The sequence below is a fragment of the Stenella coeruleoalba genome, assembly GCF_951394435.1.
Source record: "Stenella coeruleoalba genome assembly, chromosome: 1".
Lineage (NCBI taxonomy): Eukaryota > Metazoa > Chordata > Mammalia > Artiodactyla > Delphinidae > Stenella > Stenella coeruleoalba.
This window is the reverse complement of record NC_137169.1, coordinates 38482737-38540894: the sequence shown is the minus strand read 5'-3', so window position 1 is coordinate 38540894 and position 58158 is coordinate 38482737. Positions and strand designations below refer to the sequence as shown.

The 58158-nt window shown below is 49.2% G+C and overlaps 2 protein-coding genes across 4 annotated transcripts; both read right to left on the bottom strand.

Moving 5' to 3' along the window:
- Nucleotides 1-26695: 26695 nt before the first annotated feature.
- Nucleotides 26696-52656, bottom strand: LOC307197583 (taurochenodeoxycholic 6 alpha-hydroxylase-like; the record flags this gene model as incomplete). Of its 3 annotated transcripts, none has more annotated exons than XM_079943634.1 (12): nucleotides 26696-26894; nucleotides 29283-29359; nucleotides 29502-29566; nucleotides 30464-30597; nucleotides 30683-30873; nucleotides 30956-31062; nucleotides 31499-31653; nucleotides 32027-32151; nucleotides 33122-33249; nucleotides 33725-33769; nucleotides 34406-34547; nucleotides 52462-52656. In XM_079943634.1, 12 exons carry the CDS (start codon nucleotides 52654-52656, stop codon nucleotides 26726-26728), a joined length of 1533 nt encoding a protein of 510 aa, XP_079799760.1. The 3 variants fall into 3 exon arrangements, with proteins under 3 accessions (XP_079799760.1, XP_079799761.1, XP_079799762.1); XM_079943635.1 differs by having other exon boundaries at nucleotides 31499-31557; XM_079943636.1 differs by lacking the exons at nucleotides 26696-26894; nucleotides 52462-52656 and adding an exon at nucleotides 37643-37837 and having other exon boundaries at nucleotides 29279-29359.
- LOC307193498 (taurochenodeoxycholic 6 alpha-hydroxylase-like) lies at nucleotides 41821-49730 on the bottom strand (the record flags this gene model as incomplete). Its single annotated transcript, XM_079935535.1, is given in 13 exon segments — nucleotides 41821-41989; nucleotides 44381-44441; nucleotides 44444-44453; nucleotides 44596-44660; nucleotides 45562-45695; nucleotides 45791-45981; nucleotides 46064-46170; nucleotides 46608-46728; nucleotides 46730-46763; nucleotides 47104-47228; nucleotides 48211-48334; nucleotides 48810-48858; nucleotides 49496-49730. Coding segments are annotated over 13 exon segments (1425 nt in total).
- Nucleotides 52657-58158: the final 5502 nt, after the last annotated feature.

The following is a 58158-nucleotide window of genomic DNA, read 5'->3' as shown; positions in this document are numbered from 1 at the left end:
GCCCTGCGTGGGTTCCTCTTCCTCTAGGAAGTCTTCCTTGGTTAGACCAGAGGGCGGAGTCAGCTGACCAGCATTTGGCTGCCTTGGATCTGATCCTCCTTGCCTGAAGCTACATCCCCTCCCACCTCTGCCCCCTGTTGTCCCAGGGGGGTTCCAGTCTGACCCCTCACTGGCCTGCCAGGGCCTGAAGACAAAGATACCATCCCTCTGTTTTCCCTCCAGCCCCTCACACTCGTGAGGTTTCACCAGCAGGAGCTGTGGCAGCTGCTGTCCTGCCCTGGCGCTGGGGGTGGGGGAGTGGGGAGCTGGGGTCGGGTCGGGGAGGCAGAATCCCCAGCAGGCTGCCTGGGCCTCTCCAGGACCCTCCTCAGCCCCTCCCCAGGGGCAGGACCAGGATGGTGGGAACTCCATCCTGGGGTCCTTGCCGTGCGGGGCTAGCACTGACCTTCCCTCCAGCCCCATGTTCCTGCCCTGACAGGGGGCAGGGGGCATGGAGCTGCCGACTCCAGAGCTGCCCGAGCCCCCAGTCCTTATCGCCAGTTCCCACCTGCCAGCCTGGCCAGAGGAGGGAGGGAAAGGTGGCTGGGCCCGGGCCAGGGCGGTGCTTAATGACCCTCCGGGGGCCTAATCGCAGACTGGCAGCCGCTGAGTGGCTCGGGCTGGCTCCTGGAGAAGGCTGATAACACACCAGCTGGGCCCCCCACCATCTATCGGGGCTGCACAGCCAGTCCCTAGGGGGCGGCGCTGGGAGGGGGAGCCTCTGGGCTCAGGCTGGGCGGCAGGGGAGATGGGGGAAGCTCTCCGCCCCCCGCCCTGGGGGAAACGGATTCTGGGCTCCTTGATTGGCAGACAAGGGGGAGGATGCTCCTTCAACGCCTTCCTGCTCCCTCCCCACCCCTTCTCCCCAAGCAGGACCTCCCCCATCAGGGCCCGGTCTCCTCTTCGGCTCTCCCAGCCTTTACTCATCTCTGTCTTTGTGCTTCTGTCTTTTTCTGAGCGTATCTCTCGTCCTGTTTTTACCTCCATCTTCTTGTATCTGTCGCGTCTCTCCGTTCTCCTCCCTGCACCTGAACTCAGTGCTCACCGGCCTCTCTCTCCCCTCGCATCCGTCCTCTCTTTCCAGCTGGCTCTCCCTGTGGGCCCCTCCCTAGCTCTCCCCGACGTGCCCGTGCTTCCCTGATGCCTCCTCTTGGCGGGCGGACTCCGGTGCCCTCACTGGTCTCACTCTTTGTGCCCTGTGTGATGTCGCATGACCTCCAGCTGAGCCCGCCACCTGCTCTCTGGGCAGAATGCACGGGCTGCCCAGGCCCTGGCTGTAGGAACCCGAGGTTCTCTTACCCACACAGGGCGTTCTGGCTCTTCCAGCTTCCTGGAACAGGGCTTGCACCTTTCTTATTCTTCTCCTACCTAAAACATGTGGATTTCACAGGGTTACATTATAGGTTACACACAAACTCATGCACTAAAATCTCCACGCAGGAAATGAAGATAGGTTGCAACACGGCTTACTTCAGTTAGACTTGAAGAGGAAATTCCAGCCTGGAGATGGTTTTGAAAAAAGGCTGCAGAGTTCTAGCTTGAGTGTCACCTGTTGTTACGACAGAGTTAGCAGGGCGTTGGGCTGATTTTCAAGATGACTTCCCTTATGCTCAGAGTGACATGAGCAGGAATACTGCTTGCTTATTGCGTTTCAGGGACCCATCAGATGGGAACTACTGCTGGCCAGAGTCTCCTCCCCCAGTCCAGGGTAAAGGAGTGGGTGTGGGGAGAGGCGCGGAGTGGGTGTGACTTTCTCCTTATCCTACCGGAACCCCTTGGACCAGCCTCACAGATGAGTCAGATGGCTGGAGCCGGCAGAACTCGCTCTGGGATGCCGGTGGGCGGCATCTGCCTCCCCTCCAGATCTGGCCCGGGGCCCGGAGCCCCCAGCTCAGCTCTCCTCCCCCCCTAGCCACTCCCCCCTAGTGGCCAGGAGCTTGAGCTTAAGAATCATGAAGAGACTCTGGTTCAAATTCCAGCTCCTCTCCTCACTGCCTGTGGGACCACCTGGCCTTTCAGATGCTCCTTTCACTTGCCAGTGAGATTGGCTCTGTCAGGGCTGCCCTGCGGGGCTGCTGGGAGGACACAGAGGTAATGTATGCGGTATCATCGCACCTGAGACTCGCCAGAAGTCTGCCTAGGCTCGGCTTGGAAGTTACTTCTTCTGGGAAGCTTGTCCCCAACCCCTGGGTTAGGGGCTTCCTCTGAGCCACACCAGCCAACTCTACACTCACTGCCCCGTCTTGTCTGTTTCCTTGTCTGTGTCCAGCTCCAGCCCCAGTTCTGGGAGCTCCTCAAGGGCAGGCAGGGGGTGACTTTCCTCTCTGAGTCACCAGCACCCAGGACAGGGCTGGGCCCAGGGAAGGGAAGCCCAAGGGATGGTGAAGAGACCCAGAAGATGGACTGAACCCCAGTCGTCTGTCCAGCTGTATGTCTGTCCGTGCCCCTCAGCCTCACACAGGCACAGACACACACCTGCACGTGCTCTCTCAAGCTCTCTCTGGCTGAAGGTCCTGGGGTCAGCGAATACTGTTACTCCATCTGGTCTGCGGCTGGCGGGGAAGGGCTGCTCTCCCCCATCTGCCTGTAGCCTCGGCTGCCACCTGGTGGCTGTACACTCAATGGGACAGGCAGATTCAGCAGAACCTTTGAACTTGACCTTCAGGGGGCTCTTCCCCCTTAAGCACCGGGACCAAAGGCCTTCCCATGGCACGGCCCCGGGGACCCCATAGGTTGTGCCAGCACCTTGCCCTGCAGGCTTCAAGGGCAGCCGGGCCTCCAGTGTCCCCTCCTTGTGTGGCTAGAGGCCAACTCCGTGAAAACCTCAGGTTCCGCGCACTACTGGTGGGGCCAGGCTCTGGGGCACTTAGCCTCCGGTCCTGATGACACACCTCCCTTTCTCTCAGAAATGGTCTGAGAGCCCAATGGCATCTGTCCTGAGTCGCTATTCCAGAGAGTAAGGAATGACAGTGTTTGTGGTGCCCTGTTCCCTAGAGACCCTGGCCCCCTGGAGAAGCAGAATAGAGAGAGTTTGACGAGAGAGAGTGCGAGAAAGTTCAAGGACGAGTCTCAGTACTTTGCTGAGCAAACTGGAAGATGCTGGAGCTGGGGGGACACCGCACTGGGTTGTGTGGACTGCACCTCTACCTGCAACTTGGTGGGCCTCCATCCGCCTGCAGGGAGGGGTGCCTATTTCTGCTTCTCGCAAAGGTACTGCGCAGGCTAGCGGATGGCCTGAGCATGGCAGGTGCCAGGGGACAGGCAGGAGCATGTGGGGTGAGGATGCATTTGGACACATGGAGTTTAGGAGCTGGTGGGACGTCTACAGGGCGTGGACCGGGGGCGGCGCAGTTGGATGCACAGGGCATGTCTGAAGCACAGTTGAGCAGTTTGTAGTTGAGCCAGAGATTCTGCCTTCTAGTTGGATGCCCACTACGAGGCTAAGAGGCCAGGTCTGGGCCAGGCAGCCTGGACACAGCACCGCTCTGACACTAATGCCATGTGACCTTGGATAAATCAACTCAACCAAGCTCCAGGTTACTCATCTGTAAATTGGGGGCAGTATGTGGGGTCTATTTATTTATTTATTTATTTTAATGAGAAAATGCGCTCATAATTTTATTTATTTATTCATTTTGCAGTTCTAACGTGTCAGCACAGTGTTATCCACTGTTTTCTTTTTTTTAATTTTATAATTTTTATTGGGGTATAGTTGATTTACAATGTTGTGTTAGTTTCAGATGTACAACAAAAGGAATCTGTTATACATATATCCACTCTTTTAAATTTTTTATTTTAAAATTAGTTTATTATTCTTATTGTTATTTTATATATTTTTATTTTTTGGCCATACCGCGTGGCATGTGGGATCTTAGTTCCCTGACCAGGGATTGAACCCACGCCCCCTGCATTGGTAGCGTGGAGTCTTAACCACTGGACCACCAGGGAAGTCCCCTACCCACTCTCTTTTTAGATTCTTTTCCCATATAGGCCATTACAGAGAATTGAGTAGAGTTCCCTGTGCTATACAGTAAGTCCTTATTCATGGTGTCTATTTAATAAGAGGTGTTGTGAAGATTCAAATAAACGGTGCACACAAAACATATAGAATAGTGCCAGATATACAGTTAGTGCACACAGTAAATGTTAGCTTTTGTTTTTTATTACTATCATTATTACAGGATGAAGTCGGTTGGATTCAAGACTACTGTGTCAGAGCTAGCAAAAACCTTAGAATCATTTAGCCCAGTTTACTGATATTGCACTGTGGAATCTGAAGCCCAAGGAAGGGATGGCACCTGCCCAAGGTCATGTAACAAGTCCGGGTGAGAGGCAGGCTGGAGGCTCTTCATGGCTGGTGGGTACAGAACATGCTGAGCACAGCTGCTCCCCTGGACCTCTGGAGGCACCAACGTAATGGGGTTAGTTCGTTCTGCATTGCTGAGGCTGGTACAGTTCTGTACATGGACTTTGCCAATGAATAACCGGCCTCCTGACTGGTTCTGGCTGTGAGCTGGGGGTATGGGATGGGGGTGGTGGTGAGGATGGGTGTGGGCAAAGTGGGGGAGTGGTGAGGGAGGAGAGGGAGCTCCGGGGAGCAGAGGGGAAAGGGAGAGAGAGGGATGCGAAGAAGCCAATGGAAGAAATTTCCAGATGCCAAGAGCTAAGAAGTTGGAACAAGAGACCGGGAAGGGCCTTCCCTCAAACCAAATGCAGTATGGTTGTGGTAATGGTGGTGGTGGTTTGCACGTTGAAGCTGACAGCCACTATATGGTGTGTAGGATGTCTTCTGTTTGGAGACTCATTCTGACCCTATTTTCTTGAGGAAAAAATGCAGATTCAGAAAGGGAGGTGACTTGCCCAAGGTCACACAGCCTGGTAGTGGCACTGGACCTGGTCTAATTCTACCCCAGCATAGGGTTCTGTGTGTGTGTGTTTATGAGAGGGAGAGAGAGAAAGAGAGACAGAGAGAGACAGAGAGAGAGAAACGGAGAGCTGAAGAGGAAAATAGAGTGTTTGCCACTGCAGCGCTCACAGTCCCTTTGGAAAGAAGCATCTGGGAAAGTGTCTGAGAGCGGTCCTCGCAGCATCTAAGTGGAGTGGTCTGCATCGTCTTCTTCTGCCTCCATCCTTTCCACTAGTTCATCCAAGTCTTCCACCCCCAACACGCTGCCGAGACTGCTCTCACCAGGAGCACCAGAGTCCCATCTTCTTGTTGCAAGATACGGTGGCCTGTCTGGTCCTCCTGCCCTCAGCATAATAGGATGGTGGCCGTTTTCTCTGGGGAGCTCTTCCTGACCAACCGCCCTCAGCTCACCAGGCTCCCAGAGGCCCCTGGACTCACAGCCTCATGTTGGTCAGGGCATTGCTCTCTGAACAAGGTTGTGAACGCTGATCTCCATGAGGCAGAGACCACAGCTGTCTTGTTTGTCGTGATGTCCGAGTATCCAGCACAGGTCCAGAATACAGGCGGTCCCCGGTCAATGGTGGTTGAATGAATGACACAGGGACCTTATCCACTCCATTCATTTACATCACTTCCCATGAAGTATCAGCTTCCGAATCAGCACCTTCAGCCCCGTGCCCTCCAGGACCCAGTTGCCTCCTGCACAACTCCACGGGCACCTCAGGCCAAGGTGGAGTTCCTGATCTCTGACCCACTTGAGCTGTTAGTGGGTCCACCACTCATCCACCCAGGCCAGAGGCGGGACGCACCCTGAATTCCCCTCCCTCACGCCATCCCACCTCCCCTGCCTCGGGTCTGCGGCTTGCCTGGATGTTTGCAGCTACCTTCCGCTCTACTCCTTGTTTTCACTCTCGTTGCATGCTCAAACTGTCCTCCACATGGTCACTAGAGAGACCTTTCCCAAACACAGAGTCCACCAGGACCCATCCCTTCACACCTGGGAGGTGAGCCTCCCTCCTCCAGGCGGGTGTAGCTTAGTGGCTGCAGGCCTGGGCTTGAAGCCAGACCTCCCTGGGCAAATCGCGCCCTGCCAATTTTATATTAGTGTGACATTGGGCAAGTTAGTAATAAATGCGCCTCAGCGCCTGAATCCGAAAGTTAGGGGTAAAATGATGTGCATATTATTGGGCTGCAGTGAAGAGTAAATGAGTTAATGCAGGTACAGGAAGCATAGAGTAAATAAATGCTCAATAAGTGTTAGCAACAGACATCTGAATTTTCCTTCCTGTTTTGCCTGCAATGTCTTAAGCAGCCACTAGATGGCCACACTGCAGGCTCTCTGTGATTTCCCACACCAAGCTCTCCTTCCTCCCCTCCCACAACGTTTCACATCTCAGTGCCTATTTGTTCATGTTCCGGGCTCATGTTTTCCCTTTTGCCAGCCTCACCTCCTTCAAGACAGCTTTCTGATACATCTTTCCCACTCCATGCTCACCAAATGGGCTATGTTCTATGTCTGAGAGCTCCTGGAGGGCAGGACATCTCCAGGACACCTGGCAGAGTCCCTGCATAGAACAAGTGCTCAGTGTTGGTCGGATGAATGAATATGTGTCAGCCAGTCCCAGCTCAACGACTTAAATAATTTGCATGATCTTGGGAAAATCGCTTAAGCTCTCAGTTTTCTTTTCCTTAAATGGACATCAAAAAGAGACTTTATGTCGTATTTGTGGAGAGTCCGGTGTAAAGCCCTAGCATAAGATCTGGCATGCTGTAGCCCCAGGGCCAGCATGCACAGACACCTACCAACCATGGCTCATTCTCATCGCCCACCAGCTATTGCCCACTTGTGCTTACACCTTTCCCTGTCCCAGTTGAGGGTATTAAAAATGGTTTTACCGGGACTTCCCTGGTGGTCCAGTGGTTAAGAATCCACCTTCCAGTGCAGGGGACACGGGTTCGATCCCTGGTCGGGGAACTAAGATCCTACATGCCGCAGGGCAGCTAAGCCTGTGCGCCACAACTACTGAGCTGGCGTGCTCTAGAGGACCACACGCCGCAATGAAAGATCCCGTGTGCTGCAACAAAGATCCTGTGTGTTGCAACTAAGACCTGACACAGCCAAATAAATAAATAAATTTAAAAAATGGTTCTACCTCTTCCCAAAGGTCCTTCTTTACCAAGTATGGTCTGGAATTAATCTGCAAGCTGGCTGGGTTTGGTGGGCCTAGGCTTAGTTGATGGTTCAGCAGAGCCCAGTGGGCTCTCATTTGCCTGGAAAGCACAGGCTCAGCCTCCCTGCCCCTGAAAGCCCCACTGTCCTCCTGAATGAGGCCCTCCTGGGCCTCCTTTTCTTCATCCCAGTTCTTGATGTCCCAACACTGGCTGGCGTTCGGCAAAGGTCTGGTTCCTGGATCTCTGCACTCTTATACTACCTCTGTCTGGATGACCCTAGTCATTGTGCCTCTTCCATCAAACCACTGAAGCAATGGACAAACTCCCAGGAGTGGGATGTCTCCATCAAAGACTATGAGCATTTCTGAGGCTCTTGTAAGGTACGTGCTCACTAGTGGTTTCCTTAAGAGCTGAATCCAGTTTACATTTAATCAGTTCATTGTAGACAGTGGGGGTGGGGGTGGGGGAAGATTTCAGTTTGCTTTGAGGCCAAACACTTTCTAAAGGGCTGTTCATGAAGTACAGCACTTTTTTTTTTTTTGCCGGATGTCTCTTCTGTCCTTTTATCCTTTCTCCCTATTCCTTGCAATATCCTGAACAGCCACCAGATGGCAGAGCTCACACAGTTCCTGGGATGCTCCCTCCTGTACCAGCAACCCCCTTTTCCTGTGTGTATAGGGGAGTGTGTCCAGCCTGGGGGTCTGAGTGTAGTGGCCGTTGAAAGGATCCCTGGGGAGATGTGGAGATGGCCCAAATGGAGAGATCCCTGGCTGGAAGTCAGGGCGTTGTGTGTAAGGGCAGTTCTTCAGCCCCAATCCATCAGGAGCTCAACAGATTGACCTGAAGCGAAGAAAGTTACCCACAGTAGTAAAAAGAAAGTGACGAGAAAGTAAAAGGAAAATGAAACAGAAAGTGCCTGGATGGGAAAAATTAAAAGACATGTTGATTCCCGTATTTTGTACATGTAGCTTTTGTGTGAGCAAAGGGATAGTAAAATTGCATGGATCATGAGCCATAGGGGATCTAGAATAGAGGTAGAGAAAAGAATTTTCTCCAGTTGGAAGGCAGCAATAAATCATTTTATGATGCTGGAAAAGCTAAAACACCGACCAGATGTAGGTATAATTGAAATAGAAAGATAGGGAAAAAGAGAGTAAAAGTTGACTCTGAGTTGTCTAGTTTGAGCAACTAGGCACATGGAATATTATGTAGGTAATAAACATTACAATGAATAGTGTGTGAAAATACCATTGCGCTGAATTAAAAAGAGGAAACTTGTATATACTAGGTAATAGCGCAGATCCTCATGAACAAGTAATGGGAGAGATCTCAGAGAAAACTGGAGTTATTGCTTCAATATAGTGGTTAAGAGCACAGACCCTGGAGTTTAACTACTTGGGTTCAAATCCTGGCTCCAACGTTTACCGGCGGTAAAATTTCACCTCTTTGTTTCTCAGTTTCTTTAAAATGTACATAATAATACGACCTTCATGGCAGAACTGTTGAGAGGATTAAATGAGTTAATACATGAAAAACATATAGAACAATGCTTACCACCTAAAAAGTGCTATGTAACTGTTTGCTTTTTTATTACAGAAGTAGAGCTGATTTTGTAGGAAACAATAAATTGCTGTTGGGCAACTATAGTAGCACAGCTGCAATAAAATACTGCTACAGTTTAATTGGACTACTACAGCTGCCCAAATCAAAGCCAGCACTTGAAAGAGGGTTAAGATTAGAGGAAGCTGTAGAAAAACACCCAACATAGTCAAAGATAAATTTTGGCCTATTCCTTTATATGTCTGCATACAGTATTTGTTTTTCTCTTTCTGACTTACTTCACTCTGTATGACAGACTCTGGGTCCAACCACCTCACTACAAATAACTCAATTTCATTCCTTTTTATCGCTGAGTAATATTCCATTGTATATATGTGCCACATCTTCTTTATCCATTCACCTGTCGATGGACACTTAGGTTGATTCCATGTCCTGGCTATTGTAAATAGAGCTGCAATGAACATTGTGGTACATGACTCTTTTTGAATTATGGTTTTCTCAGGGTATATGCCCAGTAGTGGGATTGCTGGGTCATATGGTAGTTCTACTTTTAGTTTTTTAAGGAACCTCCATACTGTTCTCCATAGTGGCTGTATCAATTGACATTCCCACCAACAGTGCAAAAGGGTTCCCTTTTCTCCACACCCTCTCCAGCATTTATTGTTTGTAGATTTTTTGATGAAGAATGGCCATCATTAAAAAGTCTACAAATAATAAATGATGAACCACACATGCATGCCCAGGACTTATCCAGAGGTCCTGCTTTGTCTTCCTACAGAAATTTGCTTCCCTTCACATCAGTAGTTCTTCACAGCTGAAGCTGCTGCATAACAAATGAAGCAAAATATAGGGATGTTTGCTTATTAGTTCTAACTCTAAATATTACAATGCAGATACATACTCAATAATACAATCTCTCTACCTACAATTTATGTAGCATGTTCATTCAAAGGGTACAAATAAGCCTTTCTGAATGATGACCATGCCATATGTCCATGGCAGACACAGAGTCTGTGTCTCAGAAAATGGAATGTCTCACAGAGGACTCAGGCGATGCAAAGCCCAGGACTAACCTGTGTACTGATGGACCACTTGGCTAGATTTAGAAAAGATGTGGCCTTGAGAGCTGAATTTGAAAATCAGGTCGTTGTGATACAAAAGACTGTACATGTGTTGGTGGGTGAGTTTGGTAAGGTTGAACACTGCTTCCAGGTAGAATTGGAGGGTCCTGGAAGAGGCAAGGTGGGACAACATGTTAGTGGGTGACAAGTACTTTCCTTTGGCCACTGACTTGTCAGTCTGTATGTTGCCCTGCTGGCTGAAGGCACACTTCACAATGGGGTCCAGGGCCTTCAGGGAAACTTGTTCAAAGATCTCCAGGTGTGGGTCTTGGGCAATGATCCCTCCCATTTGTCCTGGGGCTGGAGATGAAGATCATGATTATACACATGCCCCTCTGCTCCTAATTTCTAAGTTCTTTTGTGTCCCTTGGTTCAGGATGTGCTCTTCCAAGTTATGGAGGCTTGAGTTTGAACCCAGCTCTGCTTCTAATCTGTCTTATAATCGTAAACAAACTGCTTAATTTCTTAATCTCAATGTCCTTACCAGTAAAATGGGGTTAATAATACCAAAGTCATAAGACTGTAGTATTGGGTGGGCCAAAATGTTCGTTCGTTTTTTTTGCGTAAGACGGCACTTGTAGCACTTAGTCGTCTTTAACTTCATTCGAAACAATTTTGTTAGATTGTATGTGACAGCTGTCTTTTCAGCGTGCATTTTAAAAAAGACTTATCAAAATCGGTGAATTTTTGTGTAGCCATTTTGATACTGAAAGTGGAAGAAAAAAAGCAACATTTTCGGCATGTTATGCTTTATTATTTCAAGAAAGGTAAAAATGCAAAAAGATTTGTGCAGTGTATGGAGAGGGTGCTGTGACTGATCGAATGTGTCAAAAGTGGTTTGCGAAGTCTGGTGCTGGAGATTTCTCGCTGGACGACGCTCCATGTTCGGGTAGACCAGTTGAAGTCGATAGCGATCAAATCGAAACAATAATTGAGAACAATCAATGTTATATCACGCGGGAGATAGCCGACATACTCAAAATATCCCAATCAAGCGTTGAAAGTCATTTGCACCAGCTGGGTTATGTTCATTGCTTTGATGTTTGGGTTCCACCTAAGTTAAGCAAGAAAAACCTTCTTGACCATATTTCCGCATGTGATTCTCTACTGAAACGTAATGAAAAAGTTCCATTTTTAAAACAAATTGTGACAGGCGATGAAAAGTGGATACTGTACAACAATGCGGAACAGAAGAGATCATGGCGCAAGTGAAATGAACCACCACCAACCACACCAAAGGCCGGTCTTCATCCAAACAAGCTGATGCTGTGTATATGGTGGGATTGGAAGGGTGTCCTCTATTATGAGCTCCTTCCGGAAAACCAAACGGTTAATTCCACCAAGTACTGCTCCCAATTAGACCAACTGAAAGCAGCACTTGACGAAAAGCCTCCAGAGTTAGTCAACAGAAAACGCATAATCTTCCATCAGGATAACGCAAGACCGCATGTTTCTTTGGTGACCAGGCAAAAACTGTTACAGCTTGGTTGGGAAGTTCTGATTCATCTGCTGTATTCACCAGACATTGCACCTTCGGATTTCCTTTTATTTCGGCCTTTACAAAAAATTCTCTTAGTGGAAAAAATTTCAATTCCCTGGAAGACTGTAAAAGGCACCTAGAACAGTTCTTTGCTCACAAAGACAAAAAGTTTTGGGAAGATGGAATTATGAAGTTGCCTGAAAAATGGCAGAAGGCAGTGGAACAAAAGGGTGAATACATTGTTCAATAAAGTTCTTGGTGAAAATGAAAAATGTGGCTTTTATGTTTACTTAAAAAACCAAAGGCGCTTTTTGGCCAACCCAATAGTATGAAAGGATAAAATGAGCCTGACATGTAGTAAGTGCTTAGAAGTATTTGCAATCACTGTATCTGTATGTGTATCTGTATTTTGCTTTGATTTTAATTTTAGAATAGGAGGTGGGCATGGTGACAAGTGTCAGAAATGATGGCGCTGTGGTGCACTGGAAAGCACGGGGCCAGTCAGAACTGGCTTAAATCTAAGTTTTGTCATATACTGAAATGAGACATATTTAGGTGATCTCATGCCTCTGACTCCCTGCCCCATTAATATGTCTTTGCGACTACAGCTGAGGTCCTGTGTGTGGAATTACCTCACCCAGTGCCTGGCATCTAGTGGGTGACCAGTAAGGACCAACAACTATTGTTGTTTCCTCAGTGTCTGAACCCTGTAAGTTGGTGGCAAACCGCATGAAAGCTTGGAAGTTTCTGTCTCCTTCAGTGCGTCACCGGACCCAGCCTACACTACACAGAATTCAGCCTTCTGAAATCACAAGATCTTTCCTGGGAGTGAATGAGTTTTGTTGCTTCTCTGGGCTACCTGAGACATTAACAATTTGTAAATCACTTAGGCTTTAAGTTCTCACAGTCACCTCATTCAGGACGGCTAAACAGATCGAAACTCCGAGAGGAGGGGCTTGGAGACTCAAAACTGTCTTCTCTGTGGGTCCTCTTGAAAGCCTGTGAATCGTCTCCTGCCTCAGCTGAAGCCAAAGCTCCCCTTTCGCCCAACCACAGGGCTGTCTTCTGTCTGACGAGCCATATCTATAAATCCTTCCCATTCTCCAAGCCCTAGCTCCAGCTGCTTATGGAGTCTTTCCTGATTGCTCCTGAGCAAGGACTCCCCGCCACGTGGGCATTCCTACTCCTATTTTGTCTGAGCCATAGATGTGATGCTTTGCTCTTCTGCCTTGTTTTCTCCCAATGTGGTGAGTCTGCTGGACTCCGTCACTCCTTCATTCACGTAACTCTCACTGAGCACCTACCCCAAACGCATCCCTGGAATAGGTGCTGGGTATATAAACATGGTAAGACAAGGGCCTTGCCTCCGGGATGCTCATGGCCCAAGAATCATATAACCCCATACAAAGAGCTGTGAGCATAGCTCTGAGGGAGCCCAGAGTCTGTGGTACCATGTGCTTGGTAGCACCTCAGTCCAGAGGCCTGGTAGAAATGCTCTCTCCTCCTCTTACCAGCTTCATCTGTATTTTCTCACATATCATGGTGATGAAAATTTTCAGAATGTGATGTTGAAGCCAGGTCTTACAATCTGGTGGTACTGTAGCCACTTAGAACTGTGCAGGGTCACCAGTCCTCGACCTTATGAAATGAGAAGGGCAAATACTGAGATTGCAGCCCAGGGAAATGAGGAAAGACTGGCGCCCAGGCAACAATCCTCTGTCTATGGCCCTGGAGGGGAGAAGTCAGAGTGAACAGAGCTCGAAAGAGTGAATGAGGGTGAGTAGACCTTACATTTTGGGAGTTAGGTCCAAACCATGTTCAATTAACTAGTAATTTCACATCTTAGTTATTTTATTCAGCTTGACTCTGAGCTGCTGCTCAAAACCAGGGTGGCATCTCCTTCTCTAAATGCACCGTGGTACCTGGAACAGTGGCGCCTCTCTTCAGACCCTTGTTCTTTTTTTTTTTTTTTTTTTTTTTTGCGGTATGCGGGCCTCTCACTGTTGTGGCCTCTCCCGCTGCAGAGCACAGGCTCCGGACGCTCAGGCTCAGCGGCCATGGCTCACGGGCCCAGCCGCTCCGCGGCATGTGGGATCTTCCCGGACTGGGGCACAAACCCATGTCCTCTGCATCGGCAGGCGAACTCTCAACCACTGAGCCACCAGGGAAGCCCTAGACCCTTGTTCTTTGAACAACCCGATTTTATTGCAGCAAGTGACAGTGGCTCCTGAGGCTCGTGCGCAACCTTTCCCTTCCCACGGTCTGACTGTTCCGTAGATTCCATAAGAAGCCAATAAATTATCTTTTTGCCTAGTTTAAGTTGTGTTTTTCTCACTTATAATTGAAATAGTCATGATTAAAACAAAACTTATGAGAGTTGCACTTTTAAAAGATCACTGTACGGTTTCCCCTTCTTTGCCCCTTTAGCTCCGGCCACTGCTGTGGTATCAACTCTGTGTGGACCAGTTTCACTTGGGCACAACTGCACAGCCCTCTGCTGGTGCCCACGCTACTGGTGAGCTGTGTTGTTGTTGATGCCGGGGTGTGAGATGCTTGAGACCTGTTCAGTGTCCATGCAGGTATAACCGGGTACAAGGAAATTAACTCATTAAGACAAACCCTTGAGCAATCAGAACTGAGAGCTGGTAAATAAATTCATCCCTTCCTTGCCTACATAGGTTGCCCTAAGAAGCTTTACAACTTATAAGTCCTCTCCAAAGATGGTCCCATAACATCACACAATCAGTCAACCTTGATGCTATGCACTGATCAGATCAGTCACACACTCTTGATCGGTTTTCCTTCGTACGCTGTCCCAATCCCTTTCCCCCTTATTCCTGCTGCCTTGGATTTTGCTCTCTAAATGAAACAGCAGCACATGTGGCTTGCCTCAGTCTCTGCTTTCAGGGGAACCTAGAGGAAGATGTTTTGGTGGCCAAGCAAAGCACAGATTGGATCATGGTGAGAGTGGATGCAGAAGACCAGTTAGGAAGAGACCAGGAAGGAAGAGGCTTGAACTTACTTAGGTGGTTGCAATAGGATGGAGAAAAGTCAATGGATTCATATAATAAGGTAAAGGAGAGGGGGGAATCAAAGACGATACTATCTCAGGCCTAAGCAAATGCATGGCTGGTTCTTAATCTTTGGCCTTTGATCTCCAATTTCACTCTTGTATATATTCTGCTCTCTAATGCTGGGGCTGGGTCTCTGCCTACCATGTTTTAACACTCCTTTTCCACCTGGCTTCCTGATGGGTCCTGACAATAAGGAGGAAGAGAGAAGAGACTTCCTATCTGTTTTTCAGGTTCTCTCAGCATCACCCCAGCCTCCAGCTTCTTTGAGCACTCCTTGCACCAGCCATGCAATGTCGTCTCCTGAGACATCTGAACACAGCTGCACAGAGCTTCCCTGCTGGAGGTCTGAGCACCAGCCCTGCGGGCCCCTCCCCTGAGCTCTTACTTTCTGAAATCCCATCTCTGCCCTTTGTTACCTCAGCCCTAAGGGTGGTAAGTGCTTCCCCTGGGTTACCTCACTGTACTCTTTTTTCCCCTTTCAGTCTTGCAAAACCTATATTAACTATTACCTGTATTTCTTTTTTCTATCTGAAATACCTAGTGTGATTTCTCTTACACTGACTGGTCCTTAAATGTTACAGTTTCATTCTTGTAAGCTAAATGCACAACTGATGAGACGCTACTGTGTGCATCATGTAAATAAAAGAAAATTCATTTTCTATTTTTAAAAAATACATTAAACCACATGTTTCTAATAATCACAAGCAGCTCTCCCTATTTCCTTCCCGCATTCAGCCCTGAACTTCTGAAATGCACACAAATGGAATCTTTGCAAATTAAATATTGCTTTCCCACTGACTGACGCACTCTTTCCAGAATGACTTTCTTTCCCTATTGAAGTATTTTCATAGAAAATAGTTTTATGATATTATACTAAGCATAAAAATACATGCTAATCTAGAGGCTTAAAAAACTCCTTTCTGGAATTGGAAAAATAGAGAAAAAGAGTACATTAAGGGGAAAACCTTCTGGCAAGGGATACCATCTTGTTCCCATGAATGGAGAAAGGGTACAATTGTCAACTATTCCTACTGCACAGGCAGAAAGGTACTTTCTTCCCTGTTTCCAAAAGAGGTCAGAATAGGCGATGCAGCAATAAAAATGCTATTTTCAAGGAGAAAAAAATCACAGGCAACCACAAATTCTGAAAATAAAGCCAGTAAATGTCTCAGGCTCCCATAGGAAATGAAACAATTGATTTCCCACTCTATGGTTGGCACTGTGATATGTCTTTGCCTGCATTCTGTCATTTCTTCTTCTCAACAACCTTCTGAAGGAAGTTTTGTTATGCTCAGTTCGACAGGAAAAAACTGAAGCTGATGGAGGAATTCACTCAGCTATTAGGAAAGGGAGCCAGGATTTGAAATCAAACATGATTCTGATTCTAAAGCCAGTGACCTGTTCGTCTGTTGTGACCTGCAGGGTTTCTGGAGGTAAAAGCTTTAGTCTGGACAGATGTACCCAACTAGATATCCCTTGCCGTTTGACAGCAGTAGGGGTGGCTAAAATTACTTTATTGGGGCCCGTCCATTTTGGCAATAGTTGGTCTTGGCAGGACCCCCTCTTTCCAGGTTTTAAGAAGAACTTGGTCCCTGGGGTTTATTTGTAAAGGAACTGCTCCTTCCTCTGCAGTTTTAGTGGGAGCTGGCTGTGTCTTGTGGGCCTAGTCCTGGATTGCTTTCTGAACCTGTCCTGGTTTAATAATATATCTCAGGGCCTGGTTCACTTCCACATCCAGTAGAATGTCAGTAGTAAGAAAAGGCCTCCCGTAGGTTATTTCAAATGGGCTAAGTCTCAGACCACCCCTGGGGGCTACACGGACCCTGAGGAGTGCAATAGGGAGCAAGTTGGTCCAAGGTCATGAGTGTCTTGGCAGAGCTTTGCTAAAGTTTTCTTTAAAGGATGGTTCATTTTCTCTACCTTCCCTGAAGACTGGGGATGCCAAGAGGTGTGTAGCTTGCAGTCTATCCCTAGGGCCGTTGTGAACCCCTGTGTGATTTTGGCTATAAAAGAGGACACATTAGTTGCTCTGGAGGGACTTTGGAAGTCCAAACCGAGGAATTATTTCTTTTAAAAGGGACTTACAGACTTCCATAGCCTTTTCAGATAGGGTGGGTAAGGCTTCAGCCCATCCTGTGAAAGTATCAACAAATACCAGAAGGTATTTATATCCTGATCGTGGGGGCATTTGGGTGAAATCTAACTGCCAGTCTTCCCCTGGATATGTCCCTCGGTGTTGAACTGGCCTGAGTAACGAAGGGGGGATTGGATGGGCCTGTGGGTTATTACGGGCGCATAAATCACAGGCAGGTGTTACTTGTTTTACTGTTCTTTTAAGCCCCTTCCCTGAAAAAGCATTTTGCATCAAGTCCCATAGCGCATCCCTCCCATAGTGGGTGGCATCATGTAAGCTCTTGGTGAGTTTCCATTGTTGGGCTTCAGGGATTAGAACCCTATCCTCCTTTATATACCAGCCTGTGCTTCCCTTCTCATAGCCCCATTTCTCAGCATTTTCTTGTTCCTGTGGAGAATACTGGGGAAGGCTAGGGAGTTCGGAGGAGCCAATCACTAGAACCATAACCTGCTCAGGTTCCTGCAGTCGAGCTGCCTGTTTTGCAATTTGCAATTTGATCAGCTTTGCTGTTTCCTTGGCCCCTACAGTGGATTACTGCCACCTGGGTGGGAAGCTGCACCTAAAAGAGCCAGGATCAACTCTTTATTATGTTTTTTTGTTAGTCTGTTTGTTTGTTTTTGTTTGTTTTGTTGTTGTTTTTTTGGCTGCGTTGGGTCTTCGATGCTGCGGGCGGGCTTTCTCTAGTTGTGGTGAGCAGGGGCTACTCTTCGTTGTGATGCGCGGGCTTCTCATTGCGATGGCTTCTCTTGTTACGGAGCACGGGCTCTAGGCGCGTGGGCTTCAGTAGTTGTGGCATGTGGGCTCAGTAGTTGTGGCTCGCAGACTCTAGAGCGCAGGCTCAGTAGTTGTGGTGCATGGGTTTAGTTGCTCTGCAGCATGTGGGATCTTCCCTGACCAGGGACTGAACCCTTTTCCCCTGCAGTGGCAGGTGAATGCTTTACCACTGTGCCACCAGGAGAGTCCTTTATTTTGTTTTATGGGGGAATTTCTAGCGGTTAATATTCTTCTTTATTTCTGAATGGCAGCATGAGCACATAGCATGTGGAACCCATATTTAGAGTCAGTAAAAATATTTCTTTTCCTTCCCTAATTGCAAAGCTCTCATTAATGCAATTAGTTCAGCCTTCTTGGCTGATGTCTGGTGTGGCAGGGTCTTGGCTTCTATGACGTCATCTGGACTAACTATGGCATACCCCGCCTTTCGGGTTCCCATTTCTACAAAACTGCTCCCATCAGTAAACCATTCGACCTCAGGGCTTTCAAGAGGCTCACCTAGAAGATCAGACCTGCTGGAGTAAGTTCATTCTCTGGTCTCTATACACTGATGCAGTAAGTCTCCACTCTCGGCCTCTGGAAGCAGAGTTGCTGGGTTCAGAGTTAGGCACACCTTTAAGGTAATGTCAGGGGTGTCCATTAGGAGGGCCTGATATCTTGTTAACCTTCCTCCAGTCAACCAATGATGTCCTTTGACTTCCAGCACAGACTGTACCTGATGAGGGGCTGACACATCGAAGTGTTGTCCCAGGTGAGCTTGGAAGCCTCATTAACCAACAGGGCTGTGGCTCCTACTGCCCGCAGGCAGCTTGGCCATCCCAGGGCCACTGAGTCCAGTTGTTTTGAAAATTAAGCTACTGGTCTCTGATCCGGTCCCAGCTTTTGGGTCAGGACTCCTAGTGCTATCTCTGACCTCTTGTGAACAAATAGGGTAAAGGGCTTGTCCAAACATGGAAGCCCCAGTGTTACTCCATTCAGTCTTTAGAGTCTCAAAGGCCCGCTAGGGGTCCTTATTCCATCGAAGGAGTTCCCTTTCTCCTCCTTTTAGAGCCTCATATAGGGGTCTTGCTATAAGGCCATAACTTGGAATCCAGATACGACAGAACCCAGCCATCCCGAGAAAGCCTTGGAGTTGCCTCTTTGTGGTTGGAGATGGTAATGCACTAATTGCTGTGTTTTGATCTATGCCTAGGGCTCATGCCCCTGGGGTCAAAACAAATCCTAAATATTGAACCCGTTGCTGTGAGATCTGAGCCTTGGTTGGAGAGACTTTATGTACCTTTCTTGCCAGAAAATTTAGGACCTTAATAGTATTTTGATCTGAATCTTGTTTGGTCTCACTATTTATCAATAAATCATCAACACCCTTCTCAAGGCTCAGTTCCCTTGCTAACGCATTTTCAAAAAGATGAGGGCTGCCCTGAAAACCCTGCGGAAGCACTGTCCATGTATGTTGGTTAGCCCGCAGGGTGTCAGGGACTCTCTATTCAAAGGCAAAAACATATTGAGAGTCTGGATGTAGGCGAATATAGAAAAATGCACCCTTGAGGTTTAAAACAGAAAAATACTGAGCGCTCCCCGGCACTTGGGTGAGACGGGTCTATGGATTTGGCAGCAATGGGTGAATAGGGCTGACGGCCTCATTCACTGCTCGCAAGTCTTGCACAAACTGATACTCCCCGTTAGGCTTCTGAACAGGGAGGATAGGGGTGTTGCAAGGGGATTGGCAGGGCCTAATGAGTCCGTGTTTTAGGAATTTGCTGAGCAGCGGGTGGATTCCCCTCAGGGCCTCAGGCTTTAAAGGATATTGTCTCTTCCAGGGGTATTTTTTCCCAGGCCTTAACCTTATTTTTATTGGGGGAACACATTTTGCCCGAGGTATCCCAAACTGCAGGATCTACTTATTCTCTAATTTCTTTTCCTTTAACATCTTTATTGGAGTATAATTGCTTTACAATGGTGTGTTAGTTTCTGCTGTATAACAAAGTGAATCAGCTATACGCATACATATATATCCATATCCCCTCCCTCTTGCATCTCCCTCCCACCCTCCCTATCTCACCCCTCTAGGTGGTCACAAAGCACCGAGCTGATCTCCCTGTGCTATGCGACTGCTTCCCACTAGCTATCTTTTTTACATTTGGTAGTGTATATATGTCCATGCCACTCTAATTTCTTGGTGGATGTCTTGGGGAATATTTTTTTTTTTTTATTTGTTTTTTTTTTTTTTTTTTTTTTTGCGGCACGCGGGCCTCTCACTGTTGTGGCCGCTCCCGTTGCGGAGCACAGGCTCCGGACGCGCAGGCTCAGCGGCCATGGCTCATGGGCCCAGCCGCTCCGCGGCATGTGGGATCTTCCCGGACCGGGGCACGAACCCGTGTCCCCTGCATCGGCAGGCGGACTCTCAACCACTGCGCCACCAGGGAAGCCCTTGGGGAATATTTTGATGCCCAAAAGGTGGGTCATTTGGGGCTACTAATAGATGCATTCTCTGTTTGAATTCTTTACCTCCTTGGACTTCACCGTGTCCTAAGAATATACTAGCTCCTAACTTATTTAGCAAGTCTCTCCTGAGGAGAGGGCCAGGGCATTCTGGCATATACAAAAATGAGTGAGCAATAATAATGGACCCAATTCCGCAGGCAAGGGGAAACATAAATCACCTTACCTTTGGCTGTCCATCAACTCCCGTCACTGTACAGTCACGCCTGGAGAGGGGGCCGGCTGGCCAAGTCAGAACAGAGCAGGTGGCTCCAGTGTCTACAAGAAATTCAGTTCCCCTGCCTGCCATGTCAAGGGTGACCCGAGGCTCCGCTGGAGTGATGAGGATGGATTGAGTGGGACCTGGAGCCCAGCAGGCGCTTGGGCCCTGTCAGTCGGTGTGCAGGAATCTATCATCCAAGAGATTTGCAAGGAAATGGGGCCGGTCGGGGTCGCCCCTCGGGCGGTGCTCAGGACGTTCCCTCTTCCAGTACCCCCCTTTCTGACAAAGGCACACTGGTTTGGGCCCAGGCGGCTTCTAAGTGGTCTGTCCAGGCTTCTTGGCCCTCCAGGGTCTCCTCGACGTGGTGGGTGGATCAGAGCAGCCAAAAACTGCCTTTTGTTTCTTAGCCTCTCATCCTCATTGGCCTCCTCCATTAAGTCTCCGTTGTTATAGACCTTGAAGGCTTCCTCTACCAAGTTTGACAGCGGGGTTTGGGGCCCAGCCTCAAGCTTTTGTAATTTTCTCCAGATATTAGGAGTAGGCTGGGTGATAAAATGCATGGCCAATAGTGTCCTCCCTTCTGCAGACTCAGGGTCTGTATTGGTGGACTTCATGGATGCTTCTGTCACCCGGCTCAGGAAGACTGCTGGGTTCTCATCTTTTTCCTGTGTAACCTCTTGGACCTTATCATCATTTACAGGCTTCATCATACACTTTTCATTCCTTCTGATAGACAAGTAATATAATGTCTCATCCTAGCCTGGCCTACACGATCTTCACAGCCCCAGTGTGGGTCATGATCTGGGATTGCATCCCCACCCACCTGATAAATTTGGTGGCATGGACTGGTGGCCAGTAAGCCACCTGCGCGTTCCCTGGCCTTTCTCAGTATATGCTCCTTGTCATCTGGGGTGCAACAGTGGGCCAGAATAACCATGATGGCCTGCCAGGTGAGAGATCACTTAAAGGCACAGAAACTCACACAAGCTGTTATCAAAAGCAGCGTTCCAGGACAACTCTGTTCTTTTATGAGAGAGAAACCAAATCCAGTCTTGCATCAGCCTACTCTTAATAAAATCCATTTACCTAATTAAATTTAATCCAACCTTAGAAAATCCTGACCACATACAAAATTGTTTCCTCGGTGCGGTGTTCCTCTTCCGCAAACCTTCTGCAAATTTCTGTAGCCATAATTTGTCCCTCATCCTTTCCCCATGGAGAAATATCCAGCTCTACCACACGATCACCCTTTTTCCTTTCGACAAAATATATTTCCATTCCTCATACTTTCTTTTCTGAAAACACGCATCCTACTTTCCTTAAGCAACCATGAACTGTCCTATTTATTTATTTATTTATGGCTGCGTTGGGTCTTCATTACTGTGCGTGGCTTTCTCTAGTTGTGATGAACGTGGGTTACTCTTCATTGCGGTGTGCAGGCTTCTCATTGCTGTTGCCTCTCTTGTTGCGGAGCACGGGCTCTAGGTGCACGAGCTTATGTAGCTGTGGCTCACGGGCTTAGTTACTCCACGGCATGTGGGATCTTCCCGGACCAGGGCTTGAACCTGTGTCCCCTAAATCCCATTGGCAGGAGGATTCTTTTTTTTTTTGCGGTACGCGGGTCTCTCACTGTTGTGGCCTCTCCCGTTGCGGAGTACAGGCTCTGGACGCGCAGGCTCAGCAGCCATGGCTCATGGGCCCAGCCGCTCCGTGGCATGTGGGATCTTCTGGGACCGGGGCACGAACCCGTGTCCCCTACATCGGCAGGTGGACTCTCATCCACTGCGCCACCAGGGAAGTCCCCCATGAACTTTTACATAAGCATTCTCTATTGGTAGAGAACATTTCAAGGCAGTACCAAATAGCTTAATTTTTCTCTCACAAGAAGACAAAAGTAGGTAAGTTTAGACCTGTTTAGCAATTAATGTTCCAATATTTTACCTTATTTGAAATGGCCTGAATATTCAATTTAACTTAATTTAGTTTCAAATTTACCAAAATTTTGAGAGACTTGTTTTAGATGGATGTTTCCAAGACATAATTATTCCTATAGAGGTTACCAAAAACGTATCCCAGTACTTTCACTTAAAAATTTAATGATATCAGGTTACTTCCCCTGTTGACACATTTTATAACAGAAACAATATGCACTTATTGACTTCCAGGAACCTTAGGTACAATGAAAGTTGATGACTCTAAAGACAGGTCTGTATTAATTAAACCCACAAGCTTAAGTTAGACAAGTTAATTTCTACAGAACCAGAGATTTCATAGTTTTCCTGCTTGAATTTAAAATGGCCCTCTTTTTCTTTTTTCCCTCGGTGTGGGGGACTACAGATGGATCAGGTGCTTCCTGAGAGCCCAGGCAGCATAGTTACATTGCAAAGGCAGAGGCGGAGATGCAAGCCCCTCGATCCAAGGAAAGAATAGTTATGCTGATCACAAAACTTAAAGACACAAACAAGAAGTTTCAGGATAAAGTGGACGGAGTGTAGGGGTGAAGACCAAGGGAGAGGTAAAGAGAGGAGGGACAGAAAAGAATGTCAGAAAAAGAGAAAGAGACAGAAAGTGAGAGATTGCCCTTTCAACCTGCCCCCGCGGGTGTCCATTCAGGCACCAAACAGCGCTCTTCCAGAAAGGGCCAGTGACGGAGGGAGCCCACGGGGGTGATTAAGCCCGGAAACCAGCCAGTTGTATGTTGTCTGTGGGACTCTCACCCACACGTACACTGGTATATAGAAATCTGCCCCTTCAGCCCGTTCCCAGTGGGACTTTCCTTGGCGGCAGGAAAATAAAGGTGAGAATATTGGGATGATAGGGCTTCCAGCCATTCCACGATATGAGGTTTGGACATCTATCACTCTCATAATCTCTGGTCAGGGAGAGCCCTCTGGACCACGGTCTGCATGGCGTGAGGCGAGCCTCTCCCACCTCTGCCTGTCACCCGTCAAGGTGAGCCATTGCCGGCCAGAGGGAGCAGGTCTCACAAGCTGAGAGGAGTGATGCCGTAGCTGCCTGATGTCCACTCTCTCGGAAGGACAGGACAGAAGGAGGAGAGGACGGAGAGAGGAGAGGACAGAAAGAGAAGTAGAGAGATTTCAGGACAGGGAAAGGGACCAAGGGGAAAGGGAAAATGGTGAGGGCAAAAGGACTAAGGGAAGGGGAAAGTGTTGTCTGAATGAGGGTACTGAAGCCCCCAGGGGCCAGGAAGGCAGACTTACCAAACGTGGTGACACTGAAACAAGAGGTTCAGGTGGCCGCTTGTCACCTGCTGTGAAGCTGCGTTCGGTGGTCCCAGAGGTGCCCAGATCCTCTTCCCAGACAGGCACAAGGAAGGGCCCAACGTTGGGCGCCACAAAATATGTAACCGACCAGGGCTCTTGGCCTCCTTAATCAATAGAAGTTGATCAGAGGCCAGACAAGAAATGCAGGCAAGGCTTTATTGGGGCCTCTGCGGCAGGGGGGAGCGAGAACAAACAACAGGTTCCCTTGCTTGCCTGCAAGGGGGTCAAGGGGGTCAAGCTTGTTTCTTACATGGGGTGAGGGTAGGGGTGTGTCCAGGGGTCGGGCCAGAGGGTGGCTTAGGTGGTCTGCCCACCGCTTAGGTGGTGTCGTGTGCAGGGGGAATGTGCAGCACCCTGCTTTTCCTCCTGACACACTGTTTTTAATCTAGGCTCTTCAAAAGTGGCAGTTGGGGGTCAGAAGCAAAAGCAGGGTGCTGCCCATGCCCCCTGCACACAACACCATCTAAGGGGTGGGCAATAAGTGGTGCTGGGAGAACTGGACAGCTACATGTAAAAGAATGAAATTAGCACACTCCCTAACACCAAACACAAAAATAAACTCCAAATGGATTAAAGACCTAAATGTAAGACCAGACACTATCAAACTCTTAGAAGAAAACATAGGAAAAACACACTTTGACATAAACCACAGCAAGATCTTTTTTGACCCACCTCCTAGAGTAACGGAAATAAAACCAAAAATAAACAAATGGGACTTAATTAAACTTAAAAACTTTTGCACAGCAAAGGAAACCATAAACAAGACAAAAAGACAACCCTCAGAATGGGAGAAAATATTTGCAAATGAAACAACAGACAAATGACTAATCTCCAAAATATACAAACAGCTCACAGAGCTCAATATCAAAAAAACAAACAATCCAGTTAAAAAATGGGCGGAAGACCTAAATAGACATTTCACCAAGGAAGACATACGGATGGCCAGGAGACACCTGAAAAGATGCTCAAATCACTAATTATTAGGGAAATGCAAATCAAAAGTACAATGAGGTATCACCTTACACTGGTCAGAATGGCCATTATCAAAAAATCTAGAAACAATAAATGTTGGAAAGGGTGTGGTGGAAAGGGAACCCTCCTGCATTGTTGGTGGGAATGTAAATTGATACAGCCACTGTGGAAAACAGTATGGAGTTTCCTTAAAAAACTAAAAATAGAACTACCATACGACCCAGCAATCCCACTACTGAGCATATACCCTGAGAAAACCATAATTCAAAAAGAGTCATGTACCACAATGTTCACTGCAGCTCTATTTACAACAGCCAGGACATGGAAGCAACCTAAGTGTCCATCATCAGATGAATGGATAAAGAAGATGTGGTACATATATACAATGGAATATTACTCAGCCATAAAAAGGAATGAAATTGAGTTATTTGTAGTGAGGTGGATGGACCTAGAGTCTGTCATACAGAGTGAAATAAGTCAGAAAGGGAAAAATAAATACCGTATGCTAACGCATATATATGGAACCTAAAAAAAAACAATGGTACTGATGAACATAGTTGCAGGGCAGGAATAAAGAGGTAGGCATAGAGAATGGACTTGAGGACACGGGGTGGGAGGGCGAAGCTGGGGCGAAGTGAGAGTAGCATCAACATATATACACTACCAAATGTGTAATGTATAAAATAGTTGGCTGGTGGGAAGCAGCTGCATAGCAAAGGGAGAGCGGTGCAGTGCTTTGCGATGACCTAGAGGGGTGGGATAGGGAGGATGGGAGGGAGGCTCAAGAGGGAGGGGATGGGGGACACGTGTATGCACACGGCTGATTCGCTTTGTTGTGCAACAGAAACTAACACAGTACTGCAAAGCAATTATACTCCAAAAAACATCTCTTAAAGAACCCACAAATATTAGAAACTATCAAAACTGCTTTATCAAGGGATTTTGCCCTCTCTCTTTAAGAGTCTTTGTGTACAACTACCTTCAGTGGGATAGGGACAGTGGGAGGGAGGCTCAAGAGGGAGGGGATATGGGGATATATGCATACATATAACTGATTCACTTTGTTGTACAGCAGAAACTAACACAACATTGTGAAGCAATTATACTCCAATAAAGATGAAAAAAGAAAAAAAAAGTGACAGCTGGGTTTTTTGGTCTCTTGGTATATTTTGCTCAGAATTTGCCCCAACTGTGCATGGACACAGTTATTTTTAGTCCCATACACTTTCTTTGTATTTTGTTGCTCGAAGAGAGGTGTGACCAGGTGCAAGAATTGCAGCGCTACATCAAAGGGTCCCAGGCCCAGCATGTCTCAGTTGGGCCCCTCTAAGGATGTAGCGAGGAAGCTACCACACAACAGCAGGGAGGCTCCTTCCCTGACAGGTGCCCGGGGTGAGCTTCTTCCCTCTGAGCCTTTGGAGACGAGCGCTTTCTCCTGACTCAGCTGCCGTGGGAGCCTCAGGTGACAGGCGGGTTGTGGGGCGTGAGGGACCCCAGAGTGTGAGGCTGCAGGGGCGCTGGGACACGCTTGTCCTGCTGGGGTTCTGGGCCCACAGACCAGGGGTCATGTCCTCTCCTCGTCTCCTCTGCCTTCCCTCCCCTTCTCTCTCTCTTTCATTCGATCCAGTTCCTTGCAAGGGAAGACACACACGCTCCATATGACATTGTGAATTTATCCAGGGAGTGGGAAAGAGGGGAAGCCAGGTGAGTGACAAATGGGCAGACCCGTAACACACGGGAGTGATCGGGGGCCCAAGGCGATGGTAGTCACGCAGGACTAGGCAGCTACAGTAACGGCTGCCCAGGGTGTCCGTGTCCTAATCCCCGGAACTCAGAGCAAGGCTGTTTTTTCTGAGTGGGACTGTGTAATCACAAAGGTCTTATGAAAGAGAAGGTGATGTGAAGACAGAAGCAGGAGAACATTTGAAGAAGCTGATGGATTTGAATATGGAGGAGGGCCCAGGAGCCAAAGAACGCAAGGATTGCAGCTCTAGATGTGGGAAAAGGCAAAGAGAGGGATGCTCTCCTACATCCCTGCACCGGGGGCCCTGCCAACACCTTGGCTGTGTCCAGGGAAACCCACTTCCGGCTTCTGACTCCAGAGCTGTCAGAGAATAACTCTGTGTGGTTTGAAGTCCTTAGGCTGTGACCAATTATTTTATCAGCAAAAGGAAGTGAATTCAGGGACAGACAGGCAGGCAGAAGGGGAGAAAGACAGGCAGAGAGTAGACAGACTGGAGGAGGGCAGGCGATCAGGGTTTAGGTGGACAGTCAGAGACACAGGTGGGTCAGAGACAGATGGAGAGATAAGCAGATAGGGAGCCTGGAGAAAGGTGAGAGGAGGAGGGCAGAACGTCTGACGGGCAGGAGGCAGGACATGAGGTAGGCCGGCAGGTGGGCAGATAGAAGCAGGAAGTGGGCACAGAGGCAAGGACGGGAGAGAGTGACAGTGAGACAGGATGGCAGGTAGAGGCCCTCAGAGCTCGTCTTTGTCTCCAACAAGCGTTACAGGAGCTTCCTGAGCTGCAAGTGGATCCCATTCTTGGACTTCAGCACAACTCTTGGAATGGGAACAGGGACCCTGGAGGGATCGGGTGCCAGCTCAAAGCGAAGCAAGGTCAGGGCCACGGCCACCTTCATCTCATTCATGGCAAACTGCTTCCCGATGCAGTTCCTGGGTCAGGGAGGGAAAAGGAAGTGAGCAGAGGCTTCTAACCCCTGCCGGGCACAGGGCATTCAGGGCTCTCCTCCACGTGACCCAGCCCCGATCCCTTCCTTACGGGTCACACTGAACGTGCCGCCCAAGCCTCGGTCCCCCCTCTCCCCCTGACCCTTACAAAGGCCACCTCTCTCCAGGACTAGCTCCTAACTCCTACTTCTGCTCTCAGCAGTAGTAAGTCCTGTTGGGGAGCGTCGGCGCTCTAAGCCACAGGGTCAAGTCACGTGAATCAGTAAATGTGAATTAGTACTTTGTTCACTCGTCCACAGGTAGTTTCTGGTTTCCATCCAGGCCAGGGCACTGTAGGGGGGTGTGGGCAACTCTCGGGCCCTCACCACCCATGGCAGACAAGCAGGGGCCCCAGTCCCCAGACAGGACAGGACGGAGTTGTGTAAGGAAGTCAGGATGGCAACCAGGCTTCTTGGAGGGGCCACGGGTTAGCGCCCCTCGACCTGCTGGACCACTTGCCTCCCAGTTAATGCTCCGGCCTCCTGTCTCCCTGCAGCCCCGCAGTCAACCCGCCCCTGGAGCCTTCCCATTCTACTCCAGCAAGGCCCCTCCTCCCATCCCGTGGGCTCCTCACTGGCCTTTCCAGTCTCCTTGCCTCCCGTCCCTCTACTGCAGCCATGGCGGCTCGGGGCCTCCTGCGCCCTCCATCACAGGGAGGACACGTCGCAGGGCCTCAGCTGGCGTCACAGCGCTCTCTGGGCTGCTCCTCACTCACCTCGCACCTGTCCAGACCCTCTTCCTCATTCCGCTGCTGTTGAGGTCCCCTCCCCCCGCCTCTGCCGGCCACATGCTCAAGACTCAGTCTAGTGACCGCCTGGCCTCCCGCCTCTGCCGCCTGCGCCTCTTTCTCCCACATCCCCAAGCAGCTTTAGTGTTAACTCAAGGACACATCACCGTCCAGTGACCAGGACAGTGCCAGAAACATGGAACATTCCACAATCTGCTCAGTGAATGAATGAACGAGTGAAAGAGTGGATGAATGCATGATGTCTGTCCTGTAAGGCAAACGTACTGACCACTACACTATGGAAACGTCGCATGTCTGTCTTGAATAGCGGTAGTGGTTTCTTGACTGTGAACTGTTGGAGCAAGGAAAGTTCCTTTCATCTCTGTGTTCCCATCTTGTAATATATGGTTTGGCACACAGAGACAGGTTAATAAATAGCTTTCTATTTGAACAAAGTTAATTGAATTGAAAAAGAAAGGACTGGAGTAAAATTAAACATTAATTCTGACCTAGGAATCGAGTTGCCAGGTACCCCCGGTCCTCTGGTGGCAGCCGCATGACCTGCAGCCAATGTCTACAAGGAAGAACAGGACCTTGGCACTGACCAAATCCTAGAGCAAATTCCGGGAACGTGTTGCGTCAAGCCTGTTCTGTGAAGGTTGATTCACCAACTGAAAATTTCACAGAATTACAGGCTCAGAAAAAACTTGGATTACTAAGTAGTTCCAAAGTTATGGAAGTTACTATTTCGGAGGGGATCTGTAGCCGTTGAAGATTTTCACAGGCGTCATTTTCGAGTGTATCATCCAGGTTAACAGCTATTTCATGTGTGCTTTATATTTTACACGGCAAGAACCTCTGAAATGCATGCGTCCAACACAAAATAGTGAGTTTTCTCTCAAAAGCACTTGATTGCCTTCAATTCCATCCTTTTTTGCCAAAATTAGACTCTGTAGATTCTGGGACTATGGTATGTAATCCCTGCTACATGTATAGATTTTTGGCAACTAGAAAAGCTGTCATGTGTATATTAATATGCTGTTATAAGTTTGTTGGGCTCGACTACAGAAATAGAGAAGACACACAAGGCTTTCTTCAAATGGCAACTGTAACTGATCACATACATAGCTTGAAGCCTCAGGACAAGGAAGGCAGCTGGAAATCGAAACCCATGCAAACACGACGGCTGATACAGTGAGAGGTGGATTGGTGAATTAAGTAAAAAAGACAGTGGGCTGGACTAGAAATGTGCCAAGAGAGAAAACCACCTTCTAAGATGACTGATACTTGGGAGAAGCAAACATCTGAAGTTTACCTTTCATGAAAAATTCTAAAGCTGAAAAGTCATACTCCTAAAGTGAGGAAAACCCTGGAATACTTTGAAAAGGCCACGGCCATGGCAATGTGGCTGGTCGTTGTGGAAGTCAGGAGGTCAAGGTCTCCGTGGCGTGCCCTGAAGACCTTCTTGTACATGGGGACACACACCTCCTTCTCAAAACGTCAACACACAGGGACATAACTGCATACACCACATATGAATGTAGACAGTTGCACACATCAGGTAGCACCCAGTGACACCCAGATGCCCCAGGTACAGAAGGCCTCACCTGGATCCTCCTGAGAAGGGCAGGAAAGCATGGCTGTGTCGATCAGAACCTGGTGCAAACCGGGATGGGTCAAACACCTGCAGAGAGAGCACCGGGGCCAGGGCAGGCGGGGTCAAACTCCTTACACCAATCCACCAGGGGACAAGAATCCCTGAGCGGAGCAGGAGAGGTGCTGGTCTGGAGAGAGCATCCCATCCCCTCCTCCCATGGCCATCATACCTCTGGGTTCGGCCACACCTTCGGGTTGTGGTGAAGCCCATAAAAGAAGAGGGAGAGCGGGACTCCTGTGGGGCAGGGAGGAGAGAGAGAAGACTGATGGTACCCATGGCAACAGGGGCAATGTGCACAGAAGGCCAGGGAGCCACCATGAGAGCCACCCTCCATCCCTCTGAATGAAATGGTGCTCTTGCAAGACAGGTGGGCTGGAGGTGACCAAGCACATGAGCACAGATTAGGAGCAGGTAACCATGGCCAGGACTGAGAAGGAAAAGAATTGGAGGCTTAGTATCAGGATCGCCTCACATGAAAACTCGCAGTTATCAGGTGTCATCATGAGCCCTCGGGGAAAGTGCATTAACTCATCTAATCCTCACAGCAGCCCTCAAGGAAGGCACTCCTATCCCCATGTGCAGATGAGGCACCTGAGCCTCCAAGAGGTTGAGGGATGTGTCTGTGATCCCACAGAGAGGAGGTGGCTGGGCTGGGATTCAGACCCACTGGGCGGTGAGCCAATGGGTGGCCTCCAACCATGGCAGGGCTCTCAGACCTGATCATCAGCTGCTCTCGGCCATCCACCTGAGGGCTCCTCAGAGACTGGACCATCTGACCCATGACAATGGACTCCCTGAACTCCCTCGTTTACTTAGACCCCATATGGAAAGAACCACATCCCCTTGCTTACTTCTGTTTTCTCTTAAGCCTTCACGTCTCAAGGAATTAGAATTATAGGGCTCCATTACAAGCCCACATTCAAGGGCTAGCATTTGCGTATTGAGCTCTCATTGGTTCAAGTTCTGTGTCAGGCGTTTTACAAAACCTCCAAACTGCAGAGGAAATATTAATTATCTTGAGGCGGAAACATCAGACAGAGCATCCCGGGGCTGGAAAGCACATGTGGATTTCTGATCTCCCACGTGGTCTTGCAGAGTGCTTAGTTCAGTGGGTGTGGGTGAAGTTCATACCTGCAGGTAAGGAGCGTCCATCAGGGAAGGTGATGGGCTTGCTCAGATATCTGCCAATGAATGGCACTGGTGGATAGAGTCGCAGTGCCTCCTTGATGCACATGGTGGTGTAGGGCATCTTGTCCAGGTGGTCCCTGAAAGGAAGCCCATCTAAGGGCAGGCAACCAGGGGTCCTCCACTCGCGGAGGGGCTAGGTCCTCCCACCTGCTGGGCGCTCACCAGGTGATGGATGCGCCATCCCCCAGGAGGCTCTGGATCTCTTCCCGGCACCTCTGCTGATGCTCAGGGTGGGAGGCCAGAGCATAGAGGGTCCAGGAGATGCCACTGGCTGTGGTGTCGTGACCCTCAAACATGAACGTGTCCACTTCGGCACGGAGCTCCCTGTCAGACAAGCTGCTCCCATTCTCCATCTGCGGAGGCAGGGAGAGTGCAGGGTCTGCCCTTCCTCTGTGCTTCTGGGCAAAGCCTCAGGCCTCTCCTGCCCACACTCACTCTGGCGAAGAGGAGGATGTCCAGGAAATCCAGGTGCCTCTTGCTCCTCACCTTCTCCAGCTCTCCCTCCTTCTGCAGGTGAGCCTTCCTCAGCTGGATCACTCCATCTGTCCCAGAACAGTGGTTCCCAGGCAGAGATGAGGGATCCTGGGGGCTCAGATGCAGCACCCACCGTAGCCCTATCTGCCCCTCAGGCCCAATCTGGGTACCAGGTGGATGAGGACGAGGGTGGGAATGGGCGCACATGTCAGGGCAGAGAGCTCCAGCATCGTCTGATCCAGGTCGGGAATCCCCTCAATAGCACAGCCCACGGAGGCTCTGCCTGAATGATGCTGGGAGGGGGTCTCATTCCACCGTCAGCAACGTGGTGACACATGTGTCTCCCTGCACCTCACCTGACACCTTGACGTCTCGGGTCCCAACCCCTGCACCAGGAAGTACCCAGTGTGGGCGTGTGCCAGCCCCTGAAGAGGAAGCAGGAGTCTGGGCTCTGCCCTCGGGGTCAAGGCCAGGGGAGGAGCCGCCCAGAAGGAGGAGCAGAACCTGTGTGTTGATGGGCCAACTGGCAGGCGCGGTGGCTCCAGCGGCCTTCAGGAGTCAGCCTGTAGATGATGTCGTTCTGGTGGAAAGCATTTCTTAATCGGAAAAAAGTCAGATTGCCAAGGTCTCTGATGGCCTGGATGTAGGACTGGATGTTCCTGAAGGGAGAGGATGCAGAGGAGACTGGAGTGGAGGGAGCCTCTGACCTGGAGACGGAGTGGGGCTCCGGGTGGGGATTCCTCAGTCAGTCGGGACAGGCAGCACTGAGGCTTTGTCATTTCTGCCTCACAGCCCTGGAGGCACTTAGTCCTTTACAAGTGGCCTGAGCAGCCAGGCTTCTCCCTGTGCAGGAATCAGGGACCTGTGACTGAGTCAAGGTTGGTCTGGGTGCAATTTGACTGTGGTCCATGGCTCTGTGCAGAATGTTGCTTTCTGTGCTGATAAGTGTCCACGCTGCCCTAACTGCCTCTCAGGTAGGTCCTCCCCAGTTGGTGAGAACAAGGACCCTGCCGTTGAAAGGTTGTCACTTACCTGTCTGTCTGGATGCTGCCCTGGTGGCTGAAGGCGCACTTCATGATGGTGTCCAGGGTCATCAAGGAGACGTGTCCAAGGACCTCCAGATGCGAGTCCAGGCTGACGAGCTCCTCCCACTTGTCCTGTGGTGGGAGGGGGACATTGACCCTGCTCTGCTCCCCCAGAAGGCCTGTGCTGACAAGGCCAGGCTCTCTCTCTGTCTCTCTAAATCTTCTGATGAGTTTTTCTCACTGTCAAAGCAGATGTGTTTTAGCAGTTTGAAGCTGTAACACATGTGTGTAATGTGATGTCTATTTTCTTGGAATCATTTATTATGTAATTAATTATACTCTCTCATAATATTCTGAATCAATTCTGAATTCTAGGAACAATTTATGATGATAATCACCTTGTGGCAGACCAGAAAACATTGTTTCTCAAGGGACAAAGGGGTAATCTTTTGTGTCCTGAGATCGGAACTGGACAGGCGATGGCCAACTCTTATAAGCAAATATTTCAAGGCTAGGAAAAGGTTAAGGGACTCTATTTGGGCTCCTATGAAGGGGCGATTCCTTTCACTTATCCATTGTTAACTGAGACCAGTAGGTGCTCAGTCTGGATCAGAGGTGATGTTTGTCAAGCCCTGGCTCTGTGAGTGTAGACGTGGCCTCATTTCCTCCCATGAGTGGCTCAATTCCATGCAGAGGCCTTGGGCCCCAGGCCAGAGACTAGTTGAGTGACATCCTGGGATGTCCACTCTGCCACTGAAGCTGCCATTGTCCAGGGCATCCAGGGGCAGCTTGCACTGCTGTCCAGGGGAATGACCTTTGCTCTAATCCTCTGTGTTGAAGATGTGGAGATGAGAGGAGAGTGGACCCTGAATACACCATGGCCCTGATTTCCCTTGCCTCAGAGCAAATTGTGGATCCAAGCTGCTGCCTGGGCACCCCTCTGTCCCATCCAGTTTTGGTGAGCTCTGTCTCAGAGTACGTTCTGATTGCACCATTCTGGGGGCTGGGTCTGATGGACACCTGAGGGACACAAGGGTCTGAGAGTGGACTTTGTCAGCAGTGCTGGATGTGAGTGGGTCCAGGTGACGAGGGATAGACTCACCAGCATCACTCGGACAGAGTCGGCCATGAGACCCACGTAGGGCTTCAGGATGTCGTAGTGGAAGGCTGGGGTCAGCATCCGCCGGTGCTGGAACCACGTCTGCCCCTCCAACAAAAGCAAACCTTTCCCTGGGCCACAGATGGGTGTGTGTGTGGGTCGGGGAGCCTGGATCAGAGGGACGACTAGGGACAACTCGGGAGGAACCAAGGGTGTCAGGAGAAGGCACATCATGGGCAAAGGTAGGAAAGGCCAGTAGAGTTCAGGAATGTGAATTTCCAGAATGGCTGGTCCATAGGATGTGATTATGACAACTGTGAGACAGAGGTTGAAGAAGAGTAGGGGGGCAGGTGATAGAAGAATTAATAGTCAGGCTGAGAATATCGCAGAGGACTGAGAAGTGATGAAGAAGAGGCTGAGTTTCAGGAGGGCTCTCAGCACCATTACAAAGGGTGAGAGTTTCACTGGAAGGAGAGAAATGAGGCTTGACTGAGAGATGAGGTGGTGACAGGGTGCCTGGTACCCGTTGTTCTCCATTAACCAAAGAAGCAGCTCTTGGTAAACCTAACTGGTGGGTGGACTGCAGTTGTATTTAAATGTACTTACCAATCCAGGGGATCAGCATTCTGTAGGCATCGTGAGACTTTGGGTCTGAAAGGGAAGGAAGGGAAGTGGAGGGCACCGAACAAGGCAGGCAGCCCCCAGAGCAGCTGTGGCAGCTCCCATTCCTCATGCTGGTCAGCTGGCAGTCTGTCTCTAGCCACCTCCCTCTTGCCTCCCATCCCTGACTCTCTCTGTCCTGATGGTCACTGTGGGCCCAGGATGGCAGACTCGGTGTCCCAGCAGCAGAACACCCACAGGACTAAGACGGGGAATCGGCAAGAAAGATAGGCTCTGCTCAGCGCCACAGAGTAAGAAAGGAGCCTGTGGTTTCCTCCAGTTTGTGGTGGTTTGGCCATTTCATGACCCAGGACAGGCAACAGTGAGAGGTGCCAAACCTACATCAGTGTGGACAGGGAATTGTCTTCCAGACCCGGGATCATCTCAGTTGGGTTAAACAGAAAGAAAGTAAGACAGGAAAGAGAAGCCAGCCCCACCCGGGTGTTGAAGCATTCAGTGTAAGTGAGTAATGCTGGCCTTAGTCTGGCTTGTGGGCTGCAAGGATGGCTGGTAGGGTGCCAGGTACTGATGGCTGTAGTGCCAGTTTCTTCTGAAATTTCACAGATCCAGGGCCATGTACCCGAGAGGGAAGACTTTCTCCTGCTGGGATGTGGGTTTCCCTCTCACCTGATCTCCCCAGGACCGCCTTCATATAGTCAGGGTCATAGATCAACACCAGGGCTTTCGTCCCCCACAGCCAGCGAGCACAGGCACTTGGGTACTTCTCTACCCTCTTCAGTAGGGGTCGCAGCTCGATCTCGTCTTGGAACTGTCCCCAAGGGAAAGATAAATCAATAAAACCCTTCTCTGAGTTCCAGTGCTGGAGTGGGGGTGCAGGGCAGGATGGGTACAGGGAGATCGTTCTGGATCGATCAGCAGAACTAGGAGTTTGGAACTATTTCTTCTGACCTGGGCTCTGCCCCAGACCTGCTGGCTGTCCACCTTTGTCCTAAGACCACATTCTGTCCCCTTGTCGGGTAGAGCCCTGGGCCACCAGTACGAACTGCCTACAGAAACTTACATCAGGGATTCACTCCCTGGTGTAGAGAACTTTGGGAGGTGATTCGTACAACATTTGCATGAGCAATTTATGATAATTCGTATCACTTAATAAGCAGTTTTGTCATAGAATTTTAGTTAGAGAATAAAATAGATTATATTAAAAAAATAAATTTATATATTAATTTCCTTTTGCTTACTGATTGCTATATATCATCAATATTTTCCCAGCATACATGTAAATGTTTGCTAATATGAAAGTGTCGGATGTATATGGCTAGGTGAAAAAAACTAAGTACTAAATTGTATGTGTATATATTATTATTTTTTTATTATTTTTGTGGTACGCGGGCCTCTCACTGTTGTGGCCTCTCCCGTTGCGGAGCACAGGCTCCGGACGCTCAGGCTCAGTGGCCCTGGCTCACGGGCCCAGCCGCTCCGCGGCATGTGGGATCTTCCCGGACCGGGGCACGAACCCGTGTCCCCTGCATCGGCAGGCGGACTCTCAACCACTGTGCCACCAGGGAAGCCCGTGTATATATTGTTTTACATATTGAGCGTATACACAGCGATAGGATAGATTCTGGATGTATACATGAAAATGGTATTGAACTAAGGTTCTTATATGTGTATTTTAAATCTTATTTTCACTTACCAATAACCAGAAACTTTTATGCACTTCCCACCGCCCAGAGGAATCTCTTGAAACTCCTCACGTTGGACCACAAAGGCCCTTGCTTTCTGGCTTTACCCTCTCTATTCTTGCCTCCTGCTGGGCTGGTGAGTCCACAGGACCCATTGCTCTGCCCGCAAAGATGCTGCTGCCTGTGCGCCTTGCACTGGCCCCACCTGCTCACACTTCTAGGCCTCTGCCCAGGTTCTTTCCTCTACCTGGTGTGCTCCTCCTCTTAGCCACAGAGCAACTGCCTCTCCTTAACCTTGCAGATTCAGCTTCGTTTTATCACCTCTGGATTTCTCGTCAACATTTGGTCCTAGGCATGTTCCATGCAGTCACCTCGTCTTTAATTCAATGGCTTCTGTGTAACTCAAAGCAACCATCCGCCACTTTGGTATCTAATCTCTGCCTGCATCCTTCTACCATCAGGACTCACCAGCTCTGAGGCAACTTGCCTACTGTGGGATGGGTTCCTTCACTGAGCACGTATTTACTGAGCATCTACTATGTGCCAGGCACTGGTTTAAGGCACTGAATTAGGATGCGGCTGTAGATGCCTGTCTGTTTGGAGCCTCCAGGAGGAGACAGCGAGATTGAGGACATGATAACCGTAGGGGCTCATGAATGTGTGATGGAGGGAAGACCAGGCCTCTGGGGAAGCTCTGGGGAAGGGGCCCTAAATCAGACCGGGGACGTTTGAAAGCTCTTCGTCATGCACTTGCTCATTCATCGAGTCCTCATTTACCAAGATGCTCTCGGGTTACAAAGTAGAACCAGAGGCAGGCTCTCCCAGAAGGAGCTCACAGCTATGACACTGCAGACAAAACTAGCTGAATCCGGTTAGCACTGCCTTATGAGAAGGACAGGCAAGGGAAGAAGGGTTGTCCCCTCCGCTCCTGGGAGACCCGGAAAGACATCTTGGAGGAGGTGGCTTGGAGTTGGGCCTTTGTAGACAGACATATGAGGGACAAGATCATTCCAGGTAGAGGGCACATGGGAGCAGAGTCCCAGAGGCCAGAATGCCCAGGCAGGCGGGAGGACGCTGAGTAAGCTGGGGTGCAGGAGATTAGGAAGGAGAGGGGAGAGAGGTACTGGGCCAGCCCACGTGGGGCTCGGGCTGTTTCCGGTTCCCGTCTTTGGCTCCACTCTACTCTAATCATGCTGCAGAGAAAGGGAGGCCTCAGCTCTCTGCAACCCCTGATTTTCTCCCAGCATTTGTTCAGTCCACAAACCCTTGATGAGCCCCTCTCCAGGTGGCCCCTGACGTGGCTCTGAGCCCCCCGCCACCCAGGCTAGTGCTGCCAGTGCTGGGTGGGTAGGCGCTGCCCCTGCCCAGCCTGTAAGCCGCTCCTTCCCTCCTTCCTGTCCCTCCACACACTGGATGGGCAGCCCTCTGCGCAGGCTCCGTGCAGGGTGCTGGGGGTGAGGGGGATTTCACGCTCGGTTCCGAGAGCACATAGTCCACTGAGGGAGGACACCAGGCGGGCGACCTCACCCTGTGGATGGTGCAACTCAAATGTCAGTTCTCCTTACCTGGCATCATCCTGGGAACCTCGCTCATGTGTGCCAGCAACTTGTCAGGGTTTAAGCACCGAAATCAGGAGACTGGAAAATTCCTCAGTCTTAAACCGAGCCAGTTTGTCCCTACAGTTGACATAAACCCCCACCCAGCAGGTGGGCCTCTTTTCCTGTGACCTGACATCTTCCTAGATTCCTGTCTGTCATCTCCACGGACAGTGAGCCCACAGGGCAGCGTCCATCAGACTGATGTCTGTACTCCCAGGCAAGCTCAGGGCCAGGCAGAGAGGATGCGATTGAGGGATGGGGTAGGGAAGCATCTAGAAGCCTGTTCTATGAGAACAGCTGAAGCTGCTCAGCCTGGAGACGGGGGAGACTCAGGAAGGAAGAGCCACTCTCCTCAAAGTGCAGGGCTGCCAGGACAGCCTGCAGATCTCCCTAAGGAAGGAGTGTCTGACAGACCCGAGGACACCAGCACGGGGTCCTGGGAGGGAGTGAGCTCCCCGGACTGGGATGAGGAGCCAAGACCTGAGAGGTAAGCTGGGTCCTTTTGTGAGGCCACGTGCTCGCCCCACAACAAGGCTTCATCCCATGGACTTGCTCACCAGGACCATGGTCTCAGAGCCCCAGCCCTCCCTGCCCTCCCACTTCCCCATCCCACTCCATCCTACCTCCTGCATGTGCCCATAGAGCCAGTGGGAAGGAGGAGACGGGAACTGCTGGAGGGCTTTGAGCAGCCACTGTCTGCGCAGGTAGAGCTGTGCTGCCTTGAGCAGAAGCAGAACCAGGCCGAGCAGGGAGGCCACCTGCAGGAGCCCAGAGACACCGCCCAGGGTTCTGGGGGTGCTCAGTGCAGAGACACTCATGGTGCAGCGGCTTCTGGATTGCTGACTGTCCCTGAAGGTGGCTGACCTCCCCTGAACACCCAGCCTGGTCAGGGAGGCTTGCCCCGCCCACCTAGGGGAGGGTGAAGGTGAGGGCAGAGCTCAGACCTGGGCCTCCAGGGTTGATTAACTGTGGAGGATGCACTTCTGGAAACAGTGTGAGAAAACTTCCTCAGCTGACAGTGACAATGGCCAAGCGCAACCCCACTTTCCTTCTCCATATTACCTACCAAATATTCAATGAGCACCTACAACATGTCAGGCAGTCTGCTAGATGCTGGGACACAGCTGCAAGCAAAGCAGACATGAATCTTGCTGACTTCAAGACAGTCACAGTCTAGTTTACCAATGTTCAGTAGATTTGGTTGGTTTTATTATCATCCCATTTCAGAGGGGAAAACTGATTTCAGAGAAGAAAAGTGATGTGGCCAGAGGAAAACAGCCTCTGCTTGTCCCAGGTGAAACTGAAATCCTTCTCTGTTGGACTTCAAAGCTGCCTGCCTCAGCTGCCTCTGAAATGTTCCCCGGGGCTTGTACCCATCCACTATGCAGTGTGTCCTGGGTGACTGTGCCAGTGGACAGAGCACTGGCCTTGGATTCAGGAGGTCCAGCCCCAGGGCAGTTTCACTACATATGAAGCTAGAGACTTGTCCTCTCTGAGCCTCAGCTTCTCCTTTGAAAGGTGGGATAATAATTCATTTCCTATTTACATCCAATGAATGTTCATTCAGTCATTCATTCACTCAGCAAATATTTCTTGAGCTCACAGGCTATAGGTAAAGGTATAAAAGTATATTAGTTAAGAAAAATTGTAGGCTTGTGCTGGAAGAATGAATAGTGTCCAGACCAATCAGGAAAGGAGAAAACTAAAAAAAAGAATGGGGCTTTGAAGGGTGAATAAGAGTTCACCAGGTAGAGAGTGCTTCTAGAGGGATGGGCACTGAAAAAAGTCATGCAGGTCATATGTGAAAGAGCAAGGGATGGGGAAACCTTCATTTTCTGTCTCTTACATCCCTGTTTCATGATTCTCTTTCCCAAGATCTAACCCAGTGCCCGAAATTCAGAAAGTAAAACACCAAAGATTTCCATGAAGAATTACTTGGAAGCAAGCTCTCTTAGGAGCCTTGAGTTTCCTCCTGACCTGCTCCCCCACCAAGTTTAACTTCTGTCCCAAGAGCCTCTTCCTTTGCCTGTCCTCATGACAGGTGCTTCACATATAACCTATAGGGCCACATTCTGGGCTGCTCTCCTAACTGAAGGTCAGAGGTGACTAACAACCTACACATACCCCCTTGCAGCACAACCTTTCACTCCCTCTCAGGTTCCTCTCAGGTCTCTGCCTCTGCTTCCCCCGAGATTGTGAGCAGATAGACTTTCCTTTGTTGGTTTAGCAACTAGGTCCAGCACCAGGAACAGTAAATTGAGGGAGTGCCCATCGGCCCATGCTGTCAGAGTGACCAGCCCGAGCCCTTCTGCACCCCCTGACGCCAGGGGACCTGCCAAGCTTCCTGCCCAGGACAGTCCCAGCTAACTCTCCTGCCCCACACCCGGTCAGGCACAGAGTGTACTCCTGACCCCAACTTTTTTTTTAAACATCTTTATTGGAGTATAATTGCTTTACAATGTTGTGTTAGTTTCTGCTGTACTACAAAGTGAATCAGCTCTATGTATACATATAGCCCTGTATCCCCTCCCTCTTGCATCTTACTCCCACCCTCCCTATCCCACCTGTCTAGGTGGTCAAAAAGCACCGAGCTGATCTCCCTGTGCTATGCGGCTGCTTCCCACTAGCCATCTATTTGACATTTGGTAGTGCATATATGTCCACCTGGCCCTTCCTTGGAGCTGAGTGAACTAGCCCTGTGACCTAGGAACGGGGAGGGGACTGGACAGAAGGTTCCAGCAGCAGGCAGAGGCTGGGGGAGACGTCCCCTTCAGGAGGCACATGGCGGCATCACAGCACAGCACAGGACTGCAGCGGGGTCTCGTCTGGCATCCGGGGCCCTGGGTTAGGAAGGGCAGGGGTGGGACGGGAGGAGGACCTGTGTGCAGAAGCAGCAAGAGAGCAGGGCTGGTGCAGAGAGGCTGGTGGAGGAGTGCGAGGGGCCTGGCGCTGGTCAGGGTCAGGAGGACCAGTCCCCCTGAGGTCTCCAGGAGCACCAGGGTTGAAGAAGCCCGTCCTTGCTCAGGGGCTGGGCAGACACGCCGGGGACTGCAAGGGGCTGTCCTGTGGGGGAGGTGCACCGGCTGGTTCTCTGCTTCGGGTCTGACATCCTCTCCAAGCAGCCAAGCCTCGTGCCCAGCTGGTCCTCCCAGACCCTCCTGCACAGCTGCCCACTCGGGCCTCTGAGAAGCCTGCAGGCCTTGCGTGTGAGGAAGGGCTGCCGGGGGCTGGTGACATGGCCAGTGCTTCTCGAATCTGGGCTGGGCTCTTCTCAAATCTCATTTGGGGTGAAGGATTGGTTCCTGAGGCCCTCTGAGCCAAGTCTGTAAGGCTTCTTTGCTCAGGGCAGGATGGGCTCTGGCTGGGCCCCTCTAAGGATGTAGCGAGGAAGCTACCACACAACAGCAGGGAGGCTCCTTCCCTGACGGGTGCCCAGGGTGAGCTTCTTCCCTCTGAGCCTTTGGAGACGAGCCCTTTCTCCTGACTCAGCTGCCGTGGGAGCCTCAGGTGACAGGCGGGTTGTAGGGCGTGAGGGACCCCAGAGTGTGAGGCTGCAGGGGCGCTGGGACACGCTTGTCCTGCTGGGGTTCTGGGCCCACAGACCAGGGGTCATGTCCTCTCCTCGTCTCCTCTGCCTTCCCTCCCCTTCTCTCTCTCTTTCATTCGATCCAGTTCCTTGCAAGGGAAGACACGCACGCTCCATATGACATTGTGAATTTATCCAGGGAGTGGGAAAGAGGGGAAGCCAGGTGAGTGACAAATGGGCAGACCCGTAACACACGGGAGTGATCGGGGGCCCAAGGCGATGGTAGTCACGCAGGACTCAGCAGCTACAGTAACGGCTGCCCAGGGTGTCCGTGTGCTAATACCCAGAGCCAGAGAACAAGCCTGTTTTTTTTTTTTGTTTTTGTTTTTGTTTGTTTGTTTGTTTTGTTTTTTTTGCAGTACGCGGGCTTCTCACCGCTGTGGCCTCTCCCGTTGCGGAGCACAGGCTCCGGAGGCGCAGGCTCAGCGGCCATGGCTCACGGACCCAGCCGCTCCGCGGCATGTGGGATCTTCCCAGACCAGGGCACGAATCATGTCCCCTGCATCAGCAGGCGGACTCTCAACAACTGCGCCACCAGGGAAGCCCAAGCCTGTTTTATCTGAGTGGGCCTGTGTAATCACAGAGGGCCTTATGAAAGAGAAGGCGATGTGAAGACAGAAGCAGGGGGACATTTGAAGAGCTGATGGATTTCAATATGGAGGAGGGCCCAGGAGCCAAGGAATGCAAGGATTGCAGCTCTAGATGTGGGAAAAGGCAAAGGGAGGGATCCTCTCCTACATCCCTGCACCGGCGGGGCCCTGCCAACACCTTGGCTGTGTCCAGGGAAACCCACTTCCGGCTTCTGACTCCAGAGCTGTCAGAGAATAACTCTGTGTGGTTTGAAGTCCTTAGGCTGTGACCAATTATTTTATCAGCAAAAGGAAGTGAATTCAGGGACAGACAGGCAGGCAGAAGGGGAGAAAGACAGGCAGAGAGTAGACAGACTGGAGGAGGGCAGGCGATCAGGGTTTAGGTGGACAGTCAGAGACACAGGTGGGTCAGAGACAGATGGAGAGATAAGCAGATAGGGAGCCTGGAGAAAGGTGAGAGGAGGAGGGCAGAACGTCTGACGGGCAGGAGGCAGGACATGAGGTAGGCCGGCAGGTGGGCAGATAGAAGCAGGAAGTGGGCACAGAGGCAAGGACGGGAGAGAGTGACAGTGAGACAGGTTGGCAGGCAGGGGCCCTCAGAGCTCGTCCTTGTCTCCAACAAGCATTACAGGAGCTTCCTGAGCTGCAAGTGGATCCCATTCTTGGACTTCAGCACAACTCTTGGAATGGGAACAGGGACCCTGGAGGGATCGGGTGCCAGCTCAAAGCGAAGCAAGGTCAGGGCCACGGCCACCTTCATCTCATTCATGGCAAACTGCTTCCCGATGCAGTTCCTGGGTCAGGGAGGGAAAAGGAAGTGAGCAGAGGCTTCTAACCCCTGCCGGGCACAGGGCATTCAGGGCTCTCCTCCACGTGACCCAGCCCCGATCCCTTCCTTACGGGTCACACTGAACGTGCCGCCCAAGCCTCGGTCCCCCCTCTCCCCCTGACCCTTACAAAGGCCACCTCTCTCCAGGACTAGCTCCTAACTCCTACTTCTGCTCTCAGCAGTAGCAAGTCCTGTTGGGGAGCGTCGGCGCTCTAAGCCACAGGGTCAAGTCACGTGAATCAGTAAATGTGAATTAGTACTTTGTTCACTCGTCCACAGGCCGTTTCTGGTTTCCGTCCAGGCCAGGGCACTCTAGGGGGGTGTGGGCAACTCTCAGGCCCTCACCACCCATGGCAGACAAGCAGGGGCCCCAGTCCCCAGACAGGACAGGACGGAGTTGTGTAAGGAAGTCAGGATGGCAACCAGGCTTCTTGGAGGGGCCACGGGTTAGTGCCCCTCGACCTGCTGGACCACTTGCCTCCCAGTTAATGCTCCGGCCTCCTGTCTCTCCGCAGCCCCGCAGTCAACCCGCCCCTGGAGCCTTCCCATTCTACTCCAGCAAGGCCCCTCCTCCCATCCCGTGGGCTCCTCACTGGCCTTTCCAGTCTCCTTGCCTCCCCTCCCTCTACTGCAGCCACGGCGGCTCGGGGCCTGCTGCGCCCTCCATCACAGGGAGGACACGTCGCGGGGCCTCAGCTGGCGTCACAGCGCTCTCTGGGCTGCTCCTCACTCACCTCGCACCTGTCCAGCCCCTCTTCCTCGCTCCGCTGCTGTTGAGGTCCCCTCCCCCCGCCTCTGCCGGCCACATGCTCAAGACTCAGTCTAGTGACCGTCTGGCCTCCCGCCTCTGCCGCCTGCACCTCTTTCTCCCACATCCCCAAGCAGCTTTACTGTTAACTCAAGGACACATCACCGTCCCGTGACCAGACAGTGCCAGAAACATGGAACATTCCACAATCTGCTCAGTGAATGAATGAATGAGTGAAAGAGTGGATGAATGCATGATGTCTGTCTTGTAAGGCCAACGTACTGACCACTACACTATGGAAACGTCGCATGTCTGTCTTGAATAGCGGTAGTGGTTTCTTGACTGTGAACTCTTGGAAGCAGGGAAAGTGCCTTATGTTTCTGGGTTCCCATCTCCTAATACATGACTTGGCACACAGAGGCAGGCTTAATAAATAGCTTTCTATTTGAACAAAGTTAATTGAATTGAAAAAAAAATTGGAATAAAATTAAATGTTTATTCTGACCTAGGAATTGAGTTGCCAGGTACCTGCTGTCCTCTAGTGGCAGCGACATGATGTGCAGCCTGTGTCTACAGCGGAGAAGGACCCTGGCAGAAACCAAATCCCAGAGCCAATTCTGCAAGCATGTTTGCTTCAAGCCTGTTCTGTGAAGGTTGATTCACCAACTGAAAATTTCACAGAATTTTAGATTCAGAAAAACTTGTTTTACTAAGTCGTTACTAAGTAATGGAAGTTACTATTTCGGCAGGGGACCTATACTGTTGAAGGTTTTCACAGGAGTCATTTTGGAGTGACTCATCCAGCTTAACAGCTATTTCAAGTGTCTTTTATATTTTACATGCCACAAACTTCTCAAATGCAGGTGTCAATTACAAAATAGTGAGTTTTCTTTCAAAAGCACTTGATTGCCTTTAATTTTATGCCTTTTTGCCAATGTTAGACTCTGTAGATTCTTGGACTATGGTGTATAATTCCCGCTATATATAAAGAATTACGGCAACTAGAAAAGGTGTCTTGTTTATATTAATAAGCAGTCATGACTTTGTTGGCTTCAACTGCAGAGATAGAGACTACACACTGCTGTGTAACTTTCTTCAAACAACAGAAACTGTAGGTGATCACATACATGGATTGAAACCTCAGGACAAGGAAGACAGCTGGAAATCCAAACCCATGCAAACACGACTGCTGATACAGTGAGAGGTGGATCGGTGAATTAAGTAAAAAATGCGGTGCCTGGACTAGAAATGTGCCAAGAGAGAAAACCACCTTCTAAGATGACTGATAATTGGGAAAAGCAAACATCTGAAGTTTACCTTTCATGAAAAATTCTAAAGCTGAAAGTCACACACCTAAAGTGAGGAAAACCCTGGAATACTTTGGAACGGCCACGGCCATGGCAATGTGGCTGGTCGTTATGGAAGTCAGGAGGTCAAAATCTCCGTGGCCTGTCCTGAAGGCCTTCTTGTACATGGGGACACACGCTGCCTTCTCAACACACAAACATACAGGGACATAATTGCATACACCACATATGAATGTACACAGTCACACACATCAGGTAGCACCCAGTGACACCCAGATGCCCCAGGTACAGAAGGCCTCACCTGGGTCCTCCTGAGAAGGGCAGGAAAGCCCTGTGTCGAACAGAACCTGGTGCAAACCGGATGGGTCAAACACCTGCAGAGAGAGCACCAGGGCCAGGAAAGGTGGGGTCAAGCTCCTTGCACCAATCCACCAGGGGACAAGAATCCCCGAGCGGAGCAGGGGTGGTGCTGGTCTGGAGGGAGCATCCCATCCCCTCCTCCCATGGCCATCATACCTCTGGTTTCGGCCACACCTTCGGGTTGTGGTGAAGCCCATAAAAGAAGAGGGAGAGCGGGACTCCTGTGGGGCAGGTAGGAGAGAGAGAAGACTGATGGTACCCATGGCAACAGGGGCAATGTGCACAGAAGGCCTGGGAGCCACCATGAGAGCCACCCTCCATCCCTCTGAATGAAGTGGTGCTCTTGCAGGACAGGTGGGCTGGAGGTGACCAAGCACATGAGCACAGATTAGGAGCAGGTAACCATGGCCAGGACTGAGAAGGAAAAGAATTGGAGGCTTAGTATCAGGATCGCCTCACATGAAAACTCACAGTTATCAGGTGTCATCATGAGCCCTCGGGGAAAGTGCATTAACTCATCTAATCCTCACAGCAGCCCTCAAGGAAGGCACTCCTATCCCCATGTGCAAATGAGGCACCTGAGCCTCCAAGAGGTTGAGGGATGTGTCTGTGATCCCACAGAGAGGAGGTGGCTGGGCTGGGATTCAGACCCACTGGGCGGTGAGCCAATGGGTGGCCTCCAACCATGGCAGGGCTCTCAGACCTGATCATCAGCTGCTCTCGGCCATCCACCTGAGGGCTCCTCAGGGACTGGACCATCTGACCCATGACAGTGCATTCCCTGAGCTCCCTCGTTTACATAGACCCCACATGGAAAGAACCACATGTCCACCTGTTTCTGTCTGCTTTTCTCTTAAGCCTTCATGTCTCAAGGAATTAGAATTTTAGCCCTCCATTGTAACCACATTCAGGAACTGACATTTGCTTATTGAGCTTTTGTTGGTTCAATTTCTGTGTCAAGCATTTTTCAAAAGTCGTCCAAACCACAGAGTAAATACTAATTATCTTGAGGCGGAGATAATAGTCATGTCATCCTGGAACTTGGCAAGCCCATGTGGATTTCTGATCTTCTGTGTGGTTTTGTAGAGTGTTTAGTTTAGTGAGTGTGGGTGAAGTTCATACCTGCAGGTAAGGAGGGTCCAACAGGGAAGGTGATGGGCTTGATCATTTCTCTGCCAATGAATGGCACTGGTGGATACAGTCGCAGTGCCTCCTTGATGCACATGGTGGTGTAGGGTATATTGTCCAGGTGGTCCCTGAAAGGAAGCCCATCTAAGGGCAGGTGGGGCCGGACAACCAGGGGTCCTCCACTCGCGGAGGGGCAAGGTCCTCCCACCTGCTGGGCACTCACCAGGTGATGGATGCGCCATCCCCCAGGAGGCTCTGGATCTCTTCCCGGCACCCCTGCTGATGCTCAGGGTGGGAGGCCAGAGCATAGAGGGTCCAGGAGATGCCACTGGCTGTGGTGTCGTGACCCTCAAACATGAACGCGTCCACTTCGGCACGGAGCTCCCTGTCAGACAAGCTGCTCCCATTCTCCATCTGCGGAGGCAGGGGGAGTGCAGGGTCTGCCCTTCCTCTGTGCTTCTGGGCAAAGCCTCAGGCCTCTCCTGCCCACACTCACTCTGGCGAAGAGGAGGATGTCCAGGAAATCCAGGTGCCTCTTGCTCCTCACCTTCTCCAGCTCTCCCTCCTTCTGCAGGTGAGCCTTCCTCAGCTGGATCACTCCATCTGTCCCAGAACAGTGGTTCCCAGGCAGAGCTGAGGGCTCCTGGGGGCCCAGATGCAGCACCCACCGTAGCTCTATCTGCCCCTCAGGCCCAATCTGGGTACCAGGTGGATGAGGACGAGGGTGGGAATGGGCGCACATGTCAGGGCAGAGAGCTCCAGCATCGTCTGATCCAGGTCGGGAATCCCCTCAATAGCACAGCCCACGGAGGCTCTGCCTGAATGATGCTGGGAGGGGGTCTCATTCCACCGTCAGCAACGTGGTGACACATGTGTCTCCCTGCACCTCACCTGACACCCTGACGTCTCGGGTCCCAACCCCTGCACCAGGGAAGTACCCAGTGTGGGTGTGTGCCAGCCCCTGAAGAGGAAGCAGGAGTCTGGGCCCTGCCTGAGGGGTCAAGGCCAGGGGAGGAGCCGCCCAGAAGGACGAGCAGAACCTGTGTGTTGATGGGCCAACTGGCAGGCGCGGTGGCTCCAGCGGCCTTCAGGGCTCAGCCTGTAGATGATGTCGTTCTGGTGGAAGAGATTCCTCACTTGGGAAAAAATCAGATTGTTGAGATTCCCTGATGCCCTGGATGTTGGACTGGATGTTCCTGAAGGGAGAGGATGCAGAGGAGACTGGAGTGGAGGGAGCCTCTGACCTGGAGATGGAGTGGGGCTCCGGGTGGGGATTCCTCAGTCAGCGGGGACAGGCAGCACTGAGGCTTTGTCATTTCTGCCTCACAGCCCTGGAGGCACTTAGTCCTTTACAAGTGGTCTGAGTAGCCAGGCTTCTCCATTTGCCAGGATCAGGGATTTGACCATGGTCCATGTCTCTCTGCAGAATATTGCTTTCAGAGCTCATAAGCGTCCACGCTGCCCTAACTGCCTCTCAGGTAAGTCCTCCCCAGCTGGTGAGAACAAGGACCCTGCCGTTGAAAGGTTGTCACTGACCTGTCTGTCTGGATGCTGCCCTGGTGGCTGAAGGCGCACTTCATGATGGTGTCCAGGGTCATCAAGGAGACGTGTCCAAGGACCTCCAGATGCGAGTCCAGGCTGACGAGCTCCTCCCACTTGTCCTGTGGTGGGAGGGGGACATTGACCCTGCTCTGCTCTCCCAGAAGGCCTGTGCTGACAAGGCCAGGCTCTCTCTCTGTCTCTCTAAATATTTGGATGAGACTTCCTCTGTTTCTAAGCAGATTTGTTTTAGCAATTTAAGGCTGTATCACACATGTGTAATGTGATGCCTATTTTCTCAGAATCTTTTATTATATAGTTAATCACGTTCTCTCATAATATTCTGAATTAGTTTTGAATTTTAAGAATAGAGTATGATGATGACCACCTTGTGGCAGACCAGAAACCATACTTTTTTATGGGACAGAGGGGGAAACTTAGGGGTTCTGAGATCTGAACTGGACAGACAATGTTCAACACTAGTAAGCAAATATTTCAAGCAAAGTAAAAGTGTAAGGGGCTCTATTGGGGCTCCTAGGAGGGGGCATGATATGCTTCAATTCCTTTCATTCATCCAGTGTTAGCTGAGACCAGGTGGTGCCCAGTCTAGGTCAGAGGTGATGCTTGTCAAGACCCAGCTCTGTGCATGTAGACCTGGCCTCATTTCCTCCCGTGAGTGGCTCAATTCCATGCAGAAGCCCTGGGCCCCAGGCCAGAGCCTACCTGAGTGACATCCTGGGATGTCTACTATGCCACTGAAGCTGCCATTGTCCAGGGCATCCGGGGGCGGCTTGCACCGCTGTCCAGGTGAATGACTCTTGCTCTAATCTTCTGTGTTGAAGATGTGGAGATGAGAGGAGAGTGGACCCTGAATACACCATGGCCCTGATTTCCCTTATCTCAGAGCAAATTGTGGATCCAAGCTGCTGCCAGGGTACCCCTCTGTCCCATCCAGTTTTGGTGAGCTCTGTCTCAGAGTACGTTCTGAATGCACCATTCTGGGGGCTGGGTCTGATGGACACCTGAGGGACACAAGGGTCTGAGAGTGGACTTTGTCAGCTGTGTTGGATGAGAGTGGGTCCAGGTGACGAGGGATAGACTCACCAGCATCACTCGGACAGAGTCGGCCATCAGACCCACGTAGGGCTTCAAGATGTCATAGTGGAAGGCTGGGGTCAGCATCCGCCGGTGCTGGAACCACGTCTGCCCCTCCAACACGAGCAAACCATTCCCAGGGCAACAGATGGGTGTGTGTGTGGGTCGGGGAGCCTGGATCAGAGGGACGACTAGGGACAACTTGGGAGGAACCAAGGGTGTCAGGAGAAGGCACATCATGGGCAAAGGTAGGAAAGGCCAGTAGAGTTCAGGAATGTGAATTTCCAGAATGGCTGGTCCATAGGATGTCATTATGACAGCTGTGAGACAGAGGTTGAAGAAGAGTAGGGGGGCAGGTGATAGAAGAATTAATAGTCAGGCTGAGAATATCACAGAGAACTGAGAAGCGATGAAGAAGAGGCTGAGTTTCAGGAGGGCTCTCAGCACCATTACAAAGGGTGAGAGTTTCACTGGAAGGAGAGAAATGAGGCTTGACTGAGAGATGAGGTGGTGACAGGGTGCCTGGTACCCGTTGTTCTCCATTAAGCAAAGAGGTAGCTCTTGGTAAACCTAACTGGTGGGTGGACTGCAGTTGTATTTAAATGTACTTACCAATCCAGGGGATCAGCATTCTGTAGGCATCGTGAGACTTTGGGTCTGAAAGGGAAGGAAGGGAAGTGGAGGGCACCGAACAAGGCAGGCAGCCCCCAGAGCAGCTGTGGCAGCTCCCATTCCTCATGCTGGTCAGCTGGCAGTCTGTCTCTAGCCACCTCCCTCTTGCCTCCCATCCCTGACTCTCTCTGTCCTGATGGTCACTGTGGGCCCAGGAAGGCAGACTCAGTGTCCCAGCAGCAGAACACCCACAGGACTAAGACGGGGAATCGGCAAGAAAGATAGGCTCTGCTCAGCGCCACAGAGTAAGAAAGGAGCCTGTGTTTTCCTCCAGTTTGTGGTGGTTTGGCCATTTCATGACCCAGGACAGGCAACAGTGAGAGGTGCCAAACCTACATCAGTGTGGACAGGGAGCTGTCTTCCAGACCCGGGATCATCTCAGTTGGGTTAAAACAGAAAGAAAGTAAGACAGGAAAGAGAAGCCAGCCCCACCCGGGTGTTGAAGCACTCACTGTGCGTGAGTGATGCTGGCCTTAGGCTGGCTTGTGGGCTGCAAGGACGGCTGGTAGGGTGCCAGGTACTGATGGCCGTAGTGCCAGTTTCTTCTGGAATTTCACAGATCCAGGGCCATGTACCCGAGAGGGAAGACTTTCTCCTGCTGGGATGTGGGTTTCCCTCTCACCTGATCTCCCCAGGACCACCTTCATGTAGTCAGGGTCATAGATCAACACCAGGGCTTTCGTCCCCCACAGCCAGCGAGCACAGGCACTTGGGTACTTCTCTACCCTCTTCAGTAGGGGTCGCAGCTCGGTCTCGTCTTGGAACTGTCCCCAAGGGAAAGATAAATCAATAAAACCCTTCTCTGAGTTCCAGTGCTGGAGTGGGGGTGAAGGGCAGGATGTGTACAGGGAGATCATTCTGGATCGATCAGCAGAACTAGGAGTTTGGAACTATTTCTTCTGACCTGGGCTCTGCCCCAGACCTGCTGGCTGTCCACCTTTGTCCTAAGACCACATTCTGTCCCCTTGCTGGGTACAGCCCTGGGCCACCAGTACAAACTGCCTACCGAAACTTACACCAGAGAACACTCCCAGCCGTAGAAAACTTTGGGAAGTGATTCATACAACATTTGCATGAGCAATTTATGATAATTTGTATCACTTGGTAAGTAGTTTTGTCATATAATTTTGTTTATTTAGAGAATAAAATATATTATAAAAATTAAATTTATATATTAATTTCATTTTGCCATACTGGTTGTTATATATTTTCAGTAGTACCCCAGCATACATATAAATGTTTGTTAATTTGAAAGAGTGTCGGATGTATATGGATAAGTGAGAAAAATTATATACTAAATTGTGTTTGTACCATATTATTTTACATATTGCGTGTGTACACAGATTCTGGATGTATATATGGAAATGGTATTGAACTAAGGTTTTGATATGCGGATTATTTTATCCCATTTTCATTTACCAGTGTCCAGAAACTTGTGTACACTTTCCACCACCTAAAGGAATCTCTTGAAATTCCTCAGTGTGGACCACAAAGGCCCTTGCTTTCTGGCTTTACCCTCTCTATTCTTGCCTCCTGCCGGGCTGGCGAGTCCACAGGACCCATTGCTCTGCCCGCAAAGATGCTGCTGCCTGTGCGCCTTGCACTGGCCCCACCTGCTCACACTTCTAGGCCTCTGCCCAGGTTCTTTCCTCTACCTGGTTGCCCCTCCTCTTAGCCACAGAGCAACTGCCTCTCCTTAACCTTGCAGATTCAGCTTCGTTTTATCACCTCTGGATTTCTCATCAACATTTGGTCCTAGGCATGTTCCATGCAGTCACCTCGTCTTTAATTCAATGGCTTCTGTGTAACTCAAAGCAAGCATCCGCCACTTGGGTATCTAATCTCTGCCTGCATCCTTCTACCATCAGGACTCACCAGCTCTGAGGCAACTTGCCTACTGTGGGATGGGTTCCTTCACTGAGCACGTATTTACTGAGCATCTACTATGTGCCAGGCACTGGTTTAAGGCACTGAATGAGGATGCGGCTGTAGATGCTTGTCTGTTTGGAGCCTCCAGGAGGAGACAGCGAGATTGAGGACATGACAACCGTAGGGGCTCATGAATGTGTGATGGAGGGAAGACCAAGCCTCTGGGGAAGCTCTGGGGAAGGGGCCCTAACTCGGACCTGGACATTAGAAAGCTCTTTTTCATGCATGTATTTATTCGTTGAGTCATCATTTACCCAGATGCTCTCAGGTTACAAAGTGAACCAGAGGCAGGGTCTCCCAGAAGGAGCTCACAGCTATGACACTGCAGACAAAACTAGCTGAATCCGGTTAGCACTGCCTTAAGAGAAGGACAGGCAAGGGAAAAAGGGTTGTCTCCTCCACTCCTGGGAGACCCAGAAAGACATCTTGGAGGAGGTGGCTTGGAGTTGGGCCTTTGTAGACAGACATATGAGGGACAAGATCATTCCAGGTAGAGGGCACATGGGAGCAGAGTCCCAGAGGCCAGAATGCCCAGGCAGGCGGGGAGGACGCTGAGTAAGCTGGGGTGCAGGAGATTAGGAAGGAGAGGGGAGAGAGGTACTGGGCCAGCCCACATGGGGCTTGGGCTGTTTCCGGTTCCCGTCTTTGGCTCCACTCTACTTTAATCACGCTGCAGAGAAAGCATTTGTTCAGTCCACAAACCCTTGATGAGCCCCTCTCCAGGTGGCCCCTGACGTGGCTCTGAGCCCCCCGCCGACCGGGCTAGTGCTGCCAGTGCTGGGTGGGTAGGCGCTGCCCCTGCCCAGCCTGCAAGCCGCTCCTTCCCTCCTTCCTGTCCCTCCACACGCTGGATGGGCAGCCCTCTGCGCAGGCTCCGTGCAGGGTGCTGGGGGTGAGGGGGATTTCACGCTCGGTTCCGAGAGCACATAGTCCACTGAGGGAGGACACCAGGCGGGCGACCTCACCCTGTGGATGGTGCAACTCAAATGTCAGTTCTCCTTACCTGGCATCATCCTGGGAACCTCGCTCATGTGTGCCAGCAACTTGTCAGGGTTTAAGCACCAAAATCAGGAGACTGGAAAATTCCTCAGTCTTAAACCGAGCCAGTTTGTCCCTACAGCTGACGTAACCCCCCACCCAGCAATTGGGTCTCTTTTCCTGTGACCTGACATCTTCTTAGATTCCTGTCTGTCATCTCCACCGACAGTGAGCCCACAGGGCAGCGTCCATCAGACTGACGTCTGTGCTCCCAGGCAAGCTCAGGGCCAGGCAGAGAGGATGCGATTGAGGGATGGGGCACGGAAGCATCTAGAAGCCTGTTCTATGAGAACAGCTGAAGCTGCTCAGCCTGGAGACGGGGGAAACTCAGGAAGGAAGAGCCACTGTCCTCAAAGTGCAGGGCTGCCAGGACAGCCTGCAGATCTCCCTAAGGAAGGAGTGTCTGACACACCCAAGGACACCAGCACGGGGTCCTGGGAGGGAGGGAGCTCCCCAGACTGGGATGAGGAGCCAAGACCTGAGAGGTAAGCTGGGTCCTTTTGTGAGGCCACGTGCTCATCCCACAACAAGGCTTCATCCCATGGACTTGCTCACCAGGACCATGGTCTGAGAGCCCCGGCCCTCCCTGCCCTCCCACTTCCCCATCCCACTCCATCCTACCTCCTGCATGTGCCCATAGAGCCAGTGGGAAGGAGGAGACGGGAACTGCTGGAGGGCTTTGAGCAGCCACTGTCTGTGCAGGTAGAGCTGTGCTGCCTTGAGCAGAAGCAGAACCAGGCCGAGCAGGGAGGCCACCTGCAGGAGCCCAGAGACACCGCCCAGGGCTCTGGGGGCGCTCAGCACAGAGACACTCATGGTGCAGCGGCTTCTGGATTGCTGACTGTCCCTGAAGGTGGCTGACCTCCCCTGAGCACGCTGCCTGGTCAGGGAGGCTTGCCCTGCCCACCTACGGGAGGGTGAAGGTGAGGGCAGAGCTCAGACCTGGGCCTCCAGGGTTGGGTTTTTATGTTTTGTTTTGTTTTTAAAATTTAAACCAATCTCTTTTTTGTTACAAAATGTAAGTAATATAAAGAGAAGATAATATTTATAAATAGAAGTGGGAGTTTGTGTTGTACCAGGATCCTGCAAACTATCACATGCTTACATTTTTAAACACTTTAACCAAATTGAAATAAAACAGGGAAATAAATGTTTTTTCAAACTTCCTTGAATAATGTATCTCTGTGATATCTTGTTTATCACTGTGATATTGTACAGACCAGAATTTAATTCTGTCGTATCATCTAGCCGTGGACTACCGTGCATGACCACACGAATCATTTTCATTTGTCCAATGCAACTGAAAACTCCATCCCACCCTTTTTTTCAACTAACCAGCAGGTTAATGCACACAGAGTGTATGGATGCTTAAATATTTTCTTAAGTTTGCAGTGATATGTCTGTGTGAATACCCCTGTCTTCCTTCTTAAGAAATGAGAGAATACAAATTTGAAATGTAGTGAAAGATGGCTACTACTGAAATATGATATTTTTTGAAAAAGATTTGGGATAATGTACTTAATATTTAAAGAAATCTTTATTCAGATGTCTTGCTTTAGTCACCTTTTGAGGCTGATAGACACTTAAAGCAAGATTCCTTTCAGAGTCATTGTTTTCACTCTACTGTTTATTAGTCACTGAATTAATTTGTATTTTTCTGTTGGATTAGATAAAATAGGTAGCTGAGAATCTTGTAATCTTTATATTGTTAGCTATATTATAGGTGCAGCTTCTTTTGCTGTATATGAAGTCTTTCCTGAATACAGTGTTTTTTCAGAAATTAAAAAAATGCTGAAGAAAAGAGGACAAATTAAATTTTCATGAAAGGCAATCTTAATCAGCAGTGACAATGTAAGAGAAACATGATTGCCACTTGGTCATCATGGAGAGGCACTTAGATTTGGTGTCAGTGCGTCTGTTAACAATGACTAAAGTCTTTCTTGGAGCAAGTGCATACTCCAACATAACTGTACCTGCCTAGAAAGAGAGGGCTCAGCAGTAGGCACCACTCAGCGAAAACAAAAAACAAAACCAAAACAATTAAGAAAATGGTAATAGTAACATACATATCGATAATTACCTTAAATGTGAATGGATTAAATCATCCAACCAAAAGATATAGGCTCGTTGAATGGATACGAAAACAAGACCCACATATATGCTTTCTACTAGAGACCCACTTCAGACCTAGGGAAACATACAGACTAAAATTGCAGGTAAGGAAAAAGATATTCCATGAAAATGGAAATCAAAAGAAAGCTGGAGTAGCAATCCTCATATCAGATAAAGTAGATTTTAAAGTAAGGAAATAAGGAATGTTACAAGAAACAAGGAAGGACACTACATAATGATCAAGGGATCAATCCAAGAAGAAGATATAACAATTATAAATATATATGCACCCAACATAGGAGCACCTCAATACATAAGGCAACTGCTAACAGCTATAAAAGAGGAAATTGACAGTTACACAATAATAGTGGGGGACTTTAACACCTCACTTACACCAATGGACAGATTACCCAAACAGAAAATTAATAAGGAAACACAAGCTTTAAATAACACAATATACTAGATAGATTTAATTGATATTTATAGGACATTCCATCCATAAACAGCAGATTACACTTTCGTCTCAAGTGCACACAGAACATTCTCCAGGATACATCACATCCTGGGTCACAAATCAAGCTGCAGTAAATTTAAGAAAAGTGAAATCATATCAAGCATCTTTTCTGACCACAATGCTATGAGACTAGAAATCAATTACAGGGAAAAAAACGTAAAAAATACAAACACATGGAGGCTAAACAATACGTTACTAAACAACCAAGAGATCACTGAAGAAATCAAAGAGGAAATCAAAAAATACCTAGAGACAAATGACAATGAAAACACAACAATCCAAAACCTATGGGATGCAGCAAAAGCAGTTCTAAGAGGGAAGTTTATAGCTATACAAGTTTACCTCAAGAAGCAAGAGAAATCTCAAATAAACAATCTAACCTTACACCTAAAGCAACTAGAGAAAGAAGAACAAAAAAGCCCAAAGTTAGTAGAAGGAAAGAAATCATAAAGATCAGAGCAGAAATAAATGAAATAGGAATGAAGAAAACAATAGCAAAGATCAATAAAACTAAAATTTGGTTGTTTTGAGAAGATAAACAAAATTGATAAACCTTTAGCCAGATTCATCAAGAAAAAAGGGAGAGGATTCAAATCAATAAAATTAGAAATGAAAAAGGAGAAATTACAACTGACACTGCAGAAACACAAAGAATCATAAGAGACTACTACAAGCAACTATCTACCAATAAAATGGACAACTTGGAAGAAATGGACAAATTCTTAGAAAGGTACAACCTTCCAAAACTGAACAAGGAAGAAATAGAAAATTCTTAGAAAGGTACAACCTTCCAAAACTGAACAAGGAAGAAATAGAAAATATAAACAGACCAATCACAAGTAATGAAATTGAAACTATAATTAAAATTTTCCAACAAACAAAAGCCCAGGACCAGATGGCTTCACAGGCCAATTCTGTCAAACAGCTAGAACAGAGCTAACACACCTATCCTTCTCAAACTCTTCCAAGAAATTGCAGAGGGAGGAACACTCTCAAACTCATTCTATGAGGCCACCATTACCCTGATACCAAAACCAGACAAAGATACTACAAAAAAAGAAAATTACAGACCAATATCACTGATGACTATAGATGCAAAAATCCTCAACAAAATACTAGCAAACAGAATCCAGCAACACATTAAAAGGATCATACACCATGATCAAGTGGGATTTATCGCAGGGATGCAAGAATTCTTCAATACACTCAAATCAAGCAATGTGATACACCATATTAACAAATTAAAGAATAAAAAACATATGGTCATCTCAATAGATACAGAAAAAGCTTTTGACAAAATTCAACACCCATTTATTGCAAAAACTCTCCAGAAAGTGGACATAAAGGGAACCTACCTCAACATAATAAAGGCCATATATGACAAACCCACAGCAAACATCATTCTCAATGGTGAAAAACTGAAAGCATTTCCTTTAAGACAAGGAACAAGACAATGATGTCCACTATTGCCACTATTATTCAACATAGTTTTGGAAGTCCTAGGCACGGCAATCAGAGAAGAAAAAGAAATAAAAGGAATCCAAAGTGGAAAAGAAGTAAAACTGTCCCTGTTTGCAGATGACATGATACTATACAGAGAATCCTAAAAATGCCACCAGAAAACTCCTAGAACTCATCAATGAATTTGGTAAAGTTGCAGGATACAAAAGTAATGCACAGAAGTCTCTTGCATTCCTATACTCTAACTATGAAAGATCAGAAAGAGAAATTAAGGAAACAATCCCATTTACCATTGCAACAAAAAGAATAAAATATCTAGGAATAAACCTACCTAAGGAGGAAAGACCTGTACTCAGAAAACAATAAAACACTGATGAAAGAAATCAAAGATGACACAAACAGATGGAGAGATATACCATGTTCTTGGATTGGAAGAATCAACATTGTGAAAATGACTATACTACCCAAAGCAATCTGCAGTTTCAATGCAATCCCTATCAAAGTACCAGTGGCAGTTTTCACAGAATTAGAACAAAAAAATTTAACAATTCGTATGGAAACACAAAAGACCCCAAATAACCAAAGCAATCTTGAGAAAGAAAAATGGAGCTGGAGGAATCAGGCTCCCTGACTTCAGACTATACTACAAAGCTACAGTAATCAACACAGTATGGTACTGGCACAAAAACAGAAATATAGATCAATGGAGCAGGATAGAAACCCCAGAGATAAACCCATGCACGTATGGTCACCTTATCTTTGTTAAAGGAGGCAAGAATGTACAGTGGAGAAAAGACAGCCTCTTCAATAAATGGTGCTGGGAAAACTGGACAGCTACATGTAAAAGAATGAAATTAGAACACTCCCCAACACCATACACAAAAATAAACTCAAAATGGATTAAAGAGCTAAATGTAAGGCCAGACACTATCAAACTCTTAGAGGAAAACAAGTAGAACACTCTATGACATAAATCACAGCAAGATCTTTTTTGACCCAACTCCTAGAGAAATGGAAATATAAACAAATGGGACCTGATGAAACTTACAGGCTTTTGCATAGCAAAGGAAACCATAAACAAGATGAAAAGACAACCCTCAGAATGGGAGAAAATATTTGCAAATGAAGCAACTGACAAAGGATTAATCTCCAAAATAACTCATGAAGCTCAATATCATAAAAAAACCAACCTAATCCAAAAATGGGCAGAAGACCTAAATAGACATTTCTCCAAAGAAGGTATACACATGGCCAAGAGGCACATGAAAAGATGCTGAGCATCACTAATTAACAGAGAAATGCAGATCAAAACTTCAATGAGGTATCACCTCACACTGGTCAGAATGGCCGTCATCAAAAAAATCTATGAACAACAAATGCTGAAGAGGATGTGGAGAAAAGGGAACCCTCTTGCACTGTTGGTGGGAATGTAAATTGATACAGCCACTATGGAGAACAATATGGAGGTTCCTTAAAAAACTAAAAATAGAACTACCATACGACCCAGCAATCCTACTACTGGGCATATACCCTGAGAAAACCATAATTCAAAAAGAGACATGTACCCCAATGTTCATTGCAGCACTATTTACAATAGTCAGGACATGGAAGCAACCTAAGTGTCCATAGAAAGATGAATCGATAAAGAAGATGTGGCACATATATACAATGGAATATTATTCACCTCTAAAAAGGAATGAAATTGGTTCATTTGTAGAGATGTGGATGGAGTTAGAGTCTGTCATACAGAGTGAAGTAAGTCGGAAAGAAAAAAACAAATATTGTATATTAACGCATATATGTGGAATCTAGAAAAATGGTGCAGATGAACCTATTTGCAAGGCAGGAATAGAGATGCAGACATAGAAGACGGACGTGTGGACATGGTAGGGGAAGGGGGGCTGGGATGAATTGGAACATTAAGATTGACATATACACACTACCATGTGTAAAATAGATAGCTAATGGGAACCTGCTGTATAGCACAGGGAACTCAGCTCAGTGCTCTTTGATGATCTAGATGGATGGGATGCAGGGGGAGTGGGAGAGAGCCCCAAGAGGGAGGGGATACATGTATACATACAGCTGATTCACTCGTTGTACAGCAGAAACTAACACAATGCTGTAAAGCAACTATACTCCAATGAAAAAAAATTACAATGATAAATATAAAAAAGTGTAACTATAAGCCCATATTTTATTCTCTATAATATTATGGACTTTTCTCTCAT